General features: G+C 44.8%; 4 protein-coding genes across 4 annotated transcripts; 3 read left to right on the top strand and 1 right to left on the bottom strand.

Annotated features, from left to right (window-relative positions):
* Positions 1-15035: 15035 nt before the first annotated feature.
* On the top strand, positions 15036-32181 carry T265_13758 (hypothetical protein; the record flags this gene model as incomplete). The annotated part of the gene is made up of 6 exons (XM_009170375.1): positions 15036-15067; positions 15110-15446; positions 17912-18182; positions 27299-27390; positions 28284-28355; positions 31894-32181. 6 exons carry the CDS (start codon positions 15036-15038, stop codon positions 32164-32166), a joined length of 1077 nt encoding a protein of 358 aa, XP_009168639.1.
* A 7168-nt stretch (positions 32182-39349) lies between these two features.
* T265_05349 (hypothetical protein) lies at positions 39350-45684 on the top strand (the record flags this gene model as incomplete). Its single annotated transcript, XM_009170340.1, has 2 exons — positions 39350-40337; positions 45014-45684. 2 exons carry the CDS (start codon positions 39480-39482, stop codon positions 45635-45637), a joined length of 1482 nt encoding a protein of 493 aa, XP_009168604.1.
* Positions 45685-47940: 2256 nt separating this feature from the next.
* Positions 47941-51033, top strand: T265_05348 (hypothetical protein; the record flags this gene model as incomplete). Its single annotated transcript, XM_009170339.1, has 6 exons — positions 47941-48034; positions 48152-48255; positions 48299-48461; positions 48487-48806; positions 48850-48985; positions 50318-51033. 6 exons carry the CDS (start codon positions 48011-48013, stop codon positions 50576-50578), a joined length of 1008 nt encoding a protein of 335 aa, XP_009168603.1.
* Positions 51034-54018: 2985 nt separating this feature from the next.
* On the bottom strand, positions 54019-66799 carry T265_05347 (hypothetical protein; the record flags this gene model as incomplete). Its single annotated transcript, XM_009170338.1, has 8 exons — positions 54019-54153; positions 54376-54651; positions 56507-56607; positions 59649-59821; positions 60006-60294; positions 60723-60944; positions 66446-66663; positions 66699-66799. The coding sequence occupies 7 exons, from the start codon at positions 66797-66799 to the stop codon at positions 54382-54384; spliced, it is 1374 nt and encodes a 457-aa protein (XP_009168602.1).
* Positions 66800-72089: the final 5290 nt, after the last annotated feature.

The raw sequence follows: 72089 nt of genomic DNA, 5'->3' as shown, positions 1-72089 counted from the left end.
TTTTCCTTATTTCGCACACCATTTAAAAGTGAAGTGAGTAGGCGCGATGTCGGCTAACCATACAACTAAACCAATATATTTGCAGTTCCTATTCCGCACTTTTCAACCCTTCGTATACACCCGATAAGTATTTTTGTAGAGACGGCTTCGCATTTCAAATGCTTTCCATTGTTTGTCTGCAGTAATCTTCAGGGTAACCCAACACCAGGAAAATAAAATTCCTGCGAGTATAATCTTCACGCTATGGAAGCACCAGGGGACAGTGATTCTCTGAATACGGGTGTCTACGACAATTTCGGTGGATGGAAAACAGAAATAAAGCTCGTGAGCCAAAGCTCAGTTGTACATCACCAATACTTACATATAAATCAATTAAGCTGACAGACACCGTATAGTACACGAGTGTGGTGCCTTAACATGCTGCAGACTACGAGCACATTCAAATTATTTTCGCCGAAACTATAGGGTTTTGGAAGTTGTGACTTTAAGGGGGAGTTAGTCTAATCAGTTTGCACCTTCCGTGCACACGTTACCCATGTCATTTTGTTTAAGTGAGCAAAATCCCAAAGTCGTAGGCCATCACCGATTTGAATTTTGTTACCTATTTACACTAGATAAAACACGAAATAGCGCTTTGGCATATTTTGGAGCTCTTCGGTGTTCATTAGGAAAATACATCTAAGGAATGCTATTGCAAATTCCGCCCCGGAAGCTCGGTTGTAGACGTTTTTCCCTTACAATACAGATTTGAAAAATGAGATGATTGTGTTCAGAGAACTTCGTCACAGGGCATTTTCTCATGGATCTCAAATTCCACTAAGTACAACAACGTTGGAAGAAAGCGGGTACCGTGCGGTGGCGATACGAGGGCCATCCGTGGATGATCCCTTTCCCCAGATATGCATAACTATTCTGTAGATAATACAGCGTCGCAAGATAGCTGCTGATATCATTCTCATTACTGTAGCCGTTTCCAATCACGTCGACTACTTGTCGTAATGCCTGGGTCAGTGTCTATGTGCGACGATAATTATGGAGCCTCACCCATGCACGGCAGCCTAATTCAGTGAGCAGCGAGGGCCATCCGTGCTCATAACTCTACACGTTTTCATCCATCTTGAATACTTATTTTAGTTTATTATTTTGCTAGGCCCGTGCGGCTGCACATATGCACACTAACCTAATCCGATGGCCAACGACCGTCTTTCATACCAATAACTGCACGCGATGCCGCTATGCCTTGCTATATACAATAAACGCAGGCCAGAACTCATGCGGACCGGTAAAAATAAGGCCTAAAGTATACGTGAGAGCCTAATCTGACGGGCTGCCACACTCATTGTACTGCAATCACTGTACACAACGTCGCCTTACTTGGCTACTTATCATACCTGCTAGGTCAGTGTCCATGTACGGTGTTGATTAACTGGAGTGCTAATTCAACCCAATCTGTCATACTCGAGATCGTACGCTTGTCTTTGCTACTTATGATAAACGTCGGCCAGTATTTATGTGAGCCGATGAATGCGGAGCTTAACCTAAGCACACAAATCAGATCTAATGGCGAACGACGGACGTCAAACTCAACTGTGCGCGATATCGTCTACCTTGGCTACTTTTTGAAACTGCTAGGCCAGTACCTGTATGTGATGATCGGTAATAGGCCTCCACTATGTATGTTGTCATAATCTGCTGGTACACGACCATCCATCATAAATATAACTGTGGACGCTCTTGCTTATGTCTTCTACCTTCAGTAAACACCAGGCCAGTATCTAAGCGGGCCGATAAAAACGAAGCCCCAGCTACGCATGATTTCGTAATTCGACAGCCAAAGGCGGCCCCTCATACTCATAAACGTAGTCGATATCGCCTACCTTGGCTACTTATTGCAGTTGCTAGGCCCGTGTCTATGTGCAACGCTGAGGGTGAGGTCTCAACCGTGTCCAGTAGCACAGTCCAATGGCCGACGACGCCCCATCACACTATTAATTGTACTCGGTGTCACCTTCCGAGGCTACCTATAAAAACCGCTGGGCCCGTGCGCATGCTTATAGCTGGTTATAATGCCCCAATTATATATAATAGACTAACCAAGTGACCGACGGCGGTCCTTCATAACCATACGCCGTCCACCCGCCAAGTTTATGCTCAAAAATACACAAGCAACTTTAACAAATCATGTTTTCATTTACTGGTTGCATCGGTACAAATATAATGTGCGGTTGGTCCATTTCTGACAGGGTTTCTGAAAAAATGTATAAGTAGTTACGACCCGTACACATCTTCCAAGATATCATTTAAAACACATAATTAAGCAAGCTTGTAGTGGCTGATTCACCAGTTGCTTAACAGATCCCTTTGTCCACATTTCCCGGTCGGTGTCCGCGCTGAACCTGGAGACTTACTGTCATAAAGGTAAACTCACTACTTGCTGAATTAATCCAATAGGCGATAATGAGGGAGTTATGTGTATACCGACGATTCGATGGCGGGATTCGGCAAACATGCATTATTGGGCGCGGCAAAGTTAAAGATAAAGAGGGGTGCTTATGTCTTTACCTTCAGTAAACACCAGGCCAGTATCTAAGCGGGCCGATAAAAACGAAGCCCCAGCTACGCATGATTTCGTAATTCGACAGCCAAAGGCGGCCCCTCATACTCATAAACGTAGTCGATATCGCCTACCTTGGCTACTTATTGCAGTTGCTAGGCCCGTGTCTATGTGCAACGCTGAGGGTGAGGTCTCAACCGTGTCCAGTAGCACAGTCCAATGGCCGACGACGCCCCATCACACTATTAATTGTACTCGGTGTCACCTTCTGAGGCTACCCATAAAAACCACTGGGCCCGTGCGCATGCTTATAGCTGGTTATAATGCCCCAATTATATATAATAGACTAATCAAGTGACCGACGGCAGTCCTTCATACCCATACGCCGTCCACCTGCCAAGTTTATGCCCGAAAATACACAAGCAACTTTAACAAATCATGTTTTCATTTACTGGTTGCATCGGTACAAATATAATGTGCGGTTGGTCCATTTCTGACAGGGTTTCTGAAAAAATGTATAAGTAGTAACGACCCGTACACATCTTCCAAGATATCATTTAAAACACATAATTAAGCAAGCTTGTAGTGGCTGATTCACCAGTTGCTTAACAGATCCCTTTGTCCAGAATTCCCGGTCGGTGTCCGCGCTGAACCTGGAGACTTACTTTTATAAAGGTAAACTCATTACCTGCTGAATTAATCCAGTAGGCGATAATGAGGGAGTTATGTGTATACCGACGATTCGATGGCGGGATTCGGCAAACATGCATTATTGGGCGCGGCAAAGTTAAAGATAAAGAGGGGTGTTTACTTGTAACTCGTAAGACCAAGGGGTGCAGATTTGAGCCCAAAAGTCCGAGGGCCAGACGCTCCCTAAATATTACATCCAAAGATGCATCCGTAGCGAAGATCTAGTGAGTGGGCGGGTACTTGGTGTCGAAGTCGCTCTTTTAGAGCACTAAATCCCAACTTCACTTGAGTTCTGCCCTCTGATGCCGATACAATGTGGCTTAATAAAATCGACGGCTCGGCCTTCTTCATCGAAAATCGTAACCATCACATACTCAACCACATCAGCAATCTAACCAACCAGGAACATCCTTATGGGCTTCATCCATCTCATCGTTCATGTCGAAGTAATGCAACCTATCTTCACATCTGAAACCATGCCGACTATATCCGAATAAATAAGCTAGTAAGATAGCGGAGAGTGATGCGATCCAACTGTTCCAGATAATGATGATGATCTGGCTGGAGACTGCAAGGACACATACTTCAATGGAAATCCCAGATGCGCAACCGAAAAATTGTTATGTAACTGTCGCCTTACGGATTTGCTGACGTCGACCCATAGGAGCTATGACTTTGCGACAACCGTTTATAAATACCTGAAAACGCCTTAGTTAGTTTCTTCAACAGGTCACGCCCCACAGCTATGCAAAAGAACAGCCCGTTTTGCAACCTGATACACACGTTACTCGATATCCAAGGATATACCGCCTTGACGTCACTGGTGCTTCAAATTATAAAGCGTGATCCAAGCACCGCAGGTTCGTATGTTGACCTCATCTGTCACACTACAATCAAAACTAATACAACCTTGAATGTGTATAAACGCACCACAACGCAACAGGATCGGAAAGATACCTGCGATCTCATACAAGCCTTGAACTACCTCTGAAAATCCCCAGGGCCATCCAAAAATATCCCCTTCCTCGCAGAATTGCACATACCAGCTTAGTCACCTCAAAAACGATGTCCGTTACGGGGCTGTCCAGAAACCGAGGTACTTCAGTGCAATGATGGCATGGCTTTACTATACCCAGTTTGATAGCACACCCACAGCTATGCCGTTCCGCCTCTTGGCCATGCCCCGTAACCCCCTTTTTCCATTGCCTGCAGCCACGGAAGAACTCACGCTTTATTCTGACTGTAATCTTATGATCATGCCCACAGGTACGCCACCCACCTGTTGGGAATAACTCTCACTGTGATAACGTGGAACTTTGTAGGTACAAAATACACACCAAAAGACAGGAAGTCCTTGATCAATTCATCCACAAACCCTTGCGCCTTTTCCTCACCTTCGGAGACGAGAACAATATCTGCATACACCAGATCGACATTTTTGCCAGAAGATATTTGAAAACTGGGTTCAGAAGACATTTCAGCGTTGGTCTCATTATCTCGTCGATCACGAAATTAAGTTAGAAGGAAGAGGCCGACCCCGCTGGACACCGCTTTGTATACGGAGGCATTTGATGCTCTCTATATCTTCACGTAGCATGTCCGGTCCTCCCGCGCCATTCAATTCTGAGGTCATTTCTTCGCATAGACACGCAAAACCACCTGATACCTCTTATCTCGTCTCTACAAACTTCAGCTACCTTAGTTACCTGCAGTCTATCCAATGCACGTCCCTCATATTCACGTATTCCTCCACCAGTTTGCATCGACCGCATACCTGTTGTCTGTACCTGAATATCAGTTACCGTTTTTGAAATCGGGCGGTGTTGCCTCGCGGAAGCAGTCGGGAGTTGCGACAACTTTTGACTGTCTATTATTTCGGGCGGTGTTCTAACTCACCTCCGAGTGTTTCATAGCAAACCATTCGGAATTTTTTCTTATTTTGAGTCTCTAATATACGTATGGCTGGCTTATTACCTCAGTTGAACGGTAGCAATGAACCACCGTGAACACTCGATGGACCCAAGAATATCCCAACTACAATGCCAACCCTAAACGGTTCGTTCAAGAGGTTCATGTACATCGCTGTCCACGAACCCAAGTATGGCGTCACCATGACGGTACCGCGACCAACATATCCAGTTTGGTGGCTTGTCCGTAGTCCATCATATCTTTAATATTTTGCAGCCGAGCAATAGGTGCACTCGCAAGACCGAATTAGTTCGTTTGATTTATGCAAGGACTTAAAAGCCGTGGCCACCTCATTGTGCCATCTAGTTGTTTTGCCAACGAAACAACTTGTTCGTCCAACGGCACTATTGTTGGCTCGGTATATCATTGAAGATCAAGTCTTGCCTTGCGCCTGGTATAAAGTGTGCTGACTATCATAAAAAAACAAAAACTCTCTAGCTGTGATGAATTAGCTGCCGTTTGACAAGCTGGTCGAGTTGAAATCTACTGCTTCACCAGACCAGTTGTCCTGGATCCTGATTTTCGCAATTGGAAGTTTACTCGCCATGTGTCAGGCAGAATATCTTTCATTTTGCCCTCCCTCGCTTTGCTTTTGCCCAGCACCTTCAAATTCTAGCGATCTGACCTTTCTGGATTCTTTCTCCAAAAAGCGGTAATAACTGTGCTTCCCTGCCTGTGACGGGTTAAGAATGACCGGGTCTACACAGAATACCGTCAATTGTTTAAAATACTGCCATCCTTTCGCGCAATTCTCAGTAACCACAAATTCTGCTAGTTATGCTTTTATTCTGACTGTAGAATCATTGCCGTGCCTGACAGTACGTCACAAACCAGTTTGGAATAAACATTAATATTATCATTGTCAGTGTTCACGGCAAGGGCCTTGAGTCCCCGTTTGAGGTTTTCGGCTCCTCACGGCAGTGTTCACGGCAGGGGGCTTGAGTCCCCGTTTGAGGTTTTCGGCTCCTAACTCAGTAGCAGAAGAAATAAAATTCGGTATATGGTGGCCGCCATGTTTCATCGGTGTTCTAATCAGTTGATTATCAAAGCAGATCCAGGGGGAATATTGATTGGCCTGCTTAGTATATGGCGAGTGAGATGACGAAGCTCGTCCAAGCGCTTTATTGAACAACCTTGATCAGAAACGACGGCAAAGGTCCTCTAGACTCGATGCGCTATATTCTCATGCAGGAGGGATTGACAGCGTTGAAATCACCTACCAGCGGGAGATGTATGATGACGTATGTTTTTGTAACAAGAGTAGAGTTGCTCTAGGAATTTCATGTATCAGGAAAGTTATATTCCTGAAAGTAACCACTGAATGCACAAAATCTACTGAGCCTCTCGGTTCCACTAGATGCTGACCAGACTGACAACGCCCCCTCTATATACAGCTCGTAGCAGCCTCGTATCAAACCCAGACCGTAAGAGTTGGTGTTGGACCAAGTTCGTAAGGTGTCCATCCAACAAAATAGTTTGAGGTCATTGTTTTTTCAAACTCACGTTCTGGCACTCGCTTTTTCGGAATAAAGCTGTTGTGCTCCCATTGGTGAGTCTTTTTCAGCACTAGGTACTGGAGTGGGATGTGAAGTCAGATACAACAGATTGGCGACTCATCAGACACAGTAGTATGTGGAACAGGTAATCTTCAGATGACCTTAAGAACCGTCGGCCGACGACGCTTAGGGGAAGAGAACTGATCACGCGAGGAGAGATTTGGCCACAGAATGTTCTTTTATGCAAGACATTTATGGGCTAAAAATTCACTTAAAAATGTTCTATTCTTTTATGTTCAAAACAAAATCACTCTTATCTACCTTCATTTTATCGCTACTTGTTTAATTTAATATCCCTTCCAAATCTTTGGCGCACATCTGCTTTTGAACTTGCTTTACTACGGCTTCACAAGTGGCCTAGGATATGTTTTCTGGGAAATCAGGGGCTTTCCGTCTCTCATCCTTCATAACATTTGAGGAGGCACTAAACGAACAACACAGAGCCATTTGTGTGTGTCTAGTGATCAAGGAAACATCACTGCTTTGGGTTACGACTGCGTGTACTACGAATGTAGTAGGTGGCCAGTAGACACAGAAATTCGGGAAATCTGAAGGAACTAGTAACCTGGGTGCATTTGCTACTAATAAACGGTGCACGAAGCCCCAAATGTCCCGTGCGTTTTTGTCCGATAAAGCGGGCAAACCATCTCTCGGCCACATCTCGTTATCTTGAGCGCAATCGTCAGATGACCAATTTTTATGCTACCGGCTATCAATGAATCGAAGCCCAACCGAAGAGGATTTGGGCACTTGCAGGTCCCCGCTGAAGTATGGAACTCCGTCTTGTGAAGTCCTGTAGTTTGTGGCCCGCGAATTAGGCATGATCCTTACCCCTCAGGGAGTATCGGCCATTTCCGTTGAGAAAGTTTCGTGCTTTTAATGTTTTTGTGGCGGATGATATGCCATCTGTTTTGGCAGAACCCTGGAGGCCCAGACTCGTGTTTGTGCTGTGGTCAGTGAAAGCTTATTTTAGCCGCATACGCTTCTCCATATGACCTCCTCAATCGATTTTTCAACGTTTTTCGGATGCAGTAAATGTCGATGAAACATATACGACAAACCGTTTTGAGTATGTTTTTTAAAGCAACTTATATTTGGCCTGTGATAAGAAGCTCTGCATTTTCCTGATCATAGATGGTATGGGTATGTTATGGCATGTCATGTATGCCTTCGTAGAAAGCGAGCAAATAGCCTCCCAAGCGTAGGCTGTTGGGCTTGTTCAGGAAAAAAAGCATATCATTTCCCGTGAAGACATCTGCGATGAACGAACTGACGGCACAAATACGGGCAGCGAAAATGGTATTCGGTAGCGATGTAATGTTGTTTTACTCGTATACCTGAAAGTCTGTCAGCTGCAAGAATGTATCAAATAGTATTAATGTGTTTTTCGTCGAATACATGCTCGGGGACACAGCCAGCATGTAATCTACCCCATATCCAAAATATTATCACACAGATTCCTACACGCTCTTCAACTACTGCACGGCAATGACCCACGATTTCTCTCATACCTTACAGACCACTGCTTGTAAATGACATGCACAATCCGAGATGAATTACTTCGGTAACGTGACAAACAAGCGTCTGGAAAACGAAAACGGTCGCCAAAAAAACGGGTACACCACTCAGACTACTCACGCGTGCCATTCAGAAGCTATTACAGCGCGTGGAGTTGTTCACACGAGTTACATAAGTCACAATAATGCGACTGACGAGGAATCCGAGGGAAGTACTGGCTACGTTCTGAGCTTTGTTTGCTGGATGACTATGTATGCACTATGCACCATCATAGTGTTAGAATAAGCAAGGTGAAATCAATCTGCCTCAACCAACATAGTTACTGGTGCAAACGCCCCTATGCTGCTGGACGATTGACACTTATGCTGGAAAATGCACATACTCCTCTCACCAGGCGAAATGTATTTAGAGACTAGCTGGTGCCATGCAGTAAGGAATATTATTTACAGACGCTTCCACATCCGCTAGCGGCTGCTGTGAGATTACAACCTAGCGGAAAATGTATACATCTTACAGTTGTTAACGGGGCATCGCCGACCCGCATAAACAACTAAACAGAGTGGAGGATAAACCTCAAGGGATGAAAACTGGCATGACCACAACTTTCATTAAGCATCTGATTGTTCAAGAGCAAATTCCGCTGCTTCAAGGCCAAACGTATGAGGCGGACAACCTGCCGTTGGTGGCCGAGGATACTCCATGTCAATCCAGGTGGCGGTCTTAGGACGCAGACTTCGGCTTCAGTGTGCTGACAGACTAGTACTAGCGACCGCTGTTGTGCAACTAATCACGTATTATATCACGTCAACTGTTGCGATGGTGAACCTTGTCTTCTGTACGGTAATGCTCCCCAGGCTTGTCTGAAAGATGAATCCTCAGATAATTAACTTATTTTTGGTTCCTAGTCCCCGACCCATACAGAAAACACAAACTTGTGCTTGCCAAACGGTCCGCAAAGAAAGCACCTTGTGATGTTGACCTGGGCCGAAGCACAGGTTTTCAGCGCAGTGTGTCCCGTATGTCAATAAACACCCTTATCCTCGGGCCCAAGAAGTAGCTAATCAATAGCCGTGGGTCAGTGGCCTAATGCTATGACTAATGGTGTACAGAGATAGCTAGAGGAGCAAGGCGATATGATTTCATGTGGCTCATACAAGGCCCGTCAATTCCAGTCTGTTCGTTTACCTACGAGACATCGCGCATTTCAGGTGAGTCGCGGAATTTTTGAGGCCCGATAACAAGTAGGCAACGGGGCCACGAGCAACGAAGCATTTGGAATCAGCCTAGGGTTAAGTTTCGTAGACAGGCCTTTACGAGATTGTCGCAGCTGAAAACATCCATTTGTGGTGTATTTCTTCCAATGCGTTAACCACCTGCTTCGTAACGATATCCCGATAACCTAGCCCATCTTCTTCCTATTCCGTGTTGTCAGTAGCTCGATGAACCCTGTGCACCAAGAGTGCCACAACTTCCTGGTAGGATATATTTCCTCATCAAGCTACCAGTGAAATTCAAATTTTCATCTCGAACAGTGTGAACCCTCGACTTTTCCCGGTATCTGCAGGCCCTGCGTTCCTCAGACCTAGCACAAGTTATCCACAGATAATGAATGCGTACACTGTGATGACAACTCGGAAAAGCAATCATCAAGTTCCCACAAAGCAGAATCGTTTATGCGTCCAGTGAAGCAGGATATAAAAGGTAAAACCACCTTACAGGAGTGAAGCCTCTGCATATTTCGAGCCCACAAGCACAATGAATACACTAAAACGATCAGCGAAATACTTCAGCTGCAGAACGACCATAAAATTTTATCCACAATAGCGATTCACATTTTGCTCCGATGTCTTCATATATCGAGCACCGTTTTCCCAGACCTTGGTCATTGTTGGCCTTAAATGCTCGCTTTCTCAAACGAATCACCCATGCAGATCAATTTCATTAGGTATGGGCATTCTCCGCTTTTGACAAGAAACCTTGAAAACCTCGTAGGTTTCGAGAATTCAATCCCATTTTGCAAATACTGTGCGGCTTCACATGCGGCGAAATTTCAATCTGCACACATAACTAAAACGGCGCTGAAATAGTACTAGAGAGGACAACCGGGTTGGGTAGGTTCGCACTTAAGTATCGAGCAATCCAACCTAGACGAGGGTTCAAGTCAGCTCAGAAAATGAAGTAGCCACCTGTCGACACCTGGGTCTCAGATACGCCTGGTGATAGCAATTTTTCCACGTAATTATAAACGGTTGATCGAGGTGTGCCGACTGAGAAAATGGTTTGCGGTGACCTGTTTATCTGTCAGTTCCGCGGCTTGAAGTAGTTACCTAATAGACATGCACGGTAGCCTGGTGCATGTTGCAATAATGTTAACGCCCCAACTCAGTTCTGCGTCTGATCATACCACGGAAGCGCTTTCACTAAAATAAACACCAAGAGTGTATAGGATGTATGAAACGCCAAAAGCGAGGTGCAAAACATGTTCGGCGCGTCGTATTCATGCTGTGCGCAGCATCAGAATTCGGGAGGCTCGAACGCCAATGAGGACTCGGATTGCTTCTGGGCCGGATTGTGGCCGGACTCCTGACCAATCAGCTGGGGATTGGACTCTTGTCCATAGCAGCACCCGGTTGTTGCCTTGCTGTCAGCCGTCAAATTAACAGACACGACCCGACCCTGCATTAACTTCATCTGTCACACTACAGTCGGAACTAATACAGCTTCCATGTTACATGAAGCTCCACATCATCGAGTGCTTCTCATGAGATTGTATGCGGCGTGTTTGGTGACTGCATGTCCGGGGACACGATATTGCGGGTACAAAACGCGTGCACTACATATTGAGAATTTCGATACAAGATTATCAGTCACTTTGTGGAAAACCACTGGGCTTCCGTCAAAGCTGTTCATTTGACTCCAATGGTAACAAGGCTTCACTGATTTTTTGTCGTCTTATGGCGGCACTCAGAACCTTGACCCATGGGTATCTAGCTGGATCAAGAGTTGCTAGAGCCTGTGTTGCCCATATTGTGGAGATGTTAAAGCCACGCCAAACGTACAGACGACTTACAAACTTGGTGTCCCCTGACTGCAAGTGTGCGTTCGATTCTGTCAATTGGTCAGTGCTGTTAGCCACACTTGTTCACCAGGACATGTCGCAGAAGCTTCTAAACATAATCCGATCCGTATATTCACATACCTTTTGGCTGTGAGAGTGTATGGTGATGTCCAAAAGCTTCCGTACAAAAGCCGGTGTTCGTCCAGGACATCCTCTCTCTCCATTCTTGTTCAGCTTCGTTATCGGTGACCTAATGTGGTGAAAGCTTGCAGGTCTTCTAACTCCCAGTATTCAACTTGTCTCTAGTGGGAACACTGTCCATCTGGAATACGTAGAGAGCATCGCCTCAGCTTTGAAAACCGAGGTGAAGCAAAAGCTCTCTTGAATAGACTGACTACGGTCACGCCAGCTTTCGGCATGCGCCTAGCACCTTCATAGTGCAGAGTCATGCTCCGTAGCTTGCGGTCTCTAAATTCACCCCTTTGCAATGCAAGGGGAATCGCTGCAGCTTGTGGGGAATTGTACATTCCTCGGTAGTTGTATTAGCTGTAGCGGAAGTGTGTCCGAAGAAGTCAAGTGCACGAATCTCAAAGGTCGAATCAAGTTTGCTGATTTGCGTCACCTGTGGCGCCGGAAAGACACATGACTGAGTCTTAAGTGTCGGGCTCACCAGGCAACAGTAAGGGCGGTGTTGTAGGGCTGCAAGACGGGGCCTCCGCGGACAGACGATGCGGGGCGTCTCCAGGTTTCTGATCACCGATGCCTCCACGGCGTTGTTGCTTTCGGGTGTCGTCAACGGATTAGTAACGAGGTGATTTGAAAGTGGGTAGTTGGTTATAAACTAGGTACCTCAATCGCGAAACCATCCAGTAACATCGACTACGATGGCTCGGCTGTGTTCTACGCATGCCGAAACACCGCCTACCGGGACGAGTGTTGTTCTTCATGCCTCTTTCAGAATGGCGAAAACCCCAAGGTGACTTGGCAAAACGGCCTAAAAAGACTACATAGAGTGTAATTGGTGTTTTACGCCCTCCATGATGAGGCTCCCGCGGCCTCTCCTACGCTTGGCTTGAGACACTACGAGAAATGGCGGTTGATCGATGTCAGTGGCGTTCGTGTTGTAAGTTCCTGTCCAGATTATTTGAGCGCCTCAGACCGCTTGGTATTGGCCAGCCCAATTTCTCCGTCACCCACTCTTCCTCTTCTTTCCACTCTAAGGTTTGAATTATAGATGAACGTATGGTTGTACGACTGTGAAACATCAGTGTCAACACTGATGTTGTCTCTGATGATGATGATGATGATCGCAGATCTGCAATTGAGTCCGTAAATCGTCCGAAACTGTAACATCGTCTCGTGTTGACGCCACTTCCACTGACTTGTGCGTGTCTACGACAGATTCTTTTTTTAGTTCACCAGGGCGGGATAAGGCAAGGCAGCGTTTGCTAACCGAGGCTTGTTGCACCAATTGTAACATCAGCTTGACCGCCAACAGTAGAATGCACAAAGCCACTGTGTTATCTTCCCCAATTAGTAGACCAGAGACGCGACAGTCGGTTGCACTCCACGGGTTACCTTGGTTGGTCTCTGTACATCATCTTCCAGAGAGCCGCTTGCCCCTTAGAACCTCTCAGCCCAGCCTTGTATTGGATCGGGACGACCCAGAGGTGATCGGTCTGTAACTTGGCAATGAAGCATGAAAGCCTTTACCAACTAATTCAGTTGAACTGATAACTACTGACTCTCTGTCTGGGGACCGGCGGACGGGAATAAACCCCGAGAAATAAGGTTGTGTCACGCAGCAAATGGTGGTCTGGCATCAAAGCTACCGTACTTACTGTGTAGCTCTCAATCCCTGCTATACTAAACAAACTGAATCACTTCAAGTCAACAGTTTGCTTGGTCCCTTGCCGTCAGCGCGCGGCTCTCAATCCATCGTTCTCCTTGTTCCCGATGAACGAAGCTGTAGCAGCTGGAACTACTGTTTTTTGTTGGATTTGAAAGACCTCGGTGGTCAGGACGCGACCTTACTGATCAGACGGTCCTTGATTCAAACCCAACCCTGTATCTCAATTGCTTCTGTTTGGGCTTATGCAACGGGGCGGTGGCTCAGCCCTCGTGCTTCTTCCGGGTGACATATCTGCAATGTTCATCATCATCAAAGACAGCAACATCAGTGTTGCCACCAATGCTTCACTGCAATGGTATTATTGGGGCCCTCGTTTTCGCCATAGCCAGTGGAGTTCTCCAATGTTTCGTTTCAGGCCATTACTGTTTCCCACGTGTTATGGTGACGTCCGACAGTGTTTACTGGTGAGCCCCCATCTTGGAATTCCGATGAGAACAGGCCCCTGATTAGTATTGCTCCGGCGGAGCGCTAACACTAGATCGGCCTTCATATTTTGACGATGGAAAAAACATCCGTCCATCTTTTCATGAAGGGTCTGGAAGCACTTTCGGGACACTTGACTAATGATAGTTATGATAGTGGTGTATTCATTTGCATACCAGTTTGGTTTTAACGGCGGCTCAGGTGAGTCCCAGATGAATCTCTCAATGATGAACGTGCTGCACAATGGCCGGCTTGTGTTCCGTTTGGCGTGATGCTCGGGAAACGGGTGCTGTGCCTACCCTATGAGACTCATGAAGATTGAAACTTGTCCCTAGCTGTCTAAGTGTTTTCAACAACCTCGTGGGCAGTAGTCTTTAAAATTGATAGTAATGGTTCAGTTGTGCTACCTTTTTCGGTACATTGCCCCCATGCAACCAAAAAGTAGCAGGAGAGCTAAAGTGCCAGTGGGGTTGGGTCGAACTAGCTGTCAATAGCTTCCAATTTTAGCCGTTGTGCCATCCTAAAGAAGGACGTCGAACTCTACCCTGGTCGGGCCTCTCTCGATATGTCATCCCCACTTTACTGTGGCAAAAGTGCCCACAGGGACTACACCCACGGAATTAACTAAGCCTTCCTTTCGTGAATTTCAAAATTCTATATGGCATATATTTCCCTGCCTGAGTATATCATCCACGTAGTATATAGGGACTGGAGAGTGGCAGTAATATGTTAAAAGCGTCCAACCCATAACTCAGAAGACTGTCCTTGGTCCGTTGCATGCGAGAATAACATTGAAGCGACTGACCTCTATCTCTTGAGTCGCCGATATTTGCAGGATAATCTTATTTTAAACCACCCTCGTTTTCGAAGGCAGTTCAGCAAATGGTTTTTGGCGTTTCGCTTCAAGGACCACAGGTGGTGACGCAAAATAAAACTGTTCAAAGTAAGAACATGCGATATTTATAGCGGCACTTGCATGTAGTAAATGTGCAGAGCAGCTTACCTCAAAACCGTGTAATACAGTGGCTTTTTACTTGACACTATTCTGCCACTATGGAGGCAGTTCTAGGTGAATTGTACGATGTGGTTTTGTATAATGAGGGATCTCATCGCATTTCCCCTGCTTCCTTAGTGAGGTTTGAAAAGTAGCTATTTGCACCGCATGTCGCATCGTCAGATCTAGTCATGTTCGCGAACTGAAAATTTCTGAGTGATGTTTGCTCTCAGGTATTTGCTGCCCTTTACTTATGATGAAGCTGTCTGCAGCTTTTAGTTTCCCTCCAACCCTCGCATAACTTACGACTTCTTTCGTTTCCAGTGCTGAGGATCGTGTATATGTGACTTTTAAGTCGCAAAATGCTGCGTTTTGCGGTGACTCAGCTCTCCAAGTGAGTTTGTTCCCCGTCGCTACCCTACCGCATTTTCGTTAGGTATCTTTTGGCCTCTTGCCAGTGTCAGCCGGTTCGCTCGGTCGGTAAATCTTCCAAGGTTATTTATCCCTGGATGGACAGAAGGAAGCCTTACTGGATATCTGAGACACCGGATCCACGTTCAGATGAAGACCTAACACCTGAAAACAAGTCATTTTTAGAGACTGAGCGCCTTCTCCAGATGGAGAACAAACGTACTCCCTTAATCACCGAGCAATGGGAACAAAGGGAATGGATACCTAATGTTACACAGCGCTGTGGATTGATCGCAATCAAATTAGGGATGTATCCACTCTGGACAAAGACGGGTAGGAGGTTGGACTGCACTATTTTCCAGGTATGGACCAGAATTATCCTTGCTGTTCATCACCTCACACGTGTTATTTCCTTCAATTTACACATAGATTCTTACCGGTTGTTACAGTTATGCACCATGCATGAACCTTAGTTCGGTTCTTTCATTGATAATGAGCTCTCGGGAGGTGATTGCGCCCAGAGGTGGTTACTCGTTTGGTTGAAATGCCGAACTACTTTTCGTCCCATATCGGTGATACGCATACGTTTTTGGAGTTGTGCCTGAGCGGTCGACTAGAAGACAAGCATTGAACATAAGGCTCTGGGTGCAGGGTGGCCTTTACCGATGAGTGGTGTTTGTTACTGTCTTTAATCCATCTCAGGGTCCTACCCATAATTATGGTGGTTGGCAACTGGGTAGGGTTTGATGCCTGTGATTTTGCACTCTACTGCGACTGTTTCCAACCATAACATGGTTGACCAGAAATGTCATGCAGAGAAGCTTGTTTGGTGAACATTACAGTAATGGAGTCCACAACAGTGTGTGGAGTAATTATCAGGGTTGTTTGATATTCCTTTCATTTGTTTAAGATCCGATTTATATGGACATCTGTCGTATGAGTACTTGATGTATGCATGAGAACCTCATGGGAATATTTCGACCCAGTGGTTACCGGCGAGTTTTACAGGGAATACAGATGAGAATCGTTGAGTAGTGAGTTAAAGCACAGTCTTACTTGACATTACTTGGTATAATGTATTTAAATGAAAGCCTGCGCAGACCTGTACAAGGTCATATGTGTTAGTCTACAACACTTTCAATGTAAAAAGTTGTCTTTTCGACACTCAAAGCTGTTAGTCGTGCTTTGTCCTTTGAGCGTTGTACGCCCTCTATGCTTTGTCCTGTTTAGCACACCTAGGAGTTTCTCTGTACTTGAAACCGATTGATTGTCTCTGTACAGCCAGTTGTAAACCTTCATATGTGGGAAAGTAGTGAATACTAGGCAATTTTCCACTGAGGGCTTCGTATCGTTCGGTCATATCAACCCTGTTGTAATCGATCTGAAACCCTATCAGCTGGACTAAACGGACGGTTTTGTCCCAGATGCATTCTCCATTGTGCGGGTTGCTTGCTGAGACTTTTTGCTTGTACGAGACTAACTCCTGCTCGTCATCATCGTCATCACGATTCTCGTTCATGGCAACGTTAACCCCCCCCCCCCGCTACCCAAACTGGCTTTATCCCGTCACGTGTAATGCTGTTAGCACTCATGTAATCTGCTCATTCATAATAGACTGTCCGCTAAAAGTATATGTATCTGATTAACCTCCCATTTCGGGGCTAGACCGTTTGTGGTAGCTCCGTGTTATGCCACATTTTCAGCTCAGGTTTTTCTGTTTTCGATCGCCAGCGGTCTGTAGAACCGAATCGCAGCTTAGATGCATCGTTGGCAGTCCATAAAAGCTGAAGACTCATTTGGCAACATAACCCCATCCTATATTCTATGACACTGGCATATGAATGTCCAGGTCTGTGATCAGAGCATCGGCACTTCATTCGTCGAATAATCTGCTATCTTGATGGAATGCTTCCGCCTATGACACTGCATATGAATGTCCAGGTCTGTGATCAGAGCATCGGCACTTCATTCGTCGAATAATCTGCTATCTTGATGGAATGCTTCCGCGTGATAGTGATATCAGTTGGTTAACAACAAACAAACGTCTTCGTCTTGTATTGTGCGGTTACCCAGTTACCGGTACCGGAGTCAGAAGTCAGTCAGACTAACCAGTTGCTTGTGGAACGTAGTGGAGCTGTTATTCCCAAACACTGTCATCCGGCTTTTAGAGACATGGTTTTATGCCTCTATCTTATGGACAACATTTCGGTGATATTAGCAGTGGGGCTTGGATGGGTCCGAGAACCACCAGGTCGACGTAAGTTACCAAGCTTTCAGTTAGATTTTGATGACGGATACAAGATTGATCAGTGCAGACAGCGGTCAATGGGGACGCGAGACTGATCTGAATTGATTGTTAATCGTAGAAATTTTCGTCCGGTTTCTTCCAGACGCGGTATATCGTCGTTCTTCCACGAAATTTTTTGGACGATATTCTTTCATGCACTACTTCAGGGTACGGCTGCCGAGTAGTGATCCACGGCTTTGCTGCTTTACTCAGCTGTTTAGCGTTAGTATGAAGGTAGTCTAAATCTCTCGTGACCTCCTTTTGATGCGTCATGTAGCCACCAAATAAGCTGAACGAAGGGGAAATTCACTCCTCACCCTTTTCTCAACTTACCACTGTCGACAAACATTGGCAACGGAATGTTGTCAGCAACCTGTTTTATACCCTATTGCCATATATGCTACTTGTGGCTGATCGTCACTGTTCTGCAGAGGAGATGGGTTTGGCAAAATTCTCTCTGCTTTCCAAAAAGGCGTTTTTATCCCATCGTTCTACTTATCTATCGTCTGAATATCACTCTGTGGTATCATTTACTTTTAGGTTCCTGACAACCATGCCTTACGCTACGTTCCGCCTTCGGACATCGATCAGTATATCAGCCTCAGGGATCCTAGAGGTTATTGGTTGAACAGCAAGCGAATCCCGTCGTGGATCGCCCAACGTCGCTGGGGTCTTCAGCTAGTTGGAGCTGTAAGTGCCGATCCTCTTGAGTTTAGCGCTGCATGGTGCGGGCTTTTCAAAGAGGCTGGTGTACCACCAAAACGCAAAGTATCCCGCTTTCTTGTCACTCCAGACGCCGCGCTGAAACCAGGTAAGTGCATAGCATCTTTGCGTTCAATATTCAGTTGGAGTTAGGCTCGAGGTAGCTCAGTGGTTAAGGTGCCAGCTTACGGGCCGGAAGGTTCAGTGTTCGAACCCAACCTCAGCATCTCGACTGTTTCTGTCTGGGCTTGGGCAACCTGGCAGTATCTTAGCCCTCGTGCCTCCTTTTGTTGGCATGGCAGCTAGGCATGCCTAAAGCTGAACGATGGTGTGTATAATTCTCAGTAGCGCAATCCATTTACCTGACGTTTTTTGCTGCAACTACTATTGTCCCAGTGCTGCTGTACAACTGTGTATTCCCACCACAAGAAATCAAACGTTAGTACCTCTGGGGTATGACTACCTCATTAAAACACTAGGGATTTTTCGAAGTTGTTGTAGAGCTAGAACAGTATTCGATTTCCCAACTTATATCGGTGAGGCCCCTTCTCATTCATTTTCTGTCCCGAGGTCAACCAAGGTCAGATGCATACCACATCTCTGCATGGCCCCCTGCTATAACGATTCCCTTGCCCTTGCACTTTCGTCCGAGAAGGCAGTGCAATCCAAGCTCCAAGAGATCACCACATCCAACCCTAGGGTTGGTTGGCTACTGAGTACAACATGCAATTAACGGTCGGATATGGTCCGTCGACTACATTTTTACGTTGTTTCACACGTCAGGGCATCTGCGCTAGGTTCTACTCTTCATTGCAGTTTCGTGATGTGCAATTTTAACTTCGACAGTCCCAAACTATACTTCGCCGTCCGCATACTTTAACCTGCGCCACTCTTTCAATGCCGACATTATAAGTAGGGAACATATTACTGACAACTGGAGCACATTTTAAGAAGCTTTATCTAAATCCCAGCACAAACTGCGCCTTCATAAAAATGGAACTGTTAATAAACGCCCGAGGTGAGATTCTGAAACCCTTTTGCTGATATGCCGGCAACCTTAGACTTTCTGGTGATCCCCAAATCATCGTTTTTCGGGTGTACTAATAGATTCGACGGAGAACTCTTGTTAGCAGTGGCAATGCACTGACCACAACTTTTGAAGAAATGGTCGGCAGCGAGAATACAATCTTGCGTATAGTCTAACAACTTTTGCTTTCAGCTTCCATTTTCTCCGACGCGATCTGTCCGCATTTTACCACCATTTAGTTTGCACCTATACAGTCTGCGAACTCACTGGATAAATCTACTAGGCCAGCCTCACTGTTGACTGCGACAGGTTCGTGAAACATTACTAAGGCTTATCGCTAATTGGTGCTTTTCTCTTACTAACTGCATACTCCGAAGACTCCATCCTACGTGATATGATCTGTCGAACCTGTGCGTTTAAGTGTATAGTGTATGCGAAAGGGACCAAACGACTGGGATTTGTCGACACTGGTGCCCACTGTCAAAAGGAGTGCTAGCAGTGAGTGCGATAATCACAGGGTAATTACTTGACCCCGTTGGAACCAGACTCTGCGTCTCTCATCCCGCGTCGTTTTACAAATGCGCGTGAAGGCGAGACCCGAGAACAGCAATCAGGACTCTTGACGGGGAGAATTTGTGTGGATCACATCTTAGCACTCCATCAAAAGTTGGGTCAACAGCATATGCCAAGGTCCTTTACAATCTTGGTATTCCTTTACTTCAAGGTCGCTTTCGATTTTGCCCACCGGTTAGTTCTCAACGCCGTTGCGCAACAGGATATTCTCCAGAAGTTCGTAAATATCACGCGCTGTTTGTGTTCTCATACTTGTGGGCGTATGTGTGTCTCCAAAAGCTTTCCTACAAGTAATGCAATCTGAAAAGTATGTCCACTCTGTCCGTTTTTGTTTGATTTCGTTAAAGATGAGGTAATGAGACGAACTCTCGAATGTCTCCAGTGCTCGGATCTCTCCGAGCGGCAATCTTGCTTATCTGGAATATGAAGACGACACTGTTCTCCTTTTTTGAAAAAATAGCGAGAAGCGCAAACACAACTAGAAAAGTTGGCTAAGGTCATCCTGTCCTTTGGCATGTGCCTCGCACCCACGAACTTCGCAATCATATTGCTGGAGGTACAGTTTGGACATAGCTCTGAGAATTCAGTTAGCGGCACTGGAAGTTGTGGAACGCTCTACGTACATCGTAAGTTGTATTAACTTTGACGTTAGTGTTACCGACGAAGTCATTAACGCATCAACGGCCAGAATAGTGCTTACCAATACACGCCACTCGTGGCATCGGAAAGACATGTCATTGGGTCTCAAAAGACACGTGTGTCAGACAACAGTGTGGACTGTATTGTTGGGCGGCTACGAGACTTGATCACTGCAAACGGAGCATCCGAAACGTCTTCAGGTCTTTGAACACCAATGTCTACGAACCATAGCTGAAATCGGTGACTTCTTCAGTATCAGGAGGGAGGTCTCTGGTGAAGCAGGAGGTACTTTACTCCGAGATTAGACCAGCACTTGGAGCTAAGTTGGCTCGGCCATGTGCCACGCATGCCGAGTTACCGCTTGCCTGATTCGTAATGGCGAGAACCTAGTGGTGGACAGAATTTGACATGACGGAAAAGAATGAAGGATCTTACGGAGGGTTTGGGAACTGTTGATGCTCTATAGCTTCCAGGATAAGGCCCGCGTGGCCTTTGCTCTGCTGAAGACACTGAACGGTATGGCGGCCAATCAGTGTCAGCGACATCCACCCTGTCAGTATCTACTCAGATCTTCTGAGTGTTGGAGATGTGGGCACCTCGTGTGTTTGCTGCAGGGTAGCCCTACGTCCCCCTCCTTTCTCCAGCTCTTTCTTCTCTTGATTGTAAGACTTTATTCAAATAAATTGACATGATTGTAGGACAGTAAAGCACTGGTGTTCGTGACTGGTTTTGCTTTCAATGATGGTGATGCACCCTAAATCACAGGAGTAATTGTCGGGCCATAACCGTAGTGCCATTGCGCCTGTTTGTCGGAGTCGTTCGAGACTAACAACTAACTTGCACAATTGAGCTTGCGCATTACATGAAACGTAGGCTTCTTTCCCTTATTTTAAGTAAACCAGCTGAAAGAGACGCTACGTACCCCACCTTCCGAATGTTTACGACTGATGCGTTTGCTGTACATCACTTCGACGCTGTTCATGAAACAGTTTACTAACATAGCACCCTTCGGTATTCCTTCAGCGTGATATCCCACTGATATGGGACAGCCTCTAGGTTGTGATTTTCTTGTGAGATTTTTGTGGATATCATGTTTGTGTCAAGCCCCATCGTTCCACAAAGAACTTTAAAGATAAGTTGAATCCGAATATAGTCTCCGAAGTTACGAGAAGAAATTTCAAACTTTTGTGCACATTACGCGTCCGTTGCGGTTCGTCTGTTTCGAACATGAGTTGTGTGTCAATGAGGGACCACAAACTCGATAGCCTAACCGATCATTGAAGGATATAGGGTAGTCAACGTTATCTCCACAATTCTCACTGCGATAAACGGAAGTTTACCCTGTTGTTGGCGTCCATCTTGGAAAGGGGGACTGTCCCATGTTCAGAGAAAGATCCCGTGGTGAGTGCAGTAATCATAAAGGGATTGACTTCAGTTGTAAGGAGACTATTGACGTCTTCTGGTGACCCGTGAAGTATTGACCCCAGAGAAGCAAGGGGCATTGCGGTTTGGTATGGGTGGCGTTTACCATATCTTCACACTCAGTTGCGAGAATAACAGTGATGTATAAATGACCCACAGTTTTGTTACTCGTGGAGTTCCAAGTGTATTTGGCCGTTCTACGCTCCTTAACCCGCTTTCCCAGCAAGGACTGCCCCGGGAGTGTGTGAATATAATAGGCTCTTGGTATTTTCGAACTTCCGGATGCATGATAATACACGGGAAGCTCTGTAAGTTTCTGTGCACAAGGTAGTGTCTGACAAAGATGTCCACCCTCTCCACTCCCATTCGGTTTATTGATCGACGGGTTAATGAGGTGAACACTGGATGGCCTTCAAAGTCAAGTTGTTAAATAGTTGCTGACACAAACCATGCTGATCTGGAATATGTGGACGGCGTCTTCAAAGAGATGGAGCAGGTGTTTTTGGATGCGCTGACCAAAGTGATCCCGTCCTTTGGCATGCACTTTTCGCCCACAATGTGTAAGGTCATGCTCCTGGACATGAAGTCGCCATACCTACAATCCAAGAAGAGGCACTTGAGACTGTGGAGCGTTCTACCTATCCTGGGAGTCGTATTAGTTCCGACTGTAGTTTGATGATCCGAGTTTACTAATTTGAGCCACCTTCGGCTTCGAAGCGATACATCTCTGAATCTCAAGGGATGTGTGTATCAGGCTACAGCACGAGTTGCTTTGTTTTATGGCTGTAAGACGTGGTCTGTTGGTACAGCGGAACTGAGGCACCTTCAGGTCTTCGACCACCGTTGTCTCGCAACCATAGCTCGTGTAGGCTGTTGCTGGTGAGTCTACAACGGTACAATTGGAATGCGAGGTTTCATTTGTGTGACGTGGATTTCCATCGAGTAATGGCGTCCAGCACCAAAGGCTACGGTGGTTTGTTCATATATTGTGCATGCTGAACCATGGTTTGTCGAAAATAGTTCTGTTCTACATGCACAATTTAGGGTGGTGAAAGCAGAGAGGTGGCAAACCTTTGACCCAGCAGAAGAATGAGATAGAGTACGAAAAGTCTGGGTACTGTTGGTGCAACTTGCCTTCCAGGATGGGTTCCGCGTGACCTCCTACTCTCCGTGCGGGGTTGAAGACATTGCAAGAGACGGCTACTAATCGACGTCAATAGCGTCGTTGTCAGTTTTTATCCAGGGTACCCGACTGGGTTTCTGTAGATCTGGGCGCCTCGAAATGATTGTGGTGGGCTATCCCTGCATCCATTTCTAATGCACAAGTGTTCTTTTCTTCATAATGAGGCTTTCTAAAAAAGCATAATCGTCAAACACTAGTGTTGTGTTGTCAATGTTAACCTCAGTCAGTTAGTATTTGCTTTGGCTCTGCTAGGTTCAGACGTCGCCGCGTTTTGTGTTTCATTGTTATTGAGTCCTATCACAGGATGGCTAATATAGTGGCAAAGTCAGTGTTGATACGCTATCATGTGTCACGACCAATCCAATATAGCCGTCCACCACTCAACTTGAAAGGGTCGTAAAATGATCGATAACTCCAGAATGCTATTTCCATCTCTTGAGTACACGCAGCTCACTTCACTTGAACCGTTGCGTTGTGAAGTAAACCCCAGCTTGACCACTCCGGCACATTGGTCTGTGACGGAAGCAGTCAGTTTGGTGGGTGAATAAATTTTTATCTATTCTCTGCGTTAACAATACCATATTGTTCTAACTGCTTAGAAATCAGTATAATTCTTTACTACAGTGGTTAAGCTGCACTACCCTTTCGGTGCCTAACTGCCGTGCCACCTAAAGGAAGCACAAGGGCTGGGATACTGCCAGGTTGCCCAGACAGTGAAAGTTGAGATACAGATGTTGGGTTCGAACCACGGACCTTACGGTCAGTAAATTCGTGCTCTAACCACTTGAGCCAGCTCGTTTTCAGGCAAAGCATTAGGTGGATGGAAATTCGAGGACTATGTCTGCCTGATGACTTTCAAGCTAAACAAAGGGACTCGTGTGCTGTCTGGGAGTTTCCACCAACTTGGTTGTCGTCTCCCACTGTGATTTTACAGATGAGTGTTGCAACTAGTGATCCGATGGCGGAGCCATCGTAGTCGTTGATGCTGGATGTTTTCCGCGACTGGAGTACCTGTTGCACAACCAACTACCCGTTTTCTAATCACCTCGTTACTAATCCGTTGACCCCATCCGAAACCAAGAACACTTATGAGGCATCAAAAACCTGAAGACGCCTCACATCTGTCCGCAGAGGCCATGTCTTGCACCCATACAACAACACAGCCCTTACTGTAGCCTGGTACACATAACCCTTAGGATTCAATGAGATGCCTTTTTAACGCCACAGGTGACGCAAATTAGCAAGCTGAATTCGAGCCCTTTAGACTCTCGCGCCGACTTCTTCAAACACATTTTTATCAAAGCCAACACAACTACCGAGATATGTAAAATTCTCGGCGACCTCAAGTGATTGTCCTTGAAATGTAAGGGGTATGTTCGAAAAATGTACGTTCTGAGGTATGATTTTGCATTTCGGACGTGCAAGGCATATACTGAACGATGAGACTGAAAATGTATTCTGTATCCCTCGATCTTATACACCACTTGTCATTTGATCCTACCCTTCTTCACTTCATTTTATTCGAGAAGGTCTAGCTGCTTTTTATCGGGCCCTTCAAGCACGGCTGCGGGTGCATTGGAATCAAGAAATATTTGGGTTCACTCTCAATTAGGCCACCTTTCTCAACTTCACCGAGCGAATGCTTTACGACCTTATTCACGCTTTTTACCAATCATCAAGACTTCTGAGTCTTTCTTCCACATTAAAATACACCGGTATTAAGACACTTGGTCATGAACCTCATGCTGCGTTAGATTGCACTGCTATCACTTTCCGGTGTGTGTGTGTGCTCAGCTCACCAGGTCTCACACTCACCCTCCTCGAACACCTAAACTTCACATCGAGACATGTGAACAATGTGTGTTTTGAGCGTGGAAAACACTGTGAAACCCTGAGGTCCCGTATTATCTACCACGGTTTGTTGAAGTAAGATCTCTGTGTACTTACTTCATTGTGATGGTTCAATATTCCCATCGAAATCCGTCTGTTCTTCCTTGGTCTTTGTAGGCACGCCGTTGGGAGTGCACCACTTTCGAATCGGTGACTATGTGGATGTAACTGCTCGGACGTAAGTTACTCGCTGGTTGCGCACACTTTGAACCATCTTTTTTAGTATAGCATAGTGCATAATAGAAAGTTGAAAAACGAACATTCTAGGGTGACCCCAGTTGCTACATTTGGGACGGCACGCCGCACTAAATACGTCCGGATGATTCTCGTTTTGGTAACGAAGCTTGGCGGGCCAAGTAGTGCATTCAGCGGAGGCTCACGTAGCGTAGCGTTCTTAGTGATGCATAAATCTCCTTGCTAGTATGTGTTCGGCTTCGTAAGATACATTGGTTCGGGTCTCGCTCCACTGGCGTTGTTACGGATTATAGGTAGCTCTGGTGCGCTGCTCGTTTCGCTTATACCAAATCGTTTGTACTTATTTTAGGACAACAGCGTGTTTAGTAAAACGGGAACCAATTGTTGGTCCTACTCATGTTCAATAAAGGTACCCGAACCGGTCAATCATAGGACTGTAAGTCTCATGCCTTCGTAACACGGCTACTGACGCCTAACTTCGGTACATGATACACAAATCCTATTGCATCAAGCAGTATTTCAGCCTGGCAGAGAATGAATTGATCATATTTCTGCATTACTTCAAGTGGTTAAACAGCGTCACGTATACCGCTGACCACCAGTCGACTTTAACTGGGCCTTCGACCCTGGATAGATTCGATCTCCTGAATAGTATTGAACCGTTTGCCGAAGAGAGTACTGTTTTCCATGCCCAACTCAGAGTGGCGTAAACAGAGAGGTGGCTAACCCTTGACTTGGCAGAGGAGTATGAAGCAGATCACGAAACGCTTGGGTGCTGTCGGTGCTACTCATCTCCCAGGATGGGGACTGCGTGATCCTCACTGTGCCTGGTTGGAGACACTACAAGATATGGCTGCCGACCGATGTCAGTGGCGTTCTTGTTGTCAGTTTCTATCCAGATCGCCTGAGTGAGTGTCTGGAGGTATAGGCACCTCGGAATGATTGTGGTGAGCTAGCACAAATTCCCTTCCCCTGTCCAGAAGTGTTATATTTCAAATTTCCTCATCATATGCTTCCCTGAAATTTCAGAATGAAGATTTCGGGTTTGCTGATCGCTTCACATATCTTGGTAGCTGCATAAATGGTGATTGTACTGTAGTAGATGGCGTCAAAGCGCGGGTGGCATTCGCCAACTTGCGTCATTTTTTGCGTCGAAACCGAATTCCGCTGAAACCAAAGAGTTATCTATACAAAACAGCTGTAATAGCGTTCCTACTCCATTGCGCCCCCGGTATGAGGACTGAGGTGTCTTCAAACTTTCGATAACCGGCATCTTTATTGCACAGCAAGATTTTGCTGCCTTCACTAAGAACACAACGATATGGTGCGTAAGCGGATACCTGGTAACGAATCCAACTCGCGAGAATAGTTCCAGGTGATTAGGGTATGTATTACGGGTGCCCGTCCACCACCTACCAAGCGATTGTTGGCGAGATTTTCGCCGGCTCAGACCATGACGTAGCAACGTGAAATGAAAGTGGTTACAGCCCAACTGAGCGCTGTGAGACCTTCGCACCTTTCCAGCTTAGCGCACGTGATCCTAACTGCATGTGGTTTGAAATCCTGCAAGACATGGCATGCCGCCTTTCCGAGGGCGCGGATGCCATCATTTCTCAGTCAGACTTTAGCCTGTCTTTGTGCGTATGTCGAATGCGTTTCGCAAAGGACATTTTGTCGATCCCGCTGATGGCTACATGATGCTGATATGTGTTTATTTTCGTGTTGTCCAAAAACGTAAACATCCGAACAATAATCATTTTTCCAAAAGACAGAAGGCTCCTTCGAATCAAGTCCCTATTCTTTCCCTTTATTTCTGCTCTTTATTAAGGCTTTCTTCCCCCATGGTTTCATGGCAGTTGAGCGCCGGTGTGTATTGCTTGTATATGGCTGTTGATGACGCACCTCTTTCTTGGTTTCCGTAAAATACGTTGGATTCCGAATATCTCGGACAGGGTTTTTGCCGTTGCTTGCTTCAAAATTGAGGTCATGTGACAGCTTGTGTAGTGTGAGGATAATGTATTGTTCGTGCTCGGGATTGACAGTCATTGGCTTGGGGTCTTTGTGGGGTTTTCGTGATTGTTACAACCGTATTAATAGTAGTGTTAGTGGATGACCGTGCGGCTAATTAATGCACATGCCTGCTGTCCTTGATCTGTTTGATGTATTGTTTTGGGGAACGATGATTGCCTTTCTGAGGGAGGCTGCCGGTACAGCTCCACTTAGCTCTGTTTCGGAAATCCTTCCAGTCAGTTGTGACCACTTTTTGATATCCGTAGGATTAATCGTGGTTTTCAAGGCGTCATCGAGCGTTGGGAAATGCGTGGTGGTCCAGCGGCACACGGATCAACTAAATTCCACCGTAGAATGGGCAGTGCGGCTGGAACTGGTGTAAGTCTATCCTATTATCTGTGTTGTATAGCCAGGTTTCATAGCATCACTCCTCTGTCCGATTACATTCCACTGTGTTGGTTCAAATTAATCATTGTTGCGGTCTTCAGTTGTATTCTAGTTTCTATATGGCAGCCTAGATTTTCTTTGTGACGATCCGTTTATCCAAGTGTAAGGTGGAAAACTAATACTTTCAAGTCTACCGTAATAGGAAAATTTCAAAGTGCGCTATCTCTCATTCGAAACTTTCACCTTTCAGCATTCCCACGTGTTCGATATCACCCTAAGCGGTGAAAAAGTTGCTCGTTTGGAGCATTCTTATCTGTTGTAAATAAAGATGACACAGAAGCTCGGCTAACATAACGACGATGAAATAATTAGAGAGCACAGAACCAAAGTAATGAGCTGGTGTGCCGTGACTCGTTTCCTCAAAACGCGAACCATTTAGCGCTTCTCTGCCTAGCCACTGGCTACGCAGTTTTGTGCGTGTGGATCACTGGCTACTGTTGAGTTAGGGCTTCAGTAATAGCTAGCATGAATTAGTTTTTTTTCGGGTTTGCACTGTTCACTCCGAGAAGTCCGCCGTTGTGGTGGATCTGAAGGACGTCCACTACATTTTTAGATATTACCTTGTTACCACTGCCAAGGTTTATCGGTGGTTGTAAAACTCCAGATTGTTTGTCATGGCTGTCATCCAGCCTTGCTGCAACAATCGATGGCAAAAATGTGGGCTACCTAGGCTCATCGTGTATCGAAGACGCGGAAAGTAATGATCCCGGGAAAGCAGGTAGTCCTTTAAGGCAAACTTTTGATCCCTTAGATTCTACCCTAGAACCGATGAGTGTTTTCTCCTAGTCCTCATCCTTTAAGCTGGAAACGATCTTCCTCTTCAGGGTCGAGTTATTCGAGGCAAACGAATGGCTGGAGTAATGGGCAATCGATTTCGTCACGCGCGTGGTCTTATGGTAAGTAACTTTTATTTGTTTATCCATTGTTCTAGCGGCTCAGCTGTCATTGATCCTCTGTCTTTCCTGTCCCATCACGTGCCCGTCCACAGAATGAAATGCACTAAAGTGAAGGTTGACCTTCGGTTAAATTCCTTTCTGGAATCCTGCTAAATTCTAGTATAAGCTTTAATCGAGGTTTCTTTTTCCGATTCCATGTGGAACATTTAAAATACGGGACTGTTGTATGAGGGGTAATGTGACACCATATTTACAGAGATGACCCTGTAAGTCAACACATCTAGGTGGAGTTGTTACTGAATAGGATAATACTGGCGAAGCTGTGACTCGCTGTATCATCGGTTAAACAAAACTTAGTGTTCTCATCGGATCGCACTGGAGCTTTCATTTTCCAACGCATCACAAAAGTGACGCCCCTCATTTTGGAGGACGTTGTTATCTTGGAATTCCCGGTGAACCGAACGAGGACGTTAAACATTATCGAACGGTAACGAAGATCCGATGCACTGAAAACCCTTCTAACCGAAGAACATCATAAACGAGAGGTTCAGTTGGGTTCCAGGTGAGTCTGCCGTCAAAACTAAAATGGTATGCGAATGAGTGTATTGATCAGTAACGAAGATTCCTTTCCACAGGACACTAAGCTGCTAGATGGTGGATTTTTCCACGTAGTACCCCATAGTTATTCACTTCAACTTGTGTGCCCACAAGTGAATGAATGGCGGACATACTTTAACATATTTTGACAATGAATTGTAGGGATGACCCACCGCACTATCTCATATTGAGCCCCTTTGTCTTATTCAGAACTTTTGTATATGGTATCTTCATCGACTGCATGATGAAAAATGGTCATACTGTATTGTAGGATTATCTATGTCTTCATAATATGGAGATGTCCCGGTATCTTTGTTGAGGTTTCTTGAGTTGGCTTGGCAAGAGCCTTGAATCACCCTGGGAGAAATCCCATGAAGACTTGGCGTGGAGTATTTGTGCCAGCGGTCTGGGTATCTCAACTGATTACGAGAACTCGTTCGAATCTCGACCGAGATACGGTAACTTTTCAATCACGCTTCAAGTTAATCTCATAGTTATTTCTCCTTACTAGTAAAAAATATTCCGACATTTGAGTACAAAATGTGAATCTCGACCGAGACACGGTAACTTTTCAATCACACTTCAAGTTAATCTCATAGTTATTTCGTTCCTTACTAGTGAAAAATATTCCGACATTTGAGTACAAAATGGTGATCGTAGACTGCAGCGGGAGTACGTACCTTACAGTTCTGCACACACCTTGTGACAAATGGCAAGCGTATTCCTGGTAGTGTCAAAGCAAAGTTAGACAGTTTTCCTTCGGCCCTCGTTGGATGTCTAAATGAATATACACTATGGTTACGCTCGGAACAAAATGCATAAGAACCCGCTCAATAAATTTGGACTCTCTCGTCGCGCAGGGTATGGTTCTACCGCACAAAACAATGGAACTGAGGCTTTCTAACCTGCACACAGTTGTCTACAATTAGCAGACTCACAGTTCAAGACAATATTCGATCGCCACAACTTTGTGTAAGAGCATTCTTCCAGGCCTATGAGCTGGTGATTCTGTGGACTTTCAAGCAACTCTCCAAACTCTTTTGCAGATACCCGGAATGGTTTATCGTGCTTATGTTCCCTGCTGCAAAACGCGCAACAGGTGGTCTACCTCAATATCAAGTTGCGAGTAATGCGGATGAGCTTATAGAACTATGGTAGTGACCTCCGAATACAATAAGGCACAGTCACGACTATTTGGTGTGAAAGTGACGTCTGCATACTTACCTGCGGCCTGTGCTCGCGGATAGCTATAAAAATGCCGCCCATCTCGTCAAGGCGATATAATGCTATGCGAGATCGTAAGCGATAACAGGTAGCTTTGGGACAAGTAGAACGGAAACTCGGGGACTGCGCCTACTTGATGAGCCCATAGAAGGGCGAAACCGGTCGTGGGCTGTCGAAGGGTTTTCAGCAACCTTGTGAGTAGTTTCGTTTGCTTGGATCATCATACATCAGGTCGTTTGCGGCAGTTTTACGTCAGTTTCGGACACTGAGGTGGGCCGAAAACTCTGAAGGATAACTGAAAGGCAACTTTGCGCGGTTGTGTAACCCGATGGTTGTAGTCCCCGTGTTGAGTGTGTCGCAATGGCAGGAACAAACATGAAATTTGAGGAATTCAGGACAGGCACTGAGGTGTGTGAAGGAACAACTCATTTCTGTCCAACACGGGGAAGATTGTGACCGAGTTGCCCGTGCACAAGTAGGCGGGCCTGTTCCTCGTCGATCGATTTCGAGGCTGCCGCAACGTCAGTCGCAATTTTGTTTTGGCTTTCTGTCATTGTTTTATACAGTGATTCCCAATTGAAAAACCATTCCTGCGACGCAAAAAGTGATCTTCGTCAGGGATTGGCACATTTCTGACCGACAGCATCTGCCTTGTTTTTCCTGTTATTTTCTCACTTGTATTTATAAAATGCTGTCCTTAATTAATCATGTACTACCTCTCACGGAGAGCTTTGAGTAAATTTCACCTATTTACAAAGTTCACTTCTTGAGGGAGCTAATATGCCAAAACTGTCATTGTTCCAAATATTTCGAACTTCTCCGCCCTTTTGCTGAGAAGAGAAACTCTCCAGAACCGAAGAGAGAGAGCCGTTTCTGGTTCCCTGCACAGCTGAACATACTTTTAGGAAGAAAGGGGAATACCCTGTTACGAATGTGCTGTCGAACTAAACAGTTCATGTCGTGAGTACAGTGGATCGAATGTCCCGCCACATCTGGTGGCTGTTTTTAGACAGGAGTGGTCTCAACTTAGCCTGCAGGTTAGCCTCGGATAGACACACAGCACTATTCAGTGAGACTAAGGTGGTAAAGTGGAGCTGAAACAGCGTTCAAGAACTAAATATTCGTCCAGTTCCAAGTAACGGTTATCAGTTTCGCTGCCACACAATATATTTTGCTGGTTCCCATTTTGGGTTAGCTATTTGGAGATACCACTAGCTCGTTTTGGGCTGGAGGACTCGGGCCATCCAACTATTCACCACGTTATGCCAACACGTGTTAATCAAGGAACCACCAAGGTCACATTGAGTGCACTGAGCGCTTAAAAAAGCGAAAAGAAATATGTGGATGGCATCGTATTCAAATTGTAGATAACGATAACATTGTGGAAATTCAGATACATGGGCGCACCATTAATAAACGGCATTCGGCGGACGCTGGGAGATTGATCTCTGTTGAGTCCACATTTTCGACCAATCAGAGCTCGCCTTGAAGTTGAACGGGCCAGCTGCTCCGTTTATTGGGCAATCACGTACGGGTTACGCTCATTGGCTGTTACTGTCCCCAACTGGGAACGATCAGATGATTTCGCTGTAAGATTTTGCTCAATACCCATGTGCATTTTTCCGTGTGACTTTAATTTTGATGAACTCTTTTGGCCTTTTTGCCACCAGTTTCCGATCGCTTGTTACTTCTAGCCCATTCCTGTCTTTTTTTACAGGTAGTACGCATCAACCCGAAATTAGGCCTTATCTATGTGGCTGGTGCAACTCCAGGGCCGGTTCATTGTTACTCTTTAATGCACGATTGTTGGTTAGTCAATCGACGACGTGAACTGGATGCCAATCCACCACCAGTTCCCACGTGGTTCGGGACAGATGATGCGCTAACTATCGATTTTGAAAGTACTGACGATTTCGAAGCTGATTTGTATCACGATATAATCCACCGAAGTGATGATGTATCTATTGCTTACTCAAGAGACGACTCCTAATGCTCATTGTTCGCTTCTGCTATATTTTATTTAACGACACTTGCCGATTTATGAAAAATTGGATGTCACTTTTATTCTAATGGGTCCACTCCAACGGCTCATTGTCAGTTTTTTTTTGGGAGACGTGTGCGCCTGAATCTATGCATTCATAGCGATGGCTTCCCAGCCATGTTGAATATAACGAGTCAGTATGCATCAGTAGACTTAGGTGAAGTGCAGAAAGTACATCATTCGAAGACCACACTCCCTTCCGTGGACTTAATTTCGTGTTCACATATACGGTGTGCATGATAAGGCATCAGTCAGTGGCTCATTACTAAACCTCAGCGTCCTTCATGGATAGTGAGCTAGCATTTCCTTCCCGTTGTATGAATTGATTCATACGGCGAAATCAATTGTTTGGATACCACTGAACAGTCGTCAGATCAGTGTAAACGTAGTTGAAAACAGTCCCGAATGGATGCGGCCCTACAGTTTTTGTGTAGTGTATCATGGTCAGCCACATTTAGGCCTCCAGTTTTTCTCAAGTGGAAGGAAAAAGGCTAGGATACCCGAATTTAAAAAGTTGACAATTCAAGGACACAATTTTGTGGACGGTCATGTTGAGGGTACCAACTTCGGATAGGGGAACACCGTATTTATTCTTGCTGAAGTACTGGTGAGTTCAAAATTACGTCGACCTTTTTTGAAAGTGTGCTCGGACATCCAGTGAACACGTGATTACAGGGTTTTCTGGCGTTCTTGCTTATGCGTTTTATCCACACTAACCTAAAGCAATGCACTGAGGAGATATGGCAACGTCCAACGAACGGTTGGCGGTCATCATCGGTTCTATTTAGGCTGATTCCAGTGGTGGAATGAGCCAGTTGAATGTATGTCGTGGGTTGCACTTCTCTACCACAGGTGATCACAGGCGGCAATGCCACTTGCAGGCTACTTTATCCAAATCCAATGAACGCAGACTAAATGATGGTTAACTGCTTGAGGTCGTGGTGTGAAAAGCTATCCTTAATCAAATCCTATATTGATTGCGCTCACTTCCATTTATCGCGTGGGTTGCCTCTACCACAGGTGATCACAGGCGGCAATGCCACTTGCAGGCTGCTTTATCCAAATCCAATGAACGCAGACTAAATGATGGTTAACTGCTTGAGGTCGTGGTGTGAAAAGCTATCCTTAATCAAATCCTATATTGATTGCGCTCACTTCCATTTATCGTCTGTGCATAGAACATTCGTATACAGTTGTCTCGGTTTCACCTTGCACCCAGTTGGCTCACTTACGAATAAAGCCAAGTAACACGCCTAAAGGCTGTCATCGAAAAGGTACCAATCAAACGTTGACAAACTGAAAAAAGTAACAAAGGGAACGGGGATGACTTGCGAATGGACAGGAAGTTCCAACCCAGAACAACATATCTGCCAGCTGATCCGTTCCATCTAACTTACAGGCCTTGGAAGGTTTAACGATAAACGAACAGATGAAGTAGGAAAGACCCTGTTTGTGATCTCATATACGTGATCCAATCCGCTGAAAACAGCACAGACGAGGCTGTGCGCGCATAGCAGGTCACCTATTTACAATCTGTCGTACCACTTTGGTAGAAGGACGGATTTTTCGGAAGGAAATTCTTCCTGATTGAATCAGATCTTTAGCTTGTATATCTCGACTCTCAAATTGAAAGATCCTCCGAGTTGGAAGCTTCCCGTTCCTGCTATCTCTAATGACGGGATTGAGAAACTTGGTTGGGCTTCGTTCGACCCATCTAGCCTATCGATCATCATCCCTATCTGCGAAATTGGCGGTTGCCCATTTCCGTTTTCACGAAGTTGTTGAGTCGAGATGGCTCAGTGGTTAGAGCACGAATTTACTGCCCGTAAGGTCCGTGATTCGAACCCGACCTCTGCATCTCGATTTCCCCTGTCTAGGCTTGGGTGACCTGGCAGAATCCAATTCCTCGTGCTTCCTTCGGGTGGCATGGCAGCTAAGCACCTTATTATCAAGCTGTTGGTAGATCTCTTTCATGTGCGGACTTTGACGAACGTGGGAAGACCGGTCGAACAACGGGGGGGAATTCGTTCTGGTTTTAACTGTTCGGCGGAAGAGATATTTACCAGAGGTCAACTGTTTCCACCCTGATTTTCTGAAACCTGCCTTTCTTTTGGGCTACCCAGACTACTCTGTTCAACCGTTTGCTAAGTGACTCTTTACGTTAACTTGTAAAGTAGGGCCAGTGTTTTTGTCCAGCAGGTCCCGAATTTCAGGTAAGGCTTTCCTCGGGTTTCCTGATATGGATATTTTTCAATTTTTTGGTCGACGATATAAGGGCGCTCAATGGCTCCAAATCCATTACTGAGGGCTTCTCTCTAATCATCGGACGCTGCTATACTCCGTTTCTCAACCGGATATGTGCAAGCGGCGTTGTTTCTTAGAAATGAGTTTAGGTCTGTAGACGGCGTACTTTCCAGTTTTGCAGTACAAGATTATGCTACGAGACCAAATTGGGACTAGCTGGATCCTCCATGTTGTGGTAAATGTGCTTTAAACAGTCCACAAATCTTTCCACTCCAAGAGTTTATCCTATGATTCATGCTGTGGTTAAGGCAGCCCATTGAGCAAGCCCCTACTTTGAGGAACTCTTTCAAATGTGGTTTCGAGATAGATGTTTTGTTTACAGCCTTTCTCTTCTAACCGGTCTGAAGACTAGTGCATAAGTTCGGGTTTCGCCTGCTCATGCATGTGTTATGTGATTTCCATAAGACCAAGTGGGTGAGATAGCAATAGGATGGAAACTAAACGTACATTTAGTTATGAATTTTGGGTCAAACACAGGCCGACTGTTCGATCTACCAGCTCGTATTATCCTAATCCAAGGGAATACCTGCCTTACACAACGGCTTTTGCGAATCCCTAACCGGGCTGGAAATGCAGGGATGGTGATTAGCTGATGTCATGGTCCCGAGTTAGGAAAGCTGTTGTACCACTTGGGGAGGTCGCTAGATGCAGACTAGGTGGCTAGGGGTAGGCGATAACTCTCATCAATTGTGGTGTTACAGTATCATGTTGCGGTGGTTGGTGAGTGTGAGATACGTCTCACTTTCTCGTAGCACCATTTATTGGTGTAGATTTCCTCCTGTAAGTGAAGTCAATCTATGCTGAAAAGCCGAAAAGCACTGTACAGCTGTTTCTTGTTGAGAACTGTTGAGCTGTGCGCTTCTCGCGAAACATCCTGTGACCACATGATGTGGATACCGTGAGTGAAGGATGAGCGGCGCAAAATACCAAGTGCGAGTTAACCACACTGCTGATCAACCACCCGTGGCCGAACTGTCAGATATTCAAACTACTATGCGGAAGGTCCCGGTTTCCGAACTCCTTGAGGTTTCGTGAGATACGCATTGTTGCTCATCCCCAACAAGAATGAAACAGCTGTACAGTGCTTCTCGACTTTTCAAAATAGACTGGCTTCGATTGCAGGACGAAATCTCCATTACAATTCCTAGTCTCGCACTACGAACAACCATTTATTAGATCTTACCTTTTATGGCGTCTCACCCTTTTTTCGTTCTTGGTTATGCAACTCGATTCTAGCAACAGTCGTTATGTTCATGGTCATAATCTTGTTTTGGGGTGATGTCTAGTAGTTCAGTTATGTTAAGTCGACCACTCTTTAGGCTAGCTACTCAAACTCATAGGCTCAATGGTAAGGCTCACTCGGTAAGCAGACTCCGTCTTCTCTTCCCTTTTTACTCTAAAAAACTGTTTTAAGATTTAAGCAAAGAATCTGTATCCAAAAGTTCCCGTTTGGTCTGCAGGTGCTCTTCTCGCTGTGTGAACTCTATTGGACAGTATATCATCTCCTGACATCCGGGTCTTCAGATGGCTCGCCGTCTACTTGTTGGAATATCCCTCGGGTCGGTTGTGTCCTGCACAATTCTCACGTTGTCTTCAATCTTACTTGCTTACGCAGTAACTTCGGTGCAACCTGAGGCGTATATGGATGAAATCTTCCACGTGCGACAGTCATTATCCTATTTGAGTGGCAACTGGTCCTCATGGGACAATAAAATTACCACCCCTCCTGGAACTCCGATGCTTCAGTGCTTTCGTTTCCACTCTCACCCACCATGTTTTGTCTTTGATCATTCCACAACTTACCGGTAAGCATTCGCTAATGCTGAGTCTAGTCTTGAGCACCAATCCGGTCCTTTTTTTCTTCTCAGCAATGTACTACACAGATCAGTGTGCTCTCTTTTTCCTGCTTGCCACTGTGTATTTTTCACTGCGGGGTTGGCGTTCCCCAAGTGCCATTGCATGTGCTTGTGGGATCGCTGTTCGTCAAACTAACGTGGTCTGGTTGCTATTCAGCCTAGGTGTTATAGCATCCAATCATGTTGGAGAGGTGCTGTTTGACAACCAAAAGTCCGCAAATGCCTCCACTTGGATCAAAAGGTTATTTCACTCTCTTGCTAGACAGCCTTGGAAATTCGTCTACACGGCGCTCGTCGGCTGTTTAACCTGCTACTGTCACTTGTTTGTTGCTCTCCTGTTTGTCCTGTTCGTGTTTTGGAACGGAGGCATAGTCCTCGGCGATAGAAGTGCACATCAGGCGGTTTTACACATCCCACAACTATGGTACTTTTGCGTGTTTTGCTCTGCCTGCACACCCATCAGTTTCGGCTTTTTCGTACTCCGATGTTTAGAACGTTACCGACGTTTGGCTCTCAGGACGACACTCAAGTTTGTGGTATATGTGTGCTTGTTTTTCATTCTTGTTTGTTTTATAATACTCACACTAGCGCAGCTCTCTTTTGTTCACCCCTACTTACTGGCCGATAATCGACACTACACTTTCTATATCTGGCGGCGTGTCATCAACCGAACTCCTCTGGTGCACTATAGCTTTTCAGTTGTCTACGCGCTTTGTTTTGTTTACTGGTTGTCTCGATTATTCCCTTCGCGTGCAATGCCCTTCCAAGTGTTTGTTACACACACGGCCATAGTGCTGTGTACGTGTGCATGTCTTATCCCCGCACATCTTTTGGAATTTCGTTATTTCCTTCTTCCCTCCCTAATTTGGCGGCTTTATAGTTCAGAAAAACCCTCTTATTTATTGATTGAGCTTGTTTTGAACTCTGTTGTCATTGCTATTACGGTCTATCTGTTCCTTGCAAAACCTTTCTATTGGGCTACCGAACCCGGAGTTCTCCAGAGGTTCATGTGGTGATACGTACATGTCCTGTTCTGCTTGTTGTACCGATCCCTTATTTAATGAATGAACTATAAAACTTTGTAACTTGGTTCATGGATTTAATGAAATGTGGTATCTTTTAGCGTTTTTTCCCAAACCATTGACCTATATGGCTACTTGACGTTGCTGGTCGACCAACGGATCGTTACATTTACAGATTGATTGGCCAACATGCACTCGAGCAATTCTGAATGACTGTGCATTGAATTGATATTGGTTCTGGTCAAGGCGGTTTTATCTGGTCTCCTCGCCGAAGTTCCTACTTCGAGCAGTTGTGGTCTCGTCCAATTCTGTGAGACAATATCAATCTTTATTTGTGCATCCGTTTGCATCCGTTAGTTATATCGAACCAAGTTTATCTCCTAACAAGATGTCCACTTCCCCACTGGAGGTGTGTCGAACCAAGTTTGTCTCCTAACAAGATGTCCACTTCCTCACTGGTACTCAATGTTGTTCTCCCTGAGGAGAAGGGTCAGTAGAGATATGGTCAACATGCAACTGTGTGTAATTCTAATTCCGTTCAGCTGTAGCACCATTTCAGTACCTAACTGTCACGCCACCCGAATAAAGCACGAGGGATGGAATACTGTCAGGCTGCCCTAGCTTAGTCAGGGGAATTCGAGACGCGGTCGGGTTTGAACCACGGACCTTTCAGTTAGTAAATTCGCGCTCTGACCACTGAGCCATCTCTACTTCACTCAGTTGTGAATGCAATTACGGGGAGAACTCGAGGTTTTGGCCCGCATTTTCTCGCCTAGGAGAGGAAACCAACATAATCGTGTAATCACATCACTTTGCATTGAGGAGACTTGGATTTTACTCACCTAACTGTCGGGGGCATCTGTTGCGAAAATCAGTATAGTAATTGAAATTATTATCGACTGTGGTTTATGGGGATCCTGAACCAAATTGTTCGGTGTCTTCTTTGTGGTAGCATGCCCAACTTTTTTGGTGCCAGACATATAAATACGGTAGATTCAAGATCCCTCGTTTGCTTTGAGAAAATAGTATTTTAAAAGGCCACTTTCCAAGCTAGGATTTCATGGACCTTTAATTGCGCGTTGGTTTTGGAAGCGGCGAAAACGTAAGCTTCGGTAAGCGATTGCTACATGCATGTGAGATTAGGACCACGTGCTTTGCGCGTGAGGTGCACTTCTTGTGGGCTAGTCCCACCTGATAGAGATAAGGACTGCTTCACCCTCATCAGCGATGCTCAATGGCTGACCTTGTGGAGTGTCACTCTAAAGGAAATCCATCACACCGCCTTACTTCTATCCGGTCGTGAATTTCCTCGTGTGTCTATAAAAATCCGGACAATTCCTGATCTTAGAAGGGTTCTTGGCTTATGCCAGATGTATTTATCCTCCTCCGCATCTTAGACATGCATCTTTGGTGTAATTCGGTTCCAGATTGAGACTCATATGGACCTTCGAAATATCAACCAGCAATTGTGTTGCGGGCACTACGCAACTCTCTACTTTTAGCCACAACCTTTCCCATTGAGAGTGGAGCGCAATTCGTTTGGCGCAGTTTCAGTTTTTATTGTCGATAATACTTGTGTAGATAGCCTACCAAGTTGAGAAGCGTATGCCAGTCGATATATCGAAAGAACTCAAGGGTCTAAGGCCCTAAAATGATTGGCTGTTTACCAAGACCTGTCGCGCCTTTTGAAGTGGTGTTTGAGCTTATCTACGACCAAACAAAGCGTAACCATTTTGCTAGTCGTCTGTGTGTTATGGGTTTTCAAATTAACATGTGGTTCCCTGTCATTCACAAATCTCTCTGCTTGTTTCCTGTAACTTTTAGGTTATTGCTTGAACTTCTTCGGTGTGTCTGTATCCTTGCCTTCTTTTGGTCTTCCCTGTAACCTCCTTTCTGCCTTATCCAGGTTTCAGTCCTGATGCTGATGGTCTGACTTTTCTAAGCGGGCTGCCGGAAACGTTTGATGGTGATCGGAAAACTTTTTTCCAACTTGTTGCTCTCGCAGTCAGTAGTCTAGTTTGTCTGAAACCTGGTCCGATTCTGTGGAAGCGTGACTCCTCCGTCGTTCGACCTAGTTCCTATGGAAATGGAGCTTTTTGAAGACTGGTTGAATGGTGGTGTGGATTGGCCCCATCCAGGTCGAAACCTTTTGCTTTTATCATCGCACATGGACCAATACGGACGAGGTCTGGTCAGCCGAACTTCCATTTCGCCAGGCGACTGTTGTTTGGCAATACCAAGCAATGATTTCAAGGTTGTCCTCACCCCATTTCGTTGTGCTAACATGATGAACTTTTGTGGCTGTTTTCGACAGCTACAGATTTCAATCTCACTAAATCCCTTCGATGTACTGGTACTCTTCATTCATCATCTTATCAGACCTTGGCTTCCGAACTGTCCTCTAGCATCTATCTGGAAACCATACGTTTCTTTACTTCCATCTCACTACACTGATCCTACTTTTGTCCCGACTTCTAACGCCTGCCGAGGTATTTCTGCTGAACCCTTCTCGTTTCGGTCGCAGGATATACAAATCTCGATACAAAAGTCTTTAGAGCGTTTTCAATCCACGTATGATGCTTGCGGTCCGTTGTTGTCCGCCTCGGCCTCATCACTGTCGAACACGGCCCCAGCCACTGTCGAATTCGCATGGGCTTGGTCGACGGTCAACTCGCGTTGTGTTTATTGTCAACTACACGAAACCTGCTCCCCTCCCATATCCACTTTCATCAGTTCAATGGCGACGTTTCTTCAAGTTCCCGTGGAGCAGTACTGTGAGCGAATAAAGCTTATTCCGGATAGATATTCCGACACTGCTTTGATCCCATTTTTTGACTTTCTGAATCACTGTCCACTTGTGGATAGCAAACTTGAAGTAGACCGAAAGGGAGAGGCTATCCAACTGTTTGTACAGCAGTCTTTCGGCACTGGGGAACAGGTGAGATCCAAATTTTTCGTGTTAGATCTATATTTCATTCTGATATCGCTGTAGTGCGTGTACTTGATCCTGCATTGAAATGAATATGTACAGGAGTTAGGCAATGAACGCATTTGGAAATGTCCTGTGGTGGATTCCGTACTCTGTAGGCAAGGACTACCAAATCGTGCTGCTCCCACTTTGAGCAGAATAGCATGCGGATTATTACTAGGATATTCTTACTACATACACGTCGATAGTGTTTTACATTTTCACACCTCCAGAGCATGTGTTGTTGTACAAGTCTGTATTTTGAAGACGGGAATCGGTCATTCCGACTTGCAGTATAAACCAATTAGTGTTGTCAGTCTGAAGAAAGAATATCAGCATTTCTCCCAACTTGGAGGCCGGTTGTGACAGTTAGAAGGTTCAAATTTTTGGTCTTTACACCTTGGCGGCTATGTGACTCATAAATTTTCGATAATTTGATATGGCAGAATAGCCAAATAGTTGCATTATGACTGCGTCAGCTGTGGATAGAATTCGTACACAGTAACACAGAGAATCGATGTGGAGAACCTCACCGTTGTTGACGTTACAGGGGTGTGACTTTTTGTGTTTCCTCCGTAAGATTACATTGCGCCCAGCTGTAACACCCTTCCGGTGCCTAGCTGCCTTGCTACTCGAAGGAAGCACGTGGGCTAGAATACTGCCAGGTTGCCCAAGCCTAGACAGGGGAAGTCGAGAGGCAGAGGTCGGGTTCGGACCACGACCCTTCCGGTCAGTAAATTCGTGTTCTAACCACTTGAGCTGTCTCGCTCTCTCCGTAATCCACTGAAGGCTGTTCGTTTAACACTCATAGAGCTAGGGGATAAACGTCACTCTAACACAGTTTCCAAGTACTCCAGGTTTGAGGTTGGAATATGTGGCAGCATGTTCAGTGAAGGTTTCAAAACTGCTTGGTGGTCGAGTTTGGATCAGAGATTTAGGCTGTGGGCCACAATCGTCCTCCTCTCTACGTTTGAGCGCCGTGATAACATCCTAGCCTACATAACTAAGAATTGTACGAATTCTAACAATTTCATTTCACGGCAGCCGTCGCGTAGTCGCCCTACTTGATGCATACAGCAGAGCGGATAAGCGAAAACAGATTCCCGCTTACACCCGTCATTCCTCAGTATTCTCAACTCCTTTCTTGTCTCATTTCACCGTCAAGGTTCAGTATATCCCAGCCTTAAGCAAACCAGTTTTGCCTTCCAAATAGTGATTAATGATGTGCCACCGCTCACGTTCGCTTCTCAGACCGTCGTCTTCTGTATCTATCGTCACATTTAATATCCAACTCTGAAGCAAACCGATTGTCACCAAACTTTTTCGATAACGATGACTACTCCATCGGTTCCCAGTATTTTTCACCTTAGTGAACAGCCAGCATCCTATACTTTTCATACTATTGATAGATATTTGCTGCGAATCTGAAATGCTTACGCACTATCCAAATGCGCGTATCAACTCATCGTTATTTATATGCCATCGCCCACGAAGTTCTGCATCTACTACAGCGGTTTGCGCCAGGGCCTACTTAGCTGAGGCTTCCTTACTGAGTGACGGTAAATAAACGCCTTTGTGTTGTTCGTTTATCGACTTTCATAACCCTACGTACTAGTAGGAATAATACCCGTTCTTTGTTTGTTGTTTTCGCACATGCACCGTCCAAATCTAGGCCTGACTTTTTATCAGAAACTAACCACTCCAAATTCAGCACGAAGAGTTCAGTCATTGTCCTTTTGTTTGTTGTTTTCGCACATGCACCGGCCAAATCTAGCCCCGACTTTTTATCAGAAACTAACCACTCTCCAAATCCAGCACGAAGAGTTCAGTCATTGTCCTTTTGACCGGTGATCTTAATATACGAGTAAGACGTCTCAGTTCATCGGAGGCGTGACTTGATAAACTGTTCAACTTGAGGCGTAATGACAATGTTAGAAGTCTTTTTTGGCTTTGCTAAGATCACCGATTGCTCTCCGGTAATAATGGGTTCAGATGCAAGTGCTACCTGCCCAGCCCCATGCTGATGGTTCAACAGGTAGTCGAATTGACGGCACAGCCACTGGCACCCGGTGGCAAGGATCTCGATCATTCTGAACCACTCACGTCGACTGAAGTTGTGCTCTCTTCTGGTGTGATCTTCCAACTTCTTGTTGGAGAGGGGGCTAAGTAATGAACTCTCTGACTCACAAGTTAACCATACGAGGGTGTAGCGACCCAGTCACCCACATACTTGACTGTTCAAATCACAGTCGCTCACTGGATCGCGAGGCTTGTCTTTTTTCTCATACGCACAAACACGTCGCATTAAGCTGACATATCAGACACCGGTTGTCTGCACCTCCTAGTCAGCGCAGCAACCACTCATGTGCCGACGCGCCCACGTATACGCACTGGGACCTACATAAAGGGAAACCGAACCCAGTCAGGACACGCAGGGAGCGCGCAGGGAGCAGGATGTCAACCTCTCCACAAGTCCACGGACAACCATGGAGTACGTGTACCAGTCTAACTGCGGAGAACAAACACGTTTCCGCCGTCCGGACTTCCACCAAGGGACTCTCATATACGATAAGTCCCCTTTTTGACTTGCTCCCATTCTCGCACCGTATTCATTTTTATACGTATCGCAACCATGCTAAAAACTTCTATTAGTGCACATACACCTGATTTGTATTATGGCTATCACCAGCTTTGCACTAATAAGGGCACACCTCAGTAGAGGGTAAATTCGTTCTCCTCTGAAATCGTTTCAGTGCCCAGCCTGAAGGTTTATCCAATCTGTAGAAGTTTGTTTGCCCAAGTACGATGTCTATCCACTGGCTGTATTTGGCCATTAGCAGTCTGCACTAACCTTACGGCTACGATGGCTGTCCACATATCTCCAGAGCAGTCGGCTCCAATTGCTAATATGGCGCTTGTTCACACAGTGACTCTAAGCTCGATCAGCTATCTCCCGTTGAATGCTTCAGTGCATAACACTATAAGGACTTTTTAGGAGCACTACCAGGGGATAAGGAAAAGTGCATGGTCTTGTTTGGCTTCATGTATTCTTTTTGACCTCAAGGATCCAGGCAGAACATATGATGCTTTCAGTTGAGGATTACATTTGTCCGACGATGTGCGATGAAGAACATGTGATTTTTGTTTCACCAGGAAAAGGGTGAGGTTCATTCAGGTGGATCATTCCGATCCGGCTGAAAGTCAGCGGAACGCAATTAGGAAACGCTATCGAAATGAAAGGTGCCCTCGAAGGTCGACAGAATAACAGCGCAAAGAGGGTGATTGCTATGGGCAACGCCCTGTTTACAGTGTCACGGGATGTCGGCTTCTATTATTCCACCATTCTAGTCGCATTGGTTAGAACATTCGAGTTCTCTGTTGTTCACTTCTCACTGGTGGATGTAGCGCAAATGTAAGTGGGAAACGTAAGACTTTATCGCACACCTCCCAGAAACGAGGGCATCAGGAGGGTCCCTGGTAATTAGATTGTTCGGAGAGTTGTGGCTGACAAGGCATGCCATTTAGAACCTTTCATTGACCCCTCGTCAGACACCCTAAAGAGTGTTCTTCATGGGGGGAGGGAGTTACTTATTCGTTTTGTCTTTGGAAGAGACGGTACTATACTTGTTGGCTTGCTGCATGCCGAATACTTGAACCATCGTATACGCATGAGCGTAAAATGAAGCGCGCCAACTTATCAGTTCGTAAGAAAATTTCACATTCCTTTCGAACATCGTTCAAACTGAAACATTTGATGGCCTCTATGCGGTACAGTCAGTTGAAGGGAATCGCGAACAAGCTGTCCAGAATTCAGTTGGGTCTCTTCCTACAGCAAATCTACTTTTCAAATGAGTATTCGCCAGTGGAGTCCAGTTTGGTATTAAGGTTGGTAGAAACTCGGCGATTACACCCATTCACTGAGCCCCAAGGAGATTTAAACTGGTTCCTGACCGTTGGGGGTGTCTGTGCGTTGTCACGTGTGACACGAGTTGGATGAAGGAATAACTTACCGCTGCGATCTATGAGCTTGTTTATGGCGCATGTAATACTGTTGAACTCTGCTAAGTCTGCGACTTCAATAGTCCTGTCGAATCCAGTTACCAGCTTGACATACGTTGACCACCAATGAACTGGGCTGAGCTCATCTGACTTGTAGGGTATTTTGCTGACCATAAATCGTGCTCTCAGTTCTCACCTATGTTTGGTAGCAATGGGATTGAAACTCCACCGTGAGCACCCATCCTGTAAATAACTTGTGTATTGTGACACTGCATTCAATCACCAATTTGTTCTTTAATTTGGTCTTCATGGGTCATTAGGGACCAGCCTCATGTGCAAGCTCATGAACTTTGGTTATATCTGTCAATTAGTCGCTTTTGACGTAACGAAACAATACGGTTTACTGTATTTTTTATCTTTTAGGACAAATGAAGCATTTGTTAGAAATTTTGTAATTCCCTCAAGCGGATCGAATGCCCTATAGTTAAAATACAACGAGGGCTTATCAAAATTTTCCTCTCTGTTATTATGTTCTTTATACCAATGTATTTGGAAATATTGCACATAATTTTACGGATTTCACCTCTTCGAGACTCCATTTTCCCACTTCAGACAATGTAATTTTGTTGTTGTCTTTATTGTTACAGGTGCTGATTAACTACGGACCCCACGACAATCTTACCTTGTTCATCGAATACGGCTTCAGTCTTCTTCCGTATGAAAATCCGCATAATGCGGTGTACCCGAGCAACATTGACTTGCTTCAGTTCTTTACGTCAGAGTATTACCATAGCGTTGCGCAGCCAACATCGACTTCTACAATCAAATGGGAGCCACAACTCTGCTTGATTTTACATGACGTATTGGAACAGCTAGGTCTTCCTCAGGCTTCTTTGTCTACCAGCCCCGTTACATGGCCCAGCCTTTGCTTCTCGTTTGAGGGCGCGTCCTTTCATTTGTCTCTCCTATCATATTGTGTTCATCACGCTGTGCTTTCTGGGTGCAGATATTCGGAGCTTCCATCTTCCCTGAGTGCTAGTCATTCCATTTTTAGCCTACCTGAGCAAGAAGTATCATCTGTCGTACAAAAGCCTCTGAACAATCTAGCCAAGCAGTTACTTCGTGACACAACTTTGGATGAACAGCAGCTTCAATCTCTGGTTTTAAAGATCGATTCTTCCAGAGAGATGGTTATTCTTCGTCAGTGTTATGATGAGTTTAAGAAAGTCCTATTGTCTAGACGGTCTGTTCTGGAAAATTTCATCACGTGACTTTCCTCTCGTGTTGTTTGAAATAACTATGGTATTGAAATCCGCATTTCCTGACGATCGTTTCAGCTTTCTTGCTTTAAAGAGACTTTCTTGTGAGAGAAGGCGAGTAGGTTTCACTGTTGCTGAGGGTGGGCGATCGGTGACCAGAGCTGTGCATATCGCGACTCATTGTTGGTTTAAGTGACGATCTTCTCAAACATGCTGTGGAACCCTTTCGATGCATGACTGTCACGCAGCACGGGGGCTGCAGTACTGCCGGGTTGCCTAAGCCTAGACAAGAGCAGTCGATAATTAGCTGAGACAAGCGGATATTTCTTCATTTATAATTGTTTCCTCGGTTCTTTGAAGCAGCGACAACCGCGCGTTGTCTCAAAGTTTTTATTTTTGGATCTGCCTCTTTGTCCCGTTGTCTCCAAACACTGGAGACGTGAGGTGATACAAAATCTGCTTCTAAAGAAACAACTCTTTCTCACAACACGTTCACTCAAAATAATTGTTTAACCTACTTCGGGATGATGATGGCCACTGTCGCTGATTGATTGAAAGGTTTCGTTCACCCAACTGCTTTTTCGTCCCCGTTCATCTGACTCCCACTTTTCGGCGCGCTACCTGAGAACGTTTAGATTTTGTTCAGGTCATAGGGAGCGACAGTACGCTTGCGTCGGGATACTCAGCTAACCTCTCGAACAAACTTCCACGGATGAATCGTTGACCTTCACTATTCCTGGATTTACCGTCCTTTTCAGGTTATGTGCCCCATGTTTTCTGTCACGGAACTGATGAGCTAGACAGTCTCATGAAACTTCACTCCAAACACCAGGACATCAAAGTGATCCGAGCGAGTATGACTAGGTAAATGTCATTTGACAGTGTCAGTGAGGTTATCGATGTATTTGCAAGTGCGGTCAGCTTATTGTCGGAGGCAGTGCTGTAATAGCCATCATTTGGAGGTAATCTTTCTGTTTTTTAGTGAGGGAGAGGGGGATACTCACCATCGATTTGAGTTTGAAAATGCTTTGTGAGAATGTGAATTCTGTCGCTAATTCCATTGTGTCTGTGTGATAATGCGAGATGGCCCAAGTGGTTAGAGCGCGAATTTACTGACCGAAAGGTCCGCGGTTCGAAGCCGACCTCTGACTCTCTAGGCGTGGGCAACCTGGCAGTATCTTAGCCCTCGTGCAACCTTCGGGTGGCAAGACAGCTAGGCACCGAAAGATCCGCTGTCCTGATCGGTTTTTGAGTGATAATGCTTGCTATGGTATATATTCGGGAAGTCCCCATTTATAACGGTTTCTTTGGAACTTCAAAACCACGTTTATCACTATTCGATTCCACAAATACTCCGGGTTACTACTTGAAGGACGCCATGTACAGAACATTCCCTGGTCCCCCTACACGCGATAATTCTAGATAGAGAAACTCAAGCAGGGTTGGTTTTGCTCTTTCTTGCAACTTACAAAATTGTTTATCTACGAATGTTTCCAACTGTACGGTACTGTGTTGCAAAGTCAGTGTCCAATTTTGTTTTCAGCACACTTCGTAGCCTTGTACAAATAATAAGCTATTTGCGCAGTGCATGAGATTTGTAGGATCCGCTGTCCTTTGGTTTGCTGTTGTGTCGATCTTTTAAGATACGTCGCTTGGTTTCACTTGGAAGACACATCCACTTAACCGTATCCTAGACACAAAGGATGTCGTGATCGTCCGCTACAACTGTGATGAAAGCCAGAAGGCCCGCATCGTTCTGAACTTGGGTTTTGTGGCCTGTCGTAGACAATCATCTTACAAAGGGCTATGCAAATGGTTATCTGTTGTAGACGATTTCCAGTATTCCATTTATAGGCTGTTTAGTTTATTTCGCTTATATATCCTTTTCCAACAGCTTTTACACCGAGGAACTCCCGCCATTCTCCATGTACTCCTCTCTTGGTATCAAAATACAATTCGTCCGAGATCTGACCTTTTCTTTTTCTCAATGGGACCTTAGTGCTTGGCATTAAAAAAGGATGCTGAGGTCGACTTCTCACAAGTCGCTTTGTCCCGGCTAAGACTCAGCAGATAGGTTGGTGTGCGAAAATCGGTCCCCACCTTATTACCAGTTCGCACTGTCAACCCCAAGATCATCATCACGGCAAATATCAACTCTGGGCTTGATCATTATCCTATCCTCGTTGAGGATGGGTGACCAGTTAGGATAAGCCCCAAGTTGGTGGACACTGACAAAACCAAGCTAACGTGATTTGCGTACTTTAGACAAGTAGTCTGTTATACCTCTAACGTGATTTTCTTTTCTGGTTTCAGCTCACATTTCTGGATAGATTCTACTCCTCTTGTTTAATTTTTGGAGCCACTCGTATTTGATTCGGTCCAACAATGACAGAAAGGAAGGTGCTCAATGTAAGTATCTCACTTTTTCTTACGCCCCCATTTCTTGTACCCATAGAAATATTTTCCTCCAGACTATGACCCGTCCAAGATTCCGCGCATGCTACGCCCCCATTTCTTCTACCAAAGAAATATTTCCCTCCAGACTATGACCCGTCCAAGATTCCGCGCATGCGTCGCGGCGACAAACGTAGGCAGTTCAATATACGTACCATGGCTCCATTCAATATGAGGTCTGTCACCTTCCGTATTTCTCCTAATCGATGTCTGTTCTAGGTGTCTCACATGCAACGGATACATATACAAGGCGAAGAAGTTCAACTCTCGAATGGAGGCTGCTGAGAATGTGGACTATCTCGGCTTACGACACTATCGATTCTATATTCGTTGTCCAAGCTGTTGTGCAGAAATCATCTGGAGGGTAGTATTTTTCAGTCTAGTAGGTTTATTGGTGTTCTTTTCAGACTGACCTAGAAAGTGGGGATTACGTTCTCGAAGGTGGAGCAAAACGAAACTTCGAAGCACTGAAAACCGCTGAAGAATTGGAGGCCAAGCGACAAGCCGAAGAAGAAGAGGAGCTCGCCAACAATCCAATGAAGATGTTGGAAAAGCGAACGGATCAAAGCAAACAGGAAATGGAAATGGTCGAAGTGATTGAAGATTTGAAGCAGTTGAACGAACGACTAGCTGGCATGGATACGGACCATCTGGTTCTGCGTAAGCTGTGGCAAGAGGAAGAAGCCCAGCGGAAGGCTGAGGAAGAAGCAGATGAACAGCTGATTAAGTATGTTCAATCCTTGTATTCATATTTTCTATAATCTTTACAGAGAACTGCTTGCTGAGCGTTCTGCGCCCGTCACCACTGGATCAGATTTACCATCTAGCACGAACCATACCCCAAGTGTCCCGGATCTGATCTCTCCCAAACCGTCTAAGTCCACCACTCTTCCAAATATGCAAAAGGTATGTACGTTCACAGCATCCTGTTCCGTGAAGTTTGCCTTCATTTTTATCAATACTCTGGCTGTATGTCAAATCTAAAACATCCTGAACGCGTACCCCCTAACTGGTGGAGAACCGCGAATTAAGTCACGAACAGATTCTCTTTCATCGTCTTTCTTGGTCTTCGGGGATGCGATTGTTTAGTTGATGTGTCTGCTGTACGGCGACAAGTCCGGTCTGTTTGATAACGGTCACGTCACAGCCACGATTACCCCATTAGTAGGACCTTTACAGGTTACCAACCGCCCAAACGTGCCCGATTGTCGTGCTTAGCAGTCGGTGCACCTCACATGCGGCCTGTGTAGTTGTTTAATAGTTATGTGTCCTGTCAGTGAGACTAATTTATGCTGAGCAGTTCGGAAGCACTGTATAGCTGTTTTATCCTTGTTGGAAAGCACCAGCAATGCGCATCTCACCAAACTCGGAAAGTGAAAGCTAATCACACTGCTAATCAGCCGCTTGTGGGCAAACCTTTTGAACTACTGGTCGGAAGGTGCAGGTTCGAAAATCTCTGAGTTTCGTGAGACGTGCACTGTTGATGATCCCCAACAAGGATGAAACAGTTGTACAACGCTTCCCGACTTTTAAACGTAGATTGGCTTCACTGACTGGACGAAATCCGTAGTTAACGCTACAACATCATCTGTTTTTCTTGTTCTTATGGCTTTTTCATGCCACTAAGTTACAAACGACGCTTCTCGTTTCATACGTTCCTCAGAATTTCGGCTGTTGTAATGAAAAACATCCGAAAAAGGCACATTCTCGTGGCAGTTCAGCCAGAAATGAACAAAGTAGAAGGGTGCTTCTACACTCGAATAATTTCTCGGATTGAGGTATTAATCGGGCTAAAACCTTGACTAAAACCAGTTTTCCGAGTCCACCACCAAACCTAGTGGTACCTCAGACTCGTGATTTTACGAATCATACGATAACCGCACATCGATTATTTCGATTTTTTCCGCTTAAAGTCCTCAGTTGCCTCATCCTGTGGAGCTCAGGAAGTAAGGGTACCTCATACTGAACAATATACATGCAAACTGTCCGTTGGGCCGGTTTGAGCTTTGTCGACTTGCCTGCTTCTAGGTTGGATCACGATACCAATAGTCAAGTAGGATCCACTCTTATTTTCATCATCAATATCATAGGGGTATTTTCAAAGGTCTCTAGTGAAAAAGAGCATCTTGAGTTGGACGATCTAGACTGTAACAGGCAGCACAAGCTCGAGTGACAGTAGCCTTCTCTTGCATCTGGTAATGCCCTACACGGTAACGTTTGCCTTCCATTGTTTTTCAGGGGCCACCGAGAAGCAACACTTACATGAAACGGCAGCTTCAAGGAGTGGTTCTTGTCAAAAGACCCGTTTCTGAAGTCGAAAACAAACCCAGCAATCTCTCTGGGAGCCGTTCGACAGTGTCCAGCTCAGAGACGGATGGGCCAACCAGTTCGAAAGTTCCAAAGGTCCTTTCAGCATCCTCTGGTGTATCGGAACCCTTGTCCACCGTATCCAATCCCCTCCCAGGAATAACCTATTCAGATGACAGTGATAGCAACTAATTTCGCCGGCCACTTATGTATATTACTGTTTGTAAATAGCATGCCAACTCGTTAGTGTTTCTGCTTCTCGGGGTTATGTGGTTTGGGTACGTGTGCAGTTTACTTATAAACCTGACTAACAAGGCTTTGGTGAATTGTACTCCACCAATCCGGCGCCATACCGAAGCCGTTGACAGCAAGTTCTAAGCCAATGCTCTTGTCTCCATCACTGCGGTCGACAATGTTGTGCATACAAAATTGTATATCCCCACTGGTTTGCGACTAGCGCCTCGCTCCCAACTAAATTATCCCGCAGTTCGTACCGTTTCCTAACGAATTTCATTCTCTTTGTTTTTCCATGCAAGCCTTTCCACTCATCTCACCTGATTGTTTTCCATCGCATCCCATAAAGCAAGGGTCGTGTTACACTGCATCTTTGGCTCGTGTTTTGTTACAAAAAAAAGCAAAGGGCGGCTAGTCTGTCGACAATTGAACAGATACTCTTCTGGATCTAAAACGAGTGTGGTGCACAAACTGCTTTTAAAGTTATCCTGTTTATTGTCACGCTTCTGTTAAAATTATGCTCTAGAAAAAGTCTGGGTGGTGCTGATTAAACCTGTGTTTATTGACAAACATGGCTTGTTGTGAAGGATTCGCCAAGGGGATGGGATGTAATGTGTCCACAGCTCCACCCTAAGCGGGCAATTGAGGCATCTACTTGCTCTGAAAACGCAAAGGTCACCATTGACTCTGACTGGAAACCCCTGTTTGACGTACTTATGATCATATTTTGAATAATCTCCTATTTGTATCATCCCTGAAGTGCGCGCAGTATGTTGAAGATAACCGTTCACTGCCAGTGGGTACCAGACCTTTTTCATCCCACTTATATCCGCTATGTAGGCTCTTTCTGTTGCGAAACGATGAGCCCATTCCGGTCTGCTGAACATAATGAATGGCCGATGGCATATGACCTTACTTGGCCGATTTCTTGGAATAAAACAGAGAAGGAGATGTGTTTGCCCTCCGCACTCCATTATCATTATCCTTGACAGCATCGCCCTGAGATAACACTGGCACCTCATTGCCATACAACCATGCCAATTTATGCCTATATTGTAAAGAAAAGAGGGGACCGAGAGCTAGCCTACCAAGAACATTCGAGGTGCCTCCACCTTCAGCCCCTAATCCGACAATGTGGATAGAAACTGATAACGTGAACGCCACGGACATAGGTAAGTCACCACATCGTGGTGTCTGCAGCCAACCACAGAAAAGATCATCTGGACCCCATCCTGGAAACCGAAATGCACCCAAACTCTTGGTAACATTCTTCGTTCCCTTCCGGCGTATTCTACTCTATCCGCCACTCCGAATTAGGCTTGGGAAACAGCGCTCTTCTCGGCATCTTCGACACATGGCCCAGCCATCTTACATTGTAGTGCATTCTTTTGAGTGAGTTACCTCCTTATCCAAAGGTCCGCTTTCTGATAAGCTTATTACGAATTCCGGTTTGCTCCAGCTACGGTTCTGGTACATATATGGTGGAAAAAACTTGAGATGTGTTAGATCCTCCACAGGATGTGACCCTATGTTGCAACTTTACAACAATACAGTGTGCATTGTAGTCTAATGCATACGTTCTTTGAAACCCAGTGCTGTGCGCGAATTGGCAAACGCTGTTTTGAGATTCGTGTCCTGACTTGGCAATTTGCGTGCAAAATCCACGTCATACACCGTTACACACCCACGTCCGCCAGCTAGACATCCAAAAATCTTGCATCTACTTTAGCGTCTCATGCTAGTGGTACATTAGTGCATCTAGCCATTCCTAAAGTAAGGTTTTTCGTCAACAGATTATGCATTTGAATGACCGGGGTTCTGAGTAGTCGCGAGGTAGCGAATAAATTCGTCCAGCTGTGAAACCCTTTCGGTGCGTATATGCCACCCTACCCGAACTAAGTACGAGGACTGAGATACTGTCAGGTTGCTCGAGTGTAAACGGGATCAATCAAGATTCCGGGGTTGGATTCGAACCACGGACTTTCCGAATAGTAAGCTCGCTTCTTAACCACTGATTTCTCTCGGGCTGGAGGCAACGTGTAGGAGTGTTTTTCTACTTCTGCGTCTTCTCGAGTTACAACTTTACGGTTGTATTGTTGGTCTGTAGTTGTCTTTGATCAATCTCAGAGCACTGATCGAAGTGCAACACACTTGTTCGACAACCTCGTCTCCAATTCAACAATTAGGTGTGTCGTTTGCAGGTCACACTTGAATTTGTTGCTAATCCATAGCACATGAGGAACTCGTAGGTCTATGAAAGGTCCACAATCGTTACAAATAATAATGACAACGGGATTTTTCGAGCAGTTGGTTGTCTTAATCACTCTGTTAAGTCGCTTCTAACGGCTTCTCTTACTGAATCCGATTCCAAAAGATTGAGAATTCCGTTTAGTATTGGTTTCAGTCACCGTCACCACGTTCTATGTTGCTGCGCACTGGGTATCTGAAGCAGTCATGACGGTACGAATGGCATGTCGTGCTCAGCAAGAACTACAACGAAAGGACGTAACGACTAACGTCCGAGGAGGTACATGCGCCACTCTCTCTGGCTTCCGGAGAGAGATGTATTTAGTCGATTATGAGTAGTGTGGTTTTCGCATCACAAGGCAACGTCGGGTGATCCATGAGCAACCCTACTGGAGATTTGTCAAGGTCCAAAAGTTCACTGAAAGTACGGAAACTCTTCGCCGGAAAAAATTGTCACTTTTTTATTTTCAGTCAGTTTGAAGCCCAAAGAATTAGATTCTCGAACAAGAACTGGTCCACCAAAATCAATGAGATGATGTAAATAAGTCGTACCGTACAGTTGTTTGCTTCTTTACGGTGTGATGCAGTTGTTCACCTAACAGAAACTTCTGACAGTTAAAACTTGATATTTATTTTGCCATTTTTATTGTCTATACACCTGGGGCGTTGCACCGTTTTGTACTCGAAATTACGGGAGAATGTAGTGCTCGTGATTTTTTCACTGAGTACACTTCACTTACATTACACCCCCATTCTTCTGATGTCCTTTATTACGTTGGATTCAGAACCTTCACTTACGGGTTTCCTTCTCTATTTTTGGCTAGAATAACTTTGTGTTGGTTGCGATCCATGAGGTCGCCAATCCCTTGACAAAATCAGTATCCAGTGCGCAAACTACACTAATTTGCAAGTCAATTTGGCTTTAACGAGCGATTCCACTGAATCACGGATGATCCTCTCGTTTAAGGTATCCTGTAGCTGATTGCAAGGTGTTCCAGTCCATACGATCTTCGAGATACCACAGAAGGTTTTTGTGACGGAACACATTGCTCATAAAGTTGCTGAAAACTCTGAAAATCTGTAAACTTTCGTGTGTCTGATTCGAAGAACACAATATGGTTGTTTCTGCATGATATTTGTGTTTATTGTGGCTCGAACAAAATGCATGAATTGAACACTGATGACTAGTATAAAATAGCATAGCCAAACTATAAATTTTCGTATCCGTATCGAAATAGAAAGCCCAGTTGCTTCGTCCCACTGTGGAGGAAATTCTTTCTTCTTTTCTATAAGAATGAAGATGTTTAGATGTCCGTCAACTTTTCGGTTTAAAAGTTAAGTCTCAGTGTATAAACATTGAAACTGACCGAATAACTCTTGCGAAAGTGCAATAGTCCCTTGTTCCGCTGAACGGAAAACATTGCGACCTCATGGAGTGATAATTAGGGGATATAGTGTTTTCTGATAATCACTTTTCTTACGGGTCATTTTGACAAAACCCTGCTCACCTGTGCTTACTCGAGTTCTTCTGTGTCTTCCGTCGGTTCCTCCTTTTCTTCAACCTCTTCGACCTCATCCAACGAAGTCATTTCTCTTTCGACTGGCTGCTCTTCTGTTTCTTCCACTTTTGGCTGCTGTACGTCGGACTGGACTACGGACAAGGAATCTTGCGGTTCTTCCGGCTTCTGTAGATCAGCCTGCTGGCTTTTGATTAGAAGGTCTTTTGCTCGTTGCTCGTCCATCAGCTCTAGCTGGTGGTATTCATTGTATCTTTCCGTGACAACCTGTTAAGGATGAAGGATTATTTATGAGTTGGTCCATGGTTTAGCTACGAGAGATTTATAACGCTTCGATAAAATTCCTATACAACCTTCTTTTTTCTAAATTTGATGTTTATGTACTATTTCACCTAGCCCGTGCTATACAGAAACCTCAAAACTGCTTACAAAGGCTCCATTGCAATCAAGTCATCTCAGCTAAGGGAGCTTTCGAACCTCTCTTGATAGCGAACAATCTTTGAACAGTCTTTGATCTAACGTTAGTGTATCAGGTTTTTTGAGAATGTGGCATCTTGCAGGAGGCTGTTCACACACTATTCAGTTTTGTCTGTCCCCATTTGTCCCGGAACATGGGTACCTTAAAAATACTACTGTATTTCAACCTGAGGAAGATTTATGGCTGTTGCTTCGTGACTACGCGATAAACTGAGTAAATTTCTTTCACAGCACTTGGGGGTCTTATTCGTTTGTCTTTTTATGAAGTTTTGATTCTACCTTAAACGTATCTGAGTACGTTAGATTCATCTTTGACTGACCACCAAGTATTGACCAAACTTCTGCAAACGCTTTCAAAGATATCCTAAAAATCACTCTGAAAATATTTACTTTTGTATTGCTTTCTTTCGTCATAGATTATTGGAGTTTCAAAGGCAAATCTTTTGTACACGCTTTGTCCACCACTCGATGATCAGAATTCCTCGTAGAATTCCGAATATTCGAATATTTCGAATATTCATCTCACCTCACCTCAGTGAGTGAGTGTGCTACGGTGAACAAATTTCACATGGGAATGGCGCGAAACCAATGGTGTTAGGAAGGGAGACAGTGGAACTCGTTTTGGTCTGATGCAATGTGAGGTAAGCTTCAACATGCATCAGCCAGTAACACTTTTAGTTCGAAATAGGATACCTTTGTTTTTGGCGAGGTTCAATGGTCTCCAAACAGTTAACAGGGGTTATAGGCACTGGTTTTCGCTCCGTGACTAGTGTCTTTCAGAGTTGTCATGTAATCCTTCGAAAGTGTGAAATTCGTGTGAATTTGTTTTATAAATGGTCACGCTCATCGCCTTCCTGGAGAGTTGAAATCGCTTCATGGTGAACGAAATCACGAGCTTTCTGCCGCAGTGGGGATGGTCTTTCCAGAGCGAGGAAATCCTATGAAAATTTGACATTGAGCTGTTCCACAAAGTGCTTCCCTTCGGAGAGGGTACTCTACTTACATAACGTAACGTTGCAAGCTTACAGTAATGTTGTTTTGTCTGATTTACAATGAGTCTGTGCAACTTCCTGGGCCCAAAGGGAATGTGGGTGTACTTTGTGAGCTTTGTGTACTTGAATATCCTCTCTCACGATGTAGCTTTCCAGATTTCAGCAACTTATCCTACTTTATCAGCCCCAGCACTTCAACTGCAGACAGCCACAAACATTCATCTTAAAAAATCAAAAGACAAATGACGAGAAATGTGAGCGTCTTCAGGCGCCCCGGTCTCCAGTAACCCAGCCAGACAGAAGTTAACCATTGTAACGTCGGGGACACTGATTCAAGGCTGCCCGTTGTAGTACCACACATCGTACAACACATTTGTGTGTGTTTATTTGTGAATAGAATATCTCTATTGTGGTAGATCTCTATTTTCACTGTGAATGAGCGTCCATGTGCTTGTTTATTTCTTGCGTCCATGTCTTGTTTATTTTTGTTCAGCAAGAACAAGACCGTATAGGTTTCCGGATTTATTTTCTGTCCTTTTTGGCTGAATGTAGAGGATGAAATGAGGAGTTTAGCTGTCTACAGTCAGCACCGAAAACCACTCGCTAGCTAATCTGAGCAATATGTTATGTGTGTAATTTAGTTGTAATCGTACCTCGCGAATCATCAGGTCCAACAAGGCCCTTGCCCGATTATCCAGTTCCAGTTCTTCTTCGACTTCTTCCATCAACCACGGGATGAAACCGTTCTCAATATCTGTTTTGAGATGGGATTCATGTAGAAGATTGGAATTGTTAGACATTCTAAGTGTGGTTAAACATCTCGGGTACTGATACTCGCTTATATGTACTGGCGTTTGGAAACAGGTTTGAAGTTTTACTGTTTTTCTTAGTACACTTCGTCCAAATAGCGTGAATGTCTTTGCTAGTGCATTCTGTCAATTGTTGTGTATTCAGCTTCGCCAGGTTTATAATGTATTACAAAGGTGTAGAAAAACTTCACTGACAGTGTAGCGACAATGGGCATCCGCCAGGTGCAACTCTTTGAACGTATGCGGTGAATACAGAGACCCATGTTGTACTGTTACGATCCCTTTACGTGTTATTGAGAGCGTTCTCTAGGGTTGTGGATACCCACGCAGATTATACGTAACTTGTTTTTATAATTGGAGCCTTGGGAGCTTTGTAATTGAGTGATTCACTGTGTATGAGGTTGTCTGTTGGGGACTGGGCACAAGTATATTTGCCCCCAATAGCCGTTTATATCAGTCAATTGGCACAGAGGTTAGCCAGTGTATATATAGCGAGCATCTTTGTACGAGCACTGCTTCAATGTACTAAATGATGGTCTTCTGGTCTGATCTGCTATCAACAAACTGTTCGAGGACTGTCTTTTACTCGTTAATAATTACACGTGACGCTTTCGAAAAAGTTTGGTGACAATCGGTAGATTTATTGCTGGGCAACGTTTCGCTTTTGACACAAAAGCTTCGTCAGGCCAAGTGACTAGGTTCCGAGGTTGATCGAGATTTAAGGCGGAAGGAGAACCAATCAGCTAAGTCAAGCTAAATCTCTGTTGGGTGTCGGCCGAGGGATTTTAGTGTGTTAGAGTGGTTGAACAAGTGTTGGGTCGGTGGGGAAACCTACATGTGTTTGGGTCCTGCCTAGGGTCTAGTTCTTCTGGTTCGGTTCATTTGATGGTTCCTCTTGAACTTCGTTTGAACCTTCTGTTAGTCTGTGTGGGTGAGCTAGTGCTAAGAAAGTTGTGTAGGAGGGATGCTGTGACCTTTGGTCGGTTGGGGTTTCCACCCCTACCCCCCGGTTTTTTCTAATGATTCTAAGTGGATTGACAACCACACCGTCACGTGTCAACTCGGCTTATCTAAGACCGCTTTCCATACGCTCGCTAGCTCCACACCCTCGATTCTATTCACGCTGTGATGCTTAGTGATTTCCACCGCCTCGGCTATCAGCCGTTGTGGTGTGAATCGCAGTCCCCGTCTTAAGACTTCCACATTCTCCAGATCTATTCTATGTCCCGTGTCTAAGGCATGTACCGCCATCGCTGAGTCTTTGACCAGCGTTTGGTATTCTTCTGCATTCTTTGGTGGTTTGTTAATCCTTCTTTTATGCTCACCAATTCTGGTGTGCAAAAGCGAAACGTTGTCCAGCAATAAATCTACCGATTGTCACCAAACGTTTTCGAAAATGATAACTACCCAATCGGTTTCAAACATTTTCCACGTGATTGTACACGTGACGCTGATCACCACAACCTGATGAGGACCCTTTAAAGAGGGTCACTTTTGTGTCCAGTTCTATACTTTCCAACACCGGAAATCTTATTCGCACGATACAGACTGTGGTTGGGTTCTTTCTTTGTAACCTGTGCATCTGGTCGCCTCAAACTCAATAAATCGCAGAGTTTTATTGAACTTCCTAGGTAACACCGATAATGGCTGTTCATAAACTGATGTATCATTCATCTCAAAAGTATATTCTATCTGTTTGTTACTTAGTGTCATTATAAGTTTTAGCATTCACTTCACTAGTGAATGGTTTTGCACTTTTTTCTGTGAACCATAACTTGTCATATATAAGAGAAAATCATCGATTGGTTGCTGGACTGTTCGCTGAGCGTGGCAGTTAAATGTCACATGCTTTATCGCCAAGTGTGGTGATATCCTCTGCGCTGGTTTGAGTAAGAACCACGAAATCACCTCGGTTGATGATGTAACGTTTGAAATCAGACAACGTATTCGAGCAACATATATTCGGTAACATCGCCAAGACAATCATCGAGATTTGTATTCCTATTCTGGTCTGTCGTTCGGTAGACCCAATGTCTTGTAAACTCATCCTCGATTGAAATTGTCAAACCTCTCTGAATTAACACGTCTGTCGTCATTACCCTCATTACCAATGAGAGCAACATCAGAGCTTCAGTGTCGTCTTTAAATGCGCCCTATTATATTTCGAGTGGGTCCAGGATTCGCCAGGTTACTCGATAGAAAACATGAGGCCTGGCCATGTGAACTACAAAAGCATCATTTACGATCAGCTGTTATAAATGGAAAAAAACGTCTAGAAATAAATATTTTAGTTTTCTGCATCGTCTGATGAAAACTCAGAATATTTAGCCTCGCCGTCGTATAGGAAAGAGCACACCACCGAAAAGCACAGAAACGTATGAAAGCAGCGGGCAACCAAACAAGCAACCGGCAAATCAGTACTATTCGAGTTGATTATGAACCCGTAGATACGTTGACTCTTACACAGCTTCGAAAGGGCAGCTGACGGGATAGAAATCACAGCAACGATCCTATCGTTCGTTGAGCACTATAGCCAAAAGTTACAGGGGTGAGGCTTTCAACCGATAGAGAGTACTCACTACATGGTTATATAGATCTAAGGAACCCAGCACTTCGCTCTTTTCTGAGTGAGCGTCAGATATGTTGACGTGTTGTTGCGCAGTTCATAGATGTCTGTCTTCTGAATACAACAATTAGAGCAGAACGATCGTCACTCTACCCCCAAATAATCTGTTATCGATGACTGCAATATTTAGCTCGTCCACATATACGCAGTTTTCCACCTTTAACATAAACGACCAACTGCTTTTCGCAGTCTACTTTGGGAAGGGCTTCAAGTTGCATGTTTCCCGAATATATTGGGTTTCCTCTCTTCCAGCGATGAGTCCCCAATTTCCATCTGGACTGGAATGCATGTATTCGCACACGTACTGAAGAGGCACCGTGATATTGGAAACTAATTACAGCTCGATCGTATTCAACTTACCATGTTCCACCGGGTCATAGAAGTATCCTTGTTCTTTCAGTTTATCAAAAACGCGTGGTTGCAAATCTGAGAGGTAGGCCTTGGCAAACGCCCGTGCCGCTACCTTAGCTGCAAGTTCTTTCTGTTGTGCGACTGCAGCCACGTATTGTTGTCTACGTTCTTCCTTTTCCGTTCTGTAATAAATGTAAATGAGTCAACGGTTACTCATAGTCGGATTTCGGTAATCATCAAGCAATCTTTCCTTCTCGTTCATCATTTATTATCTGTCTCAAAGAAGTCCGTTGCAACATTAGATAAAAGTCTGTATGTACAGGAATAGCCCAATTCACACACCAAAGGAAATTTAGTCGTTCTTACCTTAACCGCTTATCTTGTTCCATCAAGCGCTGAACCTCAGCGATCTCTGCACTACGTATTTCCTCAAATGCAGATTGTTGAGCACGTAGATCGGCCAATTCCTCCTCCTCAGCCACTTCCAATAGTGCCTGCTCCAACGTTTTCCCCAACAACACTTCTAAAATTTCGCGCACTTCCAGGTCGAAGTCAAACAGCTTTGTGCAGACGTTTACGTTTGGTGGTTTGAGTGGAGAAGGGTAGAATATCAGTGGGAGAAAAACAAATGTGATGAGACACTCGAAACAAATGCCTAAACCTCAATTCCATGGTAGGGCAAATTCAATAGATCGTTTGACGTCCCTGTTTGGTTAAGCTAAACCACGTCCCTCTATCCGAATTGACGATCAGCCGGACACATAGAGGTACACAACTAAAGATATTCAGAAGCTATAATGAATGATCATCCTCAATTTTTTGCTGATTCATGATGCACTTTTCGTACCTGGTGCACGAACTCATTCTACATGGCTCATTCCACGCCTAGTCGTTTTGAACGCTCTCAGGTCTCCTAAACAATGCAAAATCCAGCAGGCCTGTGAAACCACGAGAACTTTCCAGTCATTCAGAACTTCATAATCGCACGAGACGGTATTGCTTTTTTTCAAGCGATTTTCATAGCCCGTATTTAATGCCATGCAGTCATTAGTTTTGGTTGCAAACATTGTGCTTGTAAGTAACTTACATCACCTTCATAAATTTGCGTCTCAACGTCTGCACCAGTTTTTGCGGGAACGAACTGCGGCGTTGGTGGTCGGTCCAGGAATGCATCTGTTTGACATTCGACGTCGGCTTCATCGATAATATCCGTCAGTGCTTCCAGATACTGTTCTGTTTGCACCGGAACATGCAGTCGGCCTGACAGTTCTGCCGGTGGTAGCTGAGATAAACGAGATAAAACTGCTGGGGTAGAGGTTTGTATTCCGGCGTTTTAAGCAACGAACATTTTGGATTATTAGCAAGAGTTGGGATTGTCTCTATGTGGTGTTTAACTACCATTGAATGTGTGTAGCTACTTCTGCCAATTGAACGTCGGAGTAGGCAAGCTGTCTAACTAGTTTCCTCGACATTTAGCCGTAAGTTACTACTGTGTAGTCTGCTAAAAAATAAGCTCAGCTGAATAAATTTGAGGACTAGCAACCTCAGAAAAAAGTTTAATAAATTATGGACTTACCTGGACTAGTAAATTTCGAAAACGGGCATTTCCAAAGTTACAGTATGACGTCTTACTCGTCGAATACGTCGAATAATGCGCGTTTTTCATACCGTCCCGTACAAATAAAAAAAATCCACATATTTGTCTCTTATAGGCCTCATAGCAAAGTTCGAATCAACACCCGTTTGCATTCTGTGCCGTTGTAAAAATGAAACTGGTACAGCTAACAGGTCTAAACACTCACAGCTTGCAGCCAACTTAAATACAAACAGGGCTGTACATGGAGATCAAGTGAACGCAGCTTGTCAGTAGTATCAGTCTGGCTGCTCTGAATAGGCTCAGGTAGTTTTGGTTTGCCTACAAACAAACTGTTACGTACTCAACATTGCATTTAATGTAGAAGAGCGTGAAACCTACTTCACACGGTCGCTGTTGGCCATATGGACACGCCGGGTACTGTTTAAGCATCCAGAAGAATGAAACTGAACCATTAATTCACAATAGTAGACTCAACGTTGTCCCCCTCCAAAAGCCTACCACCACTTTTAACTGCAGCATTTCCTGCCACTGTTCCAAACAATACACGACAGATAGCTTAGTTCATCACTGCCATTACCTATTACAAATCATGTAGAATTTGAACTTAGAATAACTTGGACAATCAAAATTGTTAGGCTACTATCCGAATTTCAATGGAAACTTTGTCCTGTAAGTGAGACCAGTCTATTCTAAAAGGCCGAGAAGCACTATACAGTTGTTTCATACTTATTGGGAATCATTGTTTATCATTAAATTAACTATTTAGTACCACTACTGTTGCCTCGTTACACATCACTTTTTTTGTCTCAAGCGCCTAGTTCAGGCGTGTTTAGTGAATTTATATTTCTTCATCCTTCTTCTAAACCAACAGCGCAACAAAGACAATCGTTCAGTTCTAAGCCGTCCTCGGTACAAGGTGTCTAGCCACCTGAAAGAGGCAGGAGGACAAAGACACTGCCAGGTTTCCCAAGCCTACACAGGAGAAGTCGAGGCACTGAGGTTGGGTTCGAACCACAAAGCTTTCAGTCAGTTTGTGTCTCAACCACCAAGCTATTTCAGACTATCTGACAAGCCATACATTATTCAGCCTGATCGAATGCGTTGTTTCTTTACAAATGGGCACTCAAGTGTCCATGTTTGTCGTTCTGTTGGTCGATGGCCCATGTGGTCTCAATCAGTTAATCATGTTGCCCTATTTTCCTTCCAGCGCAGTTTTGACTGCTATCTTCAAACAATCATCAATTACGGAACTGTAAAGGATGCCATAAAATGATCATTGTGTTCTCTTGAGTGAATAATGAACCCTTTGAAAGGCATCCTTTATGCAGACAAAGTAATATGTATAAAACATTTTAGAACGTTTCACAACCTATATTAAGTCACTACCGTTTGTCCATGTGGCTAAAGAAAGGGACGAATAAACACAGTACAGAGGTTTGTCCATGTGGCTAAAGAAAGGGAAGAATAAACACGGTACAGAGACAAGAATCAAAATTTCACCCCTTGGTTAAGAAATCCCTCGTGATAGTTTATATATCCAACAGGCCTGATCCATAAAATATCTTGGTCAAATACGGGGCACCCGTAAACAAAGAGCTAAGGACTCATTTCATTCAGAGTATTCTGCGGAAGAGGAAGTGTGGACAGCTTTGGGGGACAAACCTACGTATTTAGAGACTCATCTCACGGTAAGGACTCTGTTGGAGTCGGAAATTGTTTTCTTACCAAGCATTAACATTATCCTTGACGACGGTATGGGGACAAGCGGGAGATATACGGCAAGTTGCAGGGTGCGCACTGTGGTACAAACTGTTTCAAACACTTCCAGAATATCGAGATAAGAACGGGCGGCCTAAATGTGGTTGGTTAAGACTGGAAGCCATATCTCTACAGCTCATCAGTCTGGCAGTAACAGCAAACTATTTGGAATAGATTCTTGCCGCCTGCTTACCACTTGGTTGCTATCAGAAGAAGAGGTAGGACAATAATCTTCCAAGGAATCACAAAACTAAACTTAAATAACTTTCGACCCGCGTGTCATCCGGCAGTCGTGACGGACCAAAGAATTATACGTTAGACGGTGAGTTCTACTGAACCACTGGATGAGTATCATAGTGCTGAATATGTGCTGTGTTCTACCTCTGGGTTGATGTATTTATATTTTGCGAATCACGAATATTTTGATCGGGCTCCGTATTTAACGCCGCCTGTGACAAACCCTGAGTGGCATTCACATACATGGATTAAATGAGAAACAAATACTGACAGGTATATTACGACAACAATCAGAATGACTGTGTCAGCGGACTAGTGTGATTTTGAAAACGATAGGTTGTTTAGGCTCTCCAGCATTTGACCAGCGAGAGGTCGCCATACCATCCTTACAGAGGATAGGCGTGGCGTGTAACCTAATATTAATCGTTGGTTGAAGAGACCACACGCAGGCTTTGTAGCTGCTTTCTTTACCTACCTGAAAACCCGCTGATAGTATTGACTCGGAGATACTAAGTTTCCTGATATTATCGGAGTCAGCAGTTCACTACAATCAGCGGGTTCACAGTGTTTTGTTTGACCAGGCTTAGGGCGCATCCAAGGTAGTTTGGCTGCCCATCAGCAGTATGTTAGAACTTCTTACTGGGCAGACATAATTGGAAGTAATACGATAATATTTTTGGCCCACTTGGTGGGTTTTGGTGTTGGGGCCGTTGAAACTATGCAGGTTATTCCGATTGTGGATCACAAGACGCTCCAGTTTTTCATGTTGCGATTCAAATGATTGTCTGCAGTCTTTTAAGCTTTGCATGCCTTGAAGACTTATTCTTCTCTAGATTGGACGCAGTCCATTGGGGAGCTTCAGCCGTTCGGGTTGAGATGTGTATGATGGAAGTGACATCCCGGGTGGCTTCTGGTGAGGTTGATAACCACAAGCCTTGGGATATTCATCATCCATGTAATTGGTGGTCCGGAATTATCCGACATTAAGATGCCTAATTAGTTAACGGTGAGGCTTTTGTTCACTTCTATGGCATTATTTGTCCTCAAAAGTTGGGTATTTTAAGAGCTTTTGAAAAACGATAATCACTGATGTTGATTTTACATTCCGTGTCCAGCGTCTTTTGTGAACAGCCAATTGCCGGGACATAACCTCTGTCCAAAGCCGTACCATATTTAAGTACTCGAACCTCTACTTTCGAGTTTTACGCACATCCGATCCACTGCAGTTGAATGAGACGAGTGGAAAATCAGATAGAATATAGCCAGCTGGATCATATCTCTTGCCACCTTTTTTAATTCTGCGTGATAACCTCTTGCTCAATCTTCCTGGTAATTTGGATATACCTAAGCTCTTTTGGGACAATAATTTTCTCCTCAAGGGACACAGGTGTTAGTCAGTTGACACCGCTGCCTGAAGGTGGATGGCGAGCCAAAGTGTTTCAGTTTGGTAGCCGTGTACAAACATAATGAACAGCAGGTCTACTAGTTTGTCCAATGGATGTATCGAATGATGGCTCTCTGTAACACTGACCTTTAGCTTTACTCATTGTAGATCTGAAAGCGAATGCCGAAAATTTTTGTTCTTCAGTTGCCTCCTGACTGATCATTTTGTGCAATTTTTTTCTGCTTATGTTTCACTGGGGTTGAAGTAATTTGAAAATATATATACTTCTCAACAGGCATTTGGAGCTGGAATTTTGAGTCCATACTAATGTAGTCTTAATTTTGCCTTGCTTTTCGTCACCTACTCATTTTTATTTATGCGACCTTGTCAACTTCAGTTTACTTCTCCTCTCCGGTTTTGAGGAATCACCAACAGTGATTGCGCAGCATTAGAAAACATTGAAAGGCATAAATATGCGCAAAATTCAATCCTTGCATCGCAGAAAAGTAGGCGTGTATTCGTTAAACGGGTGGTAGTTCGTGTCTTCATTCTGTTTTTTGATCTGCAAAATACTCCGAATGTCTTCATCGCTTTTATTTTTGCAGCTGATAACAGACCATAGTGGGTACAATTAGACTGCTTTTCAGATAGGCAGTCAACTAAGTGGTCTCGCGCAACCTCTATTAACCTCTACAGTGGTGAATCTTCAATTTTTTATATTATGTTTTAGTCTGCCGTTAGAAGGTGTACTTTGCTCAACATCGGCCTCAATCATCAGCTATTAGCTGCTCGTGGTGCGCTGAGATAATTTATTACATGTTTATTGGTCCCTATTAAAGGATGCTTGAGGCAGGAGAAGATCCTATGCTACCCAAGATGCTCTAAAGCCTTTCCAAAATGGGTTTGTTCGACTAAGCGAATTTGTGCTTGGCAGGGGAGCACGTAGCTTGCCCTGAAGATAGCTGCCTACTAACCACGTATAAGCAGGAAACGCAGGGAACTTTTCAAGTATTTGCGGCCTTGTGCTATCAGCAAAGATGTTGTGCAATCACAATTCACAAATCCGAAAACGATGAGTGAAATTAGGAGCAGCGAAGACCCCAGCGCGATGGTACACCTCATAGAGTGGGTTGCCCCCAACAGCACATCGCTGACATCGATTGAGACCGTCTATTCTTCAGGCACGTGGGCGGCCCATCATGGGGAACACCATCTGTTTCAAGTGCCACAAGCTCCCAAAGGAGTGTACAGTAGTACACCCGGGAAATGTCCTTAGGGTATATAGGAAGATGACGCTTATCCATGGTCCTGTATTGAATTCGTAGTTCAAGAATTTTTCAGCATCAGGGATTTGGTCCTGCAAAAACTTCTCCATCTGAAACCGCACCGAACCTGAGGTTAAATCAGTCACATGAAATAAGCGGTGTGCTTTAGGAAATGTCCAGCAGTGTGAGGAGAAAACGATTTAGTAAGGATCCAGGTACTGGTGTTATCACCAAAACCTCAACTAATTTCTCGTTGTTCCCTCACATACAAACTGTACCTGCACGACAAATACTCCATTCAGGACTGTATATTGACACATCTTTGCTGGATGGTGTTATGGACATAGCTGATTTATGTTGACAACATGTGCATCGTGTATTTTTAGAAACCTTGGAAGGAGTCGGGGATTACGTAATAAGAATAATAATACCCTGGACAACTACAAAGAGTAACTGGAATAGATACTTAAAGAACGGTTGTGTTGCACCAAATTATGGTTATATTCTATAGTAAAATCCTAAGGACATCCTCATGGACTCCTCATACGTCACAGAAATGAAAAACCGAAAGGTTCTGATGAGAGTGATATAAGAAATTCATGTACCTTGTAATCTTCTTGTGTCCTCCGGAGCTTATTGAATTTCCTAGAAGAAGCAGTTGACCCAACGTTTTTGGTTGATCCCCAGTGGGTCGACGCGACACGCAGCGCATATGTGTTTCCCCTGATAACTCGTTTATCATACATTATATTTCCATAACTTTCCCGTTCAACCCCGGGGAACCTGTGTTCTTCGGATAATTTCTGAAACTGACTTACTTGAGCTCACCATCCCTGTACTTGGATCTACCTGCTACCGCTTTTGGCTGACTAGCAAAGGAATACGTTCCTTCGGTATTTCGTTGCACCAGGGTAGTCATTTTGTAAGTATGCTACCCCTCGTTCCCTATGGCAGTTGGGTTTTACTACAGTTAAACACCCTAGTCAGTCCAGTAGCTACAAAAAACTCTCCCCCTTATGAGATGGCAGTTACCCTGTGTAGCTTCTGGAACGGACAAATGGAAAGGGATAACAGAGCTAGATTTTACCAGGTACTTTGAATGGGGAGGCCATCAGTGGTGGTCGATATACGCAATAATACTAATATGACGGAGATAATTTCGACCAGACACATTTAGTTCGGCAGAAGCTTGTTTTGGTTCGACCGGGGCCCAGAACCGATAGGGCCGAAAGCCTTACGTTCAAATGTGACAAGAGAATAGTAGTGGAGAACCTGTAATTCCAGTAAGGGGTCATCATGTTAGAATAAGTTCTGAGGGGCTGGACAACCAGTACGATTTGGAAAATCGTCGGGCCATATCCATTAAGGGTAAGCTGTCGATCATGAGTGAAAAAACTTTCTGAGGGGCTGGACAACCAGTACGATTTTGGCAAATCGCGGGCCATATCCATTAGGGGTAAGCTGTCGATCATGAGTGAAAAAACTGATAAGGGCTGCGGAGAATGTGATGTCGAAGAGACGGTCCACAATTCTACTTACTGACTTTGAAAGGATTCGAACTCATGCACTTCTAGGCGGGTGTCACAGTTTGCGAAGATGCTGAGCGCCCTTCTTACCTATGCTCCGAACTGCGCCGAAATTCATTTGATATTTTCCGTTCATAAAAGTAGTAAAATAATGCGGTATCTTTTCGAAGAATCCATGAGTGTCCTTTGAAACTTCACACTGTTACGTATTTCTAGCTTTGGGAGCCTGCATTTGACGAGATTGACTATCTCTGGTTGGTTGACAATAACCGTGGGAGGAGAAAGATACACCTTACCAGATACTCACAGCGGCTGACGAAACGTTCCGCAGGTACTATTTGAGTCTAGGGAATATGGTTCCAGAAGCCAGGGGATTTCCCTTGAGGGTTGATGGGAAGGCGCCTGACAGGGCGGTAGTTGGCTGCACACGTTATTGGTCCCTTGCGGAGTATGTGGATCTTCGGACCATACTTGTTGGCCATCACAGTGAATGAGTTCCTCAAGACTTCATAGGGGAAGGTACGAAAAATTAGACTGAAACCAGGAACTTGGTTGTTCCCGGTACTTTTCACCTAGGATCACCGCTTTTGAATCACGGCTGGCATGATAACGTGGTCCCAACATCCAAATAAATCCGGAGATGATCCCCAACAGGTTGAGGAGGTGTATTCCATAATTTCAGTTGCACGAGTCAGCGGCGCTAAGGAGTTTTCCGCCGATAGCTAAGTAGGCTTCAACATTCTGGGCATGGCGTGTCCAAAATTACGGTGCCTGAGCTCTGTGTTTTCGGTACAGCGTACTGCACACACGGTATGGCATGGCCTCTTGTGTCTATTTTTCGCTTAGCGAGAGGGAAGATTTGGTACATCCGTATCATTGGATGAATTTGAATCGGAGGACCACAGACAAGAGTGATTCTAATGACTCATATCAACACAGTATTATCGGTGGTCGGTGGTGGCCAAATGTCTACGTCTAAGTAAGGAATGTACCTTCCGGTGGCAAAAGTATCCTAGAAGAGCGCAGCACGAGTGTTTCACCCCAGGAAGAATGATTTCATCTGTTATGCCTTGTTTACTAACGAGGATGAGATCTCTGTAGTCTACTGGGATGGATGGAAACCTAGCGCCAGACTAGTAATGTGAATGGGTCTTAAGCTGAATCGCGCCAGACCGGAGTTCGGGGCCTTATGACTGACGGCAGTTAAAGCTTCCAGGATCATTTGTGATGACGCTTGAGACCGGGAACTGATCGCTCAAAAACAGAAGCTCAGTTCACTGTAATCCGGCCAATCTCTGAAGCCATTATTTTGCGTAGCAGGTCTACTTATTATCTATATTTGATCTAGGTTTATTCCCGAATAAATCGGGGTTTGGATAGGAAATTTGAATTTCGAAGGTTTCTAGGCGACATAACACAATTGATCGCTCAAAAACAGAAGCTCAATTCACTGTAATCCGGCCAATCTCTGTAGCCATTATGTTGCGTAGCAGGTCTACTTATTATCTATATTTGATCTAGGTTTATTCCCGAATAAATCGGGGTTTGGATAGGAAATTTGAATTTCGAAGGTTTCTAGGCGACATAACACTTGCCACTATAATTCTCATACAAGGTGGAAACAAACTTTTTATTATTATTGGTGGTGGTGGCAGTTACGTAGTTAAGGTCATGCTTTAAACAAACCCATTGAATGAAATTCAGCATGTCAATTTTGTTCCAATGTAGCACCTAGAACTGGGCCGCCTTCATGCATCTTTAGTTTTTGTTTTCGCTAGTGCGGACTAATGTAGTCACGAGCCTCCCTGGTCAACCCAAGGTCCCACTACCCACAAAATCGTCCACCTCGGTTCGATCATTTCAAACTTGACGCCCGTCACGAGGCTGTCCAGGAAACGACGAATACCAGTGTAGTGACGGTACGGCATCGTTATACCCAGTGTGCTGGCACATTACTAGTTATTTACTTCATATTCCCAACTGGACCTTCTTGCATACTTGTCACTTTGCCTGCAAACAGGCCCAGCCGCCCCTAGGACCCGTTCGTTCTAATTAACTGAGCTGTTTGTTCGGACCAAGCAATCTCGTTGGACTTTCAGCTACGCTCCCCACAAAGCCGATCATTTTCTAAATCGTCCGCACTCCGTTCTGTGCGCTTGCATATACTCAGTATCCCAGGGAACATTTACACCCGGCTCCGCACCAACAGCAGCGCCAGTGAGTCCATACAATTTAACTTCACACCATATTCCTGATATTTAAGCTACTTTATATCCGCATTGCGACTTTCTCCACCTCATAGGCTTTTTTGAGCCTAAACACAAACTCAACTGCCCCAAAAAAACCCCAGCCTTGGCAACGTTTTTGTTGACATTGATGCCTCACCGTACCCGATGTTGTGGTTCCTTGTTTTCCTATCGTCTGTCTTGAAAGATGCCATAGTTCTTCCTTCTCCGTTGTGTTGTTGACGGCCATCTTCAAATCGTGATGGTCTGATCTTGCTTAGGCGTAATTGGTTAATCGAAATATAGAAACCCCCAATAACTACATTCCTCCGTCCCCGAGGCTCAGCTAGTTTCAGGACAGCCGTGAGCTTTAGCATGATTCTGTAGAAAAAATAGAAGCCTGTCGCTTCTATCAAAGTTGTCTGCTCTACGTTGGGTCTCAGAAGTAATTCATATTGCACCAACGTATGGGGTAGGCGCGTTGGGTATATTGAGAATCCGTCAATTTTTAGTCGGCATCGTCCCACTACTCTGACGGCTAGGGCACATGGCTTGTATTCAGCTCCTCCCATTACCTGGATCTGTGACAGCCCAGCCGCCGCGCCAGTTACGTACGTTTCCTTTTTCCCGTCCACTTCGATAGCGGCCTTTATTGCAGCCTGTGTTACAGCACTGATCACAACCCACCCTGGAAAGGAGAAATAAGCCTAAGAGCTACTATTTACTCGTTTCCGGTTACGACGGCATCGACCGTTCCAATGGCAAGGCATGCCGCAATTTTGACATCAGCTTGTTCGAGCGCGCTTCCACGATTTTGTCTTCGTGACCTCAAGCTGTCCGATTGGTTGATCCCCTTTTGTCTGCAAGTTCTCCATTGGTGAACCGACCCTCTTCTGTTGCGACTGCAACAGTAAACGAGCACTGCATAGCAGTTTCACACCTTCCGCAACAACCTTCATTCCCCATTAGATGCGAGGCGGAGACTGGCCACCAAACGTAGACTGGTGGTATGATTCATCAGCAGAATTTTTCACTGCATTGGTATCCACCCTGCAGAGCACCAGTTGTAGGAAATAGACAGTGAACATTTCATTACTGTACCTATTAATTTCACTAGTTTTGATATGGTTTTCTTTTTACGGGGCATCACGCCCTTCTGGTAAACCTCGCATTTCTTGAGGGCTGTTGTTCATAAAGCAACAGCCGCAGGAAATAATGCATTGAAACTTGGTCACCAAAGATGGCAGTTCTACGATATTTTGGCCGCTGACGTGCTCGTTTAATATGGTAAGTATTGTTCCTGGCTTGTCAGCCGCCTGCCTAAATACCCCAATAAACCGGCGTGTATCTTCCTCTCACTTCAGGGCATCATCATTTCGTTGAACGTTACGCAGCAAGAGGTCCGCGTGCCTCCCAATAGTTTATAAGTGATAATAGTATATGTGAAATAAGAATGCCTATTACGATTCAACTTTTTATCTACCCTAATTTTCACGGTTGTCTTCTCCCAGCCAGAAGGGATGAGCGCGGTTTATAAAGCTGCTCGACGTTTATAACATTCAGCTAGTTTCTTACGAATCGTTGTTGCATAAACGCACTTCAGTCGTGTGCGTCAGCAAGGTACTTTTAGCTCTCCTCTATGACCATGGTAAATTGCATCCAACTAATTAATTTGATTCATGGACCCCTAGCCACATTTTAGCAGTATGCTTCATCTGGGTTCTCGACTCTGTACTATGCTACCACAGGCGGCCTCCGTCGCTTATGCTGAGACCCAATGTTAGGTGTCATGATGATTTACCCGCCATTTAGACAACAATTTGAAACTACCTGGAAACCACCCGGAGCCAGCTATGCCAAACCCGGTAGTGTTGCCATTTCCAACAAAGTAATCTACTACAGTTCACCAAAGAACTTTTATGGCAAGTGAGGGTCATCATCGCCTATAAGCCTGGTGTTCTCAAAGCCTCGTACGAATTAACCGAATATAATGAATGTGGCTACGGCTATTGCTACTTGGTATAGTATTTCTCAAGGTTCCAGATCACAGCAATCGGTATTCCTCTAGTCGAACAGGAGCTAAAAGCAAGCTTTAGTTACATGAGTTACACTCCATTCCACGAGCAATATGTAGGCTTCAGCAAGTTTAAGGAACGATTTTAGCTGAGTAACTACCAGCAAATTTGGCTCATTTTAAGTCATTACGTTATACCGCGATTTGCGTTGTCTTATTTCATTAGGTAATATTTTTTAAGATTGCTTTGGTTGATCATCGCAAGGAATCGGGACAGGAGAAGAATAGGATAATTGTGCTAGTTTCACTAAGTCAGATCGCACAAAAAGTGCTGGACTAATTCATATGGCATCAGCTCATGTCTTACTGCTGTACACCTGATGGTCACCAGTCTAACAGATGGAGGCCATTGCCTTTTCTTCAACAATGTATTCAAATGAGGAC

The sequence above is a fragment of the Opisthorchis viverrini genome, assembly GCF_000715545.1.
Source record: "Opisthorchis viverrini unplaced genomic scaffold opera_v5_100, whole genome shotgun sequence".
NCBI lineage: Eukaryota > Metazoa > Platyhelminthes > Trematoda > Opisthorchiida > Opisthorchiidae > Opisthorchis > Opisthorchis viverrini.
Note: the sequence above shows the minus strand (reverse complement) of the source record. Positions and strands in the feature narration are given on the sequence as shown.